General features: G+C 38.5%; 2 protein-coding genes, 3 long non-coding RNA genes and 1 pseudogene across 6 annotated transcripts; 3 read left to right on the top strand and 3 right to left on the bottom strand.

Annotated features, from left to right (window-relative positions):
- Positions 1-17,459: 17,459 nt before the first annotated feature.
- LOC130744461 (GTP-binding nuclear protein Ran1B-like) lies at positions 17,460-19,498 on the top strand (the record flags this gene model as incomplete). Its single annotated transcript, XM_057596643.1, has 7 exons — positions 17,460-17,511; positions 17,601-17,657; positions 17,745-17,862; positions 18,504-18,593; positions 18,698-18,877; positions 18,980-19,057; positions 19,300-19,498. Coding segments are annotated over 7 exons (651 nt in total), but the record flags the coding sequence as incomplete, so codon positions are not given.
- A 543-nt stretch (positions 19,499-20,041) lies between these two features.
- LOC130749706 (uncharacterized) lies at positions 20,042-23,828 on the top strand. Its single transcript, XR_009023033.1, has 3 exons — positions 20,042-20,756; positions 21,453-21,569; positions 22,735-23,828. It is a non-coding gene; the product is annotated as an uncharacterized LOC130749706 (long non-coding RNA).
- Positions 23,829-24,179: 351 nt separating this feature from the next.
- Positions 24,180-28,691, bottom strand: LOC130745143 (E3 ubiquitin-protein ligase RGLG4-like). Its single transcript, XM_057597285.1, has 11 exons — positions 28,441-28,691; positions 28,253-28,337; positions 27,829-27,969; positions 27,630-27,743; positions 26,436-26,533; positions 26,282-26,361; positions 25,762-25,867; positions 25,547-25,674; positions 25,284-25,410; positions 24,707-24,763; positions 24,180-24,610 (listed from the first exon to the last, which is right to left on the bottom strand). The coding sequence occupies exons 1-11, from the start codon at positions 28,636-28,638 to the stop codon at positions 24,524-24,526; spliced, it is 1,221 nt and encodes a 406-aa protein (XP_057453268.1). The 5' UTR covers positions 28,639-28,691; the 3' UTR covers positions 24,180-24,523.
- A 1,862-nt stretch (positions 28,692-30,553) lies between these two features.
- Positions 30,554-31,061, top strand: LOC130749705 (60S ribosomal protein L26-1-like; annotated as a pseudogene).
- A 1,602-nt stretch (positions 31,062-32,663) lies between these two features.
- Positions 32,664-36,007, bottom strand: LOC130745142 (uncharacterized). Its single transcript, XR_009021552.1, has 3 exons — positions 35,515-36,007; positions 35,294-35,394; positions 32,664-35,198 (listed from the first exon to the last, which is right to left on the bottom strand). It is a non-coding gene; the product is annotated as an uncharacterized LOC130745142 (long non-coding RNA).
- Positions 36,008-45,623: 9,616 nt separating this feature from the next.
- On the bottom strand, positions 45,624-48,809 carry LOC130745141 (uncharacterized). Of its 2 annotated transcripts, none has more exons than XR_009021551.1 (3): positions 48,551-48,809; positions 48,316-48,410; positions 45,624-46,013 (listed from the first exon to the last, which is right to left on the bottom strand). It is a non-coding gene; the product is annotated as an uncharacterized LOC130745141 (long non-coding RNA). The 2 variants fall into 2 exon arrangements; XR_009021550.1 differs by lacking the exon at positions 45,624-46,013 and adding an exon at positions 46,057-46,574.
- Between the last annotated feature and the right edge of the window lie 23,280 nt (positions 48,810-72,089).

Here is a 72,089-nt window from a genome sequence, read left to right as displayed (position 1 = left end):
GGCTTGATGTAAATCCCTTTGTAGTTGGGAGTATGCATGACATGTTTTGGAAATACATTTGAAAAAAAAATATACTCGTGTTTATACATTCTTTTGGAAAATGTTGCATATTTACTTTAATAGGTTACTAAAGTGACACCCGAAATTCGGGGCGTTACAATGAAGACCTAAAACATGATGCACGTGAACAGCATCAGCGCCAGAGGGAAGTCACTCTGGACCAGAACAAAGGCCTGAATGATTTCAGGAGGCAAAACCCACCAAAGTTCTCTGGTGGTACTGACCCGGATAAAGCAGATCTCTGGATCCAGGAAATCGAGAAGATTTTCGGTGTTCTGCAAACTGTTGAGGGTGCCAAGGTGGGCATGGCGACTTACCTTCTGCTAGGAGATGCTGAATACTGGTGGAAGGGCACCAGGGGAATCATGGAAGCCAACCATGAAGAGATCAACTGGAACTCGTTCCGGACCGCGTTCTTGGAAAAGTATTTTCCGACAAGTGCCCGGGATGAGAGGGAGGCGCAGTTTTTGACACTCCGTCAGGGAGGTATGTCTGTACCGGAATTTGCTTCGAAGTTGGAGTCCTTGGCAAAGCATTTCCAATTCTTTAATGATCATGTTGACGAGCGCTACATGTGCAAGCGCTTCGTGAATGGACTGAGACCCGATATTGAGGACTCAGTGAGGCCACTGGGAATCATGCGATTCCAATCATTGGTGGAGAAAGCCACGGAAGTGGAGCTGATGAAGAACCGGAGGTTGAACCGGGCTGGAACTGGAGGGCCGATGAGATCAGGTTCTCAAAATTTTCAAGACAAGGGGAAGTTTCAGAGCAGGAAACCATATCAGCGTCCTGCTGGAGGAGGGATTACTTCAGGATCTTACAGACCCATGACGGGTACTGCTGGTGGTTCTGGAGATCGGACTTTGAACAGGGAGGTGACCTGTTTCAGATGTGAGAAGCCGGGGCACTATGCTAATGCTTGTCCCGACAAGAGGCCCAAATGCTTTAATTGTAACAGAATGGGGCATAATGCCGATCAGTGCAGAGCACCCAAGACGGAGCCAACCGTGAACACTGCTCGTGGAAAACGTTCTGCTGCTAAAGCAAGAGTTTACACCATGGACGGTGAGAGAGCTGAAGGATTTGTCAGAGGAGAGCGCAAGAACGATGGTAACCTTCTAACCAATCTTTCTTATTTCAGTATAATATTGTTCCATTTCTCTCGTAGCGTGTGCAAACACACCTATCTTGCTTACATCGTTTAAGCTTTGACCTTATAGTTAGTACGCCTATTAATACCTTACTTGACCGTAGCTCGTATTTTAACTATAGAAGTACACGAGGTTTAGGATAACATGCTAAGCCTAGGGAGTAGTCTTCCACCGATGCGTTTAAACGGAAGTATATTGCGGATCTGACACATGCTATCGAGCTGGATGACAGTAAGTTGAAGGATGAGATGACGAGGTGACTAGTTAAGCCCCTTGAAGTATAGTTATGATTGGATTTCTAGGGGATAAATCTCATTTTATGCGAAGTGTTAGGGATTTCTGTAAGCCTAAATCGGTTTGAGTGAGGAAATTTTTGAGGACGAAGACAACAATAATGGATTGTTAGATATTAAGGGGATGAACCTTGTCATGCACGAGGTATTAAGACTCAAGTCGAGTTTTAATTTGAACGGTGACTAAGGGGAAGATTGATTTCATGGTGCGAGCGACGATAGTTACGAAGCTGGAAGTGACGTTAATGAACTAGTAGATTCCAATTGAATAGTTCGTCTAGGAGTTACCAAGCGATCGAGTTGAATTTTGGATCATGGGTGAACATCTCGAGGACAAGTTGAGCATTCACTCCGGAGCATAGAGAGGTACCGAGTTCCTAATCAGTATTTTGGACGAACAAGGGCAGAGGAGCAAGTGGTTAAGGTTGTGCGATTGCACGAATGCCAACAAATATTCTTTCCAACGGAGAACCGATTCAAGTGGTCGAACCGGACAACAGAGAGTTAGAGGACGATATGTCTTTTGAGACGCCGTTGGTCAACATTGGGACTAGAAGAGTGAAACAATCGAAGGGAAAGCAGAGTGTTTTAGTGGAAATTATTTGGAATAAAGACACGGACGGTGTTATGTGAGAGTTAGAGGAAAAGATCAAGGAATAATATCCAGAACTATTACTGACCCTTAAGTTTCGAGGACGAAACTTTCTTTTTGGAGGGTAGTAATGTAAGACCCAAGATTTTAAGCTTAGAATAAGTGGAAGAGATTTCTATTTACGATTAGGGTTGATGTAATGTGAAGGGAAACCTGAACGAAAGTTTATTAAATGAAATATATTTATGAAGGAGAAAGTTCAGGAAAAGTTCAAGGATTGCATTATGATCGATAAAAGTTATAGCACGAACGTTTTACGCTTAAACCTAGGTCAGAAACCCTAGTATATAGCTAATTTTCACTTTTAGGCACGACGGAAGTTAATTCCAAAAATCTTCAGAGAAATGTTAGAACTTCTCTTTTTCCATATATCACAATCGTTTCGAGGCGAAACTCTAGGATATACGAACGTCCGATTCCAATCATCGGAAGTTTGCCGAAACCGAATCTCTGGTATTTCAAAACCCTAGAATCACCTGACTATGGGGACTTTATCTATTCAGAGCTTCAAATGAATATTCTACACGCGTACACCCATTTCTCTTGATGATTTCAATCTTTCTTCAGAAGGAAGTTTTCCATTCCGACATTCGATGCAAAAAGCAACTTATCGGGTAAAATAGTTTTACACCGACTTTGCATTAGTTGCCAAAAATACAAGGAGACATCTTCTTAGCTTAGGAATTCCTTTGCCAAAACCTATCTTAGAATTCATGGAGAATGATGCCGGAAAAATCAGATTCGCGAAACTTTCATTTTCCCGCGAATTACCATTTTCTATATATAGCAAGCAAGTGAGAAAAAAACACAAAACTCCACCATTTTCAACCATTCAAGGCCGCGAGTTTGCATAGGAGAGGAGGAGGAGAGATTTTCTTCATTTCTTGCTTGATCGTCGATCAATCAGTTGCTACTTCAAGGCTTCGAGGTATAGTCGCTAATCCTTACCTCTGATCGCTTTTTCCATAGCTTTTCTGTAGAGTTTTCTGAGTGGATAGTTTATGGGTTTTTGCAAAACTATCCTGAATCTTTCATTTCTGATTCTAAACCTCTTCTATATGTGCCCAAGATCACTTCTGCCGGATTAGATTTTCCGTTATGCCGCCGGAATTCCGCCGGAATCAATTCTAGCCTAAAATACCCATTTATGTAGTTTTTGAGTAAAGTTCCAACCTTTAGGCTGAAAACTATCGCCTTAGCTTAGTGCTAGTAGGATTAGTTGTCATAAACATCGTTGGTGACGTCCCTGCAAAATTTTATTTTTGGGATTTCAGTTTTGAAAATCCTAAGTTAAAAATCATGACCAAAATACCCCTGCGACAGTTTTTGATCCGATAATTTTTCCGAGTTCAGAATACCCTTAGTTACGGCTTATGAAAGCATAGGAACCAAGTTTGATCGAAGAAAAATCGAGCCCCTTAATTGTGAAAAGTGGCCGAGCCCTATTAGAGGGGGAGGAGGAAATTTCCTTTTCCGAAAACTTGTCCTTTCGCGCTAGATTATCGTACCTTAGAGTATAGATTACTTCGAGTAACCTTAGTAAGTATCGATAGCTTAGTTTTCGATAGATTCTTATAGTATTCTGTGATTTTGTTGTAAAGGTGCTTTTGAGGATTTCTCTGAGGAACAACACTTTGAGTGCGAGGAAGCGCTTGACGATCATACTGGAGAACCTTCAGGTGAGGGCTTCTCACTGAATCTCTAGTTAATGCTTAGGGTCGATGTTTCGACATTGTTTACTGTTTATGCACTGGGATTGTGTGTGATTGAAAATGTTTTCTGAGGCTTCGGCTGACAATGTAGATGATTCATCTACTGAATGTTTTTGAGATTGTCTTACATGCTATGTGCTATGTGGGTAATCTAGGATGTGTGGTGCATGCTTTATATGCTAAGTGCTAAGTGTTTATGATGCGATTTATTGATATATGACATGTTGTTGATTGTGATGATTTAAATATGCTTTACATTGGAAATCTGAGATTCTGAATGGTGAGAATAGCGGGCAGGTCATGCCGATTTTATTTTGAGAGTTTTGGAGGAAGCTTGATAGGACGAATGAGATTCGGGCCTTGTTATGATGTTTATGGATCGAGACATTCTCTGGAGTCATTTGGGGATTTGGAGATCCCGAGAACTGATAGGATTTGCGATAAGACTAAAAGGATATTATTTTGAAAAGAAAACTCATAAGACATTAAACAACCTCTAAATCTTTAAATAAAGATAATAAACTCGAAAGGAAGCTTCGGATGCAAATCTTAGTTTTTGGAAAACGAGAAGTGTCGTCGGATCCAAGTGTTGAGGAGTTTGGTAAGTTCTGAGTATGTTGGTACTCCTTCGCTCGTTGAGCAGTTTGTTAACCATCCAAGGGATGAGCCGAGAAGCTTCACTGAGGCGTGAGACCTTGTGAATGCGTGATACTCCACTGAGGCGTGAGACCTTGTGGAAAGCATGGATCTTCACTGAGGCGTGAGACCTCGTGAACAGCATGAAGCTTCACTGAGGCGTGAGACCTTGTGAATGCGTGATACTCCACTGAGGCGTGAGACCTTGTGGAAAGCATGGAACTCCACTGAGGCGTGAGACCTTGTGAGAGCATGGAACTTCACTGAAGCGTGAGACTTCGTGAGAGCATTGATGACCCGAAGAGTCATCGTGAGTGGTTGCACTCATTTTATGATTATTGTATTTTGTCGCAGAATCGACTTTACCTTAGGGTAAGCTTTTAAAGACATTAATTTAGCTAGAACACGTGGCGACGTGTCGAGTGAGGTCGGAGACGTTGTTTGGCTAATCACTGCATTGCATGCACTCATTAAGTGGTTTAAACACGGCGAGATACCGGACCACGGCGGATTCCAAAATTGGTTATAAGACCAGGATTTCCGCGTAAGAGCGCTGCTAGGTGACTCTTAGTAGCAGACCGAAATGGCAGGCCTTCGGGTTTTATGCTGATCTGGCTACATGATGATGTTGGAGTAAGAGGCATCACGGGCCGAAATGGCACCACCGTGGCTGGTGAAGGGCTGATCCGATGATGTCCATCCGTTCCGGAATGCATATTGGTTGACTGGGTTAACCTGCATATCATTTCATGAAACATGCATACTGACTTAGTTGCTGAGTGTGATTGTTACCTGTTAATCATATGTGGAACATGTTAATTGTTATTACTGTCATTTATGCTCATTATGAAATATGCAACCCTAGGATGTTATCCCTAGTTATAAGCCTAAGTGGCTATTCTATTATCTGCATCTATCGGTACTATTATTTACTTAATTCTTTGGAGTTGACCCTCGCGTCTTCTGTGTGTGCTTTGGCGGACAAACGCCCTTTGTCAGATGTCCATGGCGGACTAGATGATGATGGTTCACCCTTCGGGGGGAACTAGAGTTGAGATGCTGGAACAGGAGCGCATCGCGGTTGCGAGAGGAGGACGGATGGTGTACTTAGACTAGGTCGTTCTGAATTCAGATTCGGGCGACGATCATGCTAGCATGTAGGTTTTAGTGCTGGTGTGAGCTCCTCGAGATGGGATTAGTGTAGGAGTAGAGTCTTAGCTCTGAACATCATTTGTTTTCTTTGGGGACAGGGTAGTTTCCCACCTATAGCTTTTTATGTGGTTTCTTTACGGGAATCACAGAGAGTTGGTTGGACTTAGGAGGTCTTGCTTCAGGCCGATGGGCCAGCTTATTCTCAGTTTTGAGGGATGGTGTTGCGGACACTTGACCTTTCTTGTGGATTGTACCTTTTGCCTTCGGGCGTTACACTTTTCTTTCCGTCACTGGAGGTTTACTCGTGACGAGGTTACTACTACAGCGGGGGCTGTTTATATATTGTATATTAGTTCTGATTATTGTTATTGTTGGGTTTTATCTATTTCAGTCTTGTCTTAGTTATTATCGAAAAAAAAAATATTCACGTTTTTTCCGCATTAAGTTTACTTTTGGTTACTAAAGTGACGCCACCGAAATCGGGGTGTTACACTTTGTCCTTTGTTGGTTGTGAATCTTTCTTTGCTCACTGATTCTATAAAGCAAAGAGAGATTTTGTGTGTTTGATTGCGTTCAAACTCTACTTGTTCATTGTGTTTACCAAACACTGTGGCAGTGATTGAGAGAAAGTGAGAGGGGCTCTCATACTTAGGTTGAGATTCTAAGTAGAAATACACTGGGTAGTTTAGGAAGTGAACTATGAACTGAGTTGTTAATGAGTGTCTGTAATTCCTGAATCTTGAGATAGTGGATTTCCTTTCTTTGGGTGCAAACCCTCCAGACTTAGGTGAAAGTTTTTCACTGAACTGGGTTAACAATTACTGTGTGTTATTGTCTCAGCTGTTAAGTTTTGTTTTACTGTTAAGCCGTTGTCGAACCTCTTGTCCCAGCATCGTGCAGGACAATCGCATCAGAGGGAACCTGAATTTACAATTGGTATCAAAGCAGGCACCCTGTTCTGGTTGGGTGAGCTCCAGGGAGTTTGATTCAAGTTCTCATGGATAACAAGGAGGGATGATTAGTCAATAGGCCACCCATTCTGGATGGTACTAACTATGACTACTGGAAGGTTCGCATGACAGCCTTTCTCAAATCAATTGACAACAAGACTTGGAAAGCTATTGTCAAGGCTTGGAAGCACCCCACTAAGGCTGAGGTTGAAGGCACCTCTACTACTGTTGTGGAAAAACCTGAAGACGAATGGACCAGTGTTGAAGATGAAGCTGCTCTTGGAAATTCAAAGGCTCTAAATGCTATCTTTAATGGAGTTGACAAGAATATGTTTAGGCTGATCAATACGTGTACTGTGGCAAAGGATGCTTGGGAAATTCTGAAAACTGCACATGAAGGAACTACTCGAGTAAGGATGTCAAGGCTTCAGATGCTTACTACTCAATTTGAAAATTTGATGATGACTGAAGAAGAGACTATTTCAGAATTCCACATGCGTGTCCGTGACTTGTCTAATGCTTCATTTGCTTTGGGAGAACCTATGTCAGATGAGAAGCTTGTAAGGAAGATCTTGAGATCTCTTCCTCAGAAGTTTGCTATGAAAGTCACTGCAATTGAGGAGGCTCAAGACATCGAGAACATGAAGGTTGATGAACTTATTGGCTCTTTGCAGACATTTGAGTTGAAAATGTCGCTTCTCTTGCCCTCACACTTCTTCTCAAAACGGCAAAGCAGAACGGAAAATTCGCACCATTAACAACATGATCCGCACCCTCCTAGCTCATTCGTCAGTTCCTTCTTCATTTTGGCATCATGCCCTTCAAATGGCAACGTACCTTCTGAACATTTTGCCACGCAAGACTCTTCAGAATGATTCTCCTACTCAGCTGTTGTATCATCGCGACCCTTCCTACTCACACTTACGTGTCTTTGGTTGTCTATGTTTTCCTCTATTTCCTTCCGCTACAATAAACAAATTGCAACCACGATCGACTCCGTGTGTTTTTTTGGGGTATCCGATGAATCACAGAGGTTATAAATGTTATGATTTGTCACACAGAAAAATTATAATATCGCGGCATGTCATTTTTTATGAAACCCGATTCCCCTTTGCCGACCTATCCTTGACTCCTGCCCCTTCTTATGAGTGCTTCACCGAGGACCTCCCTCCTTATTTGATCCACCATTGGCAAACCGTATCATCCCGACTACCTGACCCTCCGGTCCCGCAGTCGAGTCCCACTGACTCTTCGCCTCCCTTATCGGCTCCCGTCTCCCCTTCTGCTTCTCCCTCGCCTTTGCCTTTGCCTCCGGTCCCACCTGCACCACCCGTACGGACCATGACTACCCGTAGCATGCACGGCATCTCCAAACCTAAAAAGTCTTTTAGCCTTTCGGTCTCTATTGATGACCCGTCCATCTCACCCTTGCCTCGTAACCCAAAACAAGCCCTATCCGATCCCAATTGGAAGTCCGCTATGCAGTCTGAATTTAATGCACTTATTAGAAATAATACGTGGGAGTTGGTTCCCCGTCCTTGTGATGATGTTAATGTTATTCGCTGTATGTGGATTTTTCGCCATAAAAAGCAGTCTAATGGTTTGTTTGAGCGTTATAAGGCTCGTCTTGTAGGTGATGGCAGGTCTCAGATTGCAGGTGTGGATTGTGACGAGACTTTCAGCCCTGTGGTAAAACCGGCTACCATACGGACAGTTCTCAGCATTGCTCTCTCCAAATCCTGGCCCATTCATCAGTTGGATGTCCAGAATGCCTTTCTGCATGGTGATATCCATGAGACTGTCTACATGCATCAGTCATTGGGTTTCCGCGACTCTCAGCACCCGGACTATGTCTGTCGTCTGAAAAAGTCTCTTTATGGTCTGAAACAGGCGCCTCGTGCTTGGTATCAGCGGTTTGCTGACTATGTTTCCTCTATTGGCTTCCAACACAGCAGTTCAGATCATTCCCTTTTTATCTTCAGGCGGGGTACTGACATTGCCTATATTCTGCTATATGTTGATGACATCATCCTCGTTGCTTCTTCTCATGCTCTCCGCAAATCTTTTATGGCACTTCTTGCATCAGAATTTGCTATGAAGGATCTGGGTCCTCTGAGTTATTTCCTTGGCATCGCTGTCACTCGGCATGCCGGTGGCCTTTTCCTCAGTCAGAGCACTTATGCTAGTGAGATCATTGCCCGCGCCGGCATGGCGTCGTGCAACCCTTCTGCTACTCCGGTTGACACCAAGCAGAAGCTCAGTTCTTCTTCTGGGACTCCTTGTGAGGATGTCATTTTGTATCGGAGTCTTGCTGGTGCCTTACAGTACCTCACCTTCACTCGTCCTGACATTTCCTATGTTGTTCAGCAGGTGTGCTTGCACATGCATGCTCCCCACACCAAGCATATGCTTGCTCTCAAGCGTGTCTTACGCTATGTTCGTGGCACTCTGACTTATGGTCTTCACTTGTATCCCTCCCCTATTGCGAAACTTGTTTCTTATACGGATGCTGACTGGGGGGATGTCCTGACACCAGACGCTCTACTTCTGGCTACTGTGTTTTCCTCGGTGACAATCTTATTTCTTGGTCGTCTAAGCGGAAACCCACCCTCTCTCGCTCTAGTGCTGAAGCTAAATACAGGGGTGTTGCTAATGTTGTCTCCGAGTCCTGTTGGATCCGCAATTTACTTCTCGAGCTTCATTTTCCTCTTTCTCAGGCAACATTGGTCCACTGTGACAATGTTAGTGCCATCTACCTCTCTGGAAATCCAGTGCACCATCAGCGTACCAAACATATAGAGATGGATATCCACTTTGTTCGGAAAAAGGTCGCGCGTGGCCAGGCTCGCATCCTTAATGTCCCTTCCCGTCATCAGATTGCAGACATTTTTACTAAGGGCCTTCCTCGGGTCCTCTTTGATGATTTTCGTTCCAGTCTCAGCGTCGGTGAACCTCCCGCTTCGACTACGGGGGTGTGATAGAATAGAATATTCTTATATTTATTATTCTGTAATTATGCATGTAATTAGGATTTAGCCTTTATTATTAGTCAACTTTGTATTTGTATAAATAGAGGTTTATTCATCAATAATAGGGACGGAATTGATTTCCTTCAATAACTGATTTCACATCGGTTCTGTTGCCAACCGATGTGAAAGCTATACATTTCACATCGGTTCTGGGGCTAACCGATGTGAATTCATTTTTTTTTAATTTTTTTTTCCATTTATGGCACCTTCTTAAATTGGCGACAAATTCTTGCTTGGTCATAGGCTTCATCTCTTCAAGCTCCTTTTCATAAGTGCTTAACTGAGCATTTAAGAAGCAGTAGATACATAGAATGATCACATTACTATGTTTTATTTTTGACAACAAAAAGAGATCTTTATTTCATCATAATAAAGGGTTACTGGGAACAATCCCTCCCAGTTGGGACAGAACACAGCAAATACAACTACATAAATCTGAAACAAAACAGCTAGAACAACCAGAAGATGGAAAGAAACTAACCAAACGGAAAAAGACAAACAGCATAGCCAAATATAAAACTAAAACTAAGACTAGAAGAAAATCTAAATAACAAGGAGATAGAAGGAAGCATCTGCAATCTGCACAAGGTCATGCATCAGAGCATCATATCACGTGGCAATCAGCACCCTTTAATTCCAGCACATCTCAGCAAGAATACAACCAGTTCTGACAGAAAAACAGCTCTAATTGGACCAAAATATTTGATTAACCCAGCAGCATATCAGAAAAGGAACCAGCAATAGCAGAACCTCAATCAAGTTCACCCTTGCATCTAGTATGGAATCAAACAAATAAGTTAGAATTGAAGTAACCAAGTATTTCCTGCAATGATGCAAATGATAGAAAGTAAATTTGGAAATTGATATTTGCCCACAAAGCACTGAGATTGCCACTAACAGTTTGAGACCTAATTTCACCAATAGCCAAACCGAATTCATTCACTCAAACACGATGCTTTTTGGTATAAGCTTATCAACTGAAATCTCATCATCTCAGTCTCAATCTCAATTACATACAAAAGGAACATACCATAAAGCCAAGGCACATCATGAGATGAGATGTACACAAATCATGAAGGAACATAAACAAATCACAAATTAAGAAACATATATAGAAAAGAAACACAGATAGATTAGTTTTAAAGATATTACCATGTTTAGGAGAAAAAAGCAAAGAACAATATATTAGGAGCCTTTAATAAGAAAAACTTGGCTGGAAAATTTTAGGATATCCAATCCAATCGTATTACAATAAAATGAGATTAATCACCATTTAAATAGCTGGTGTGGCCAGAATATATGACTATTTTACTGCACATAACATTTTACTTCTTCATTCATCATAAAGCAGGTTAGCAGGCAAGTCTAGGCACAATGCCCTTCTTCTTCAAGCTAAAAATTGAACTTGTAGAAACAAATAAAAAAATAACAATAATAATGAAATACAGGTTGTCCAAGAAATGATGTACCATCACTTCCAGAAAATCTTTGTGAGACTTCACTTCTGTACCTATCTCTTCGGCAACCTGCATCAGAAATACACAAAGTTGCATGAGAATATAACAAAACAGAAAGGGAAGCAGGATGGGATGACAAGAGTTTTGAAACATATATAGTTTCATCATCAAACTAGTTTTAAGGAAGACTATACTTAGCAGCATATAATTCAACAATAAGTCAAGCTATTCACTATACAAACATCAAATATCAACCATATTTGATGGCTACAATATCAACAACGGTGATGTGACAACAATCATAATTAAAAACCTATAATAAAGCAAAAGGCTCCATGCATTCGGAAATAGAAAATTACCTGCAGCTTCGTTTGCTTTGTCATAAACAAACTTTGCAAGCTTGGGGATGACTTCTTTATCCGTTTCAGATTCAAAGGTGAAGCCATGTCGCAGCAGCGTAGCCTTCAAAACCTAAAGACAATGATAATAAACACACGTTAGCACACAAAAAAACCCTTAATTCCACAAACAAATTTTCAGTGCTCCTGTAGTACTACACTAGTACCACTTTTTACAGCATTTGTCTTAATTCGACGGCTTTTTCCTTAAAAAATACATGCATGGAAAAAACTTTTAGTCCTGCATACTCCTTCCTTTGAAAATGAAGAAAACTATTCAATCGAGAGACTTGATATCAATTGATTCAATTACTCAATAACCAGACATATATTGTGGGTGCGTTTAATGGGCACCAATCAATTAGGTGGTGCATCCATACACCATCAAATTCCTGCGGGAAATTACTAGGTTGTCCTTGTCTTCTACCTTCCAACCCTAGTTTTGCACCATCGCTCTCTCCCGCCGTCGCATCATGCCAAATCTCATCTTCGCCTCCACCCAATCAGCCTCCATTGCCTCACCGCTTCTCCGATCTCATGGTCACCACTATCAAGCCCGTGGCAAAAAAACAAAGCTTCCTTGGTGCGTCACCTCCGGCACCTCAGGCAAAGTAATGACCATTGTTGTGATGTCAACTCAACTACGGAGGATGTGAGAAAGGAAATGGAACCAAACATCACCTCAAGCAAAGTAACGACCATTTGATCATTGTTGTCGTCGTGACGAGGAGGATATGTTACTTGAAGCCGTGGAAGTCACATGCGACGCCGCCGTCAAGGGACCACCGTCTGGTACGTAAATCTAATAAATTCATCATTGTCACACCACAAATTCGTCGCGTGAAATAGGTTGAAGATGGCAAAGGGAAATGACGGTACTAGTGGAGGAGATGTGAAAAATAAGATCGAAAGAGAAAAGGAGAAGCCATCGTCGTCGTCTCCATGACTGACTGCTTGAACGTCATCGCGGTTTGGTCAATTCGATCAAGCGACCCTCTATTTGGTAAATAAATCTGATGAACCAGCAATCTAGCATCATGGCGCCACAAATTCGTCACTATGACAAAGGTTGAAGATGGTGGACAGAAATGACGGTGCCAGGGATGTGGAAAATGGGATTGAAGGAGAGAAATGGAGAAGCCATGACTGAGTCACTTACAACGTGAGAGATCAGCATCACCGCCGCTTTGATCTCCATCTTCGCCGCTCTGAAACAAACTAGGCATTTCTTTGGTTTTTATTATTTAAGGGTGTAAATGTAATTTTAATAAAATTTGTATCTTCAATCCTTACCGTTTAAATTTTTAATATTATATCCTGTGGCCAATTCTTGTGGTGTATGGCTAAACCACCTAATAGCGTGGTGTACATTAAACGCACCCATATATTGTTAATTTTTCCCCATTTCTAAAAACTATTCATTTGAGGCACTTGATACCATGGATATTTTTACTGAAGGAGTACATAGTATGGCTATTTTTTTTTTTTATCAAATCCACACCTAAGCTTAACAAAATGAAGGCAAATGAAATAAGATATTATGTTACTGGAATTTGGTATAAACTGCAGAACCATCAAAAAATCAATGGTTGAATTTTCAATCATGCACTTTACAACACACATTACTTCAGAGGAATCAAATCTGTGTTGGTGAGAATGAGAATGTTTGTCAGAGAGATTTCAATCATGCACTTTATAATCACGCCTTCTGGATTACCCTCTCAGATCCAACATTAATTCACTGGACTTTCATAAGCATATGCTGTCAGAGAGATATTACCACATAGAGGTAAAAACAATTCAATTCCCAGGATCCTAGTTTGAAGATTTAGGCATAAGTTTGAAAATGGAAAATACCTTAGCTTCCCTATTGAGAACTGGATCAGTAAACCAAGTCTCATCAACCACAACATCCGGAGTTAGAGGCTTTCCATTATACGCAACAGCAGCAATAGAAGAGGTCAAGACAACGCGTTTCAGAGACAACGATTTCACACATGATTGAGAGCATTGAGAGTTCCCTTCACAGCTGGATCAAGCAATTCAACCTGAAATCAACATACATACAATAATGAGAAGAAAAAAAAGTAAAAATCAAATGGAATTGTAGAACTAGAAGGGAATGAATGAATGAAGAACCTGAGGGTCCTTAACATTGTGATAGAAGCAGTGTGAGCACGAACTCAAAACACCCTTTGATTCGATGGACCCAAAAGCAACCTCAAAATGATGAACCATGACCACTACGAACAACAGCAACTTGATCCTCTTCGCGCTTCCCAAGACGACGGAATGGAGTCCCTTGGCAGCTAGATTAAGCACCCCACTCATTAGAAATGTCACCCCACTTTCGGAAACTTAGTTTCCGAAATATTTCGGAATTAAGGTTTTCGAAGTATTTTTTCACTCAAAAGTTGGATGTTACATGTATTTTGCACTACAAATCATGAATTAATTTCGGAATATAAGATTCCGAAATAATTCGGAACCCGAAAATTGGGGGTGTGAAATCTAAGGGTTGGGGTGCCAAATCCAGCTCTCGAGTCCCTTGCCCTCAACGACGACGGAGGCTCCTCCTCCGGCCACCTCCAACAGCCGCTCAGCCCCGATTCCCCCTTCAACTCCTTCCTCAACCCTCCTTCCTACGCCGAGGCAATCTTCACCTCATTCGATGGCAACGGCCACGACACCACCACCCTCGAACCTTCCACCCGATCCGGCTCCGATTACCTCCACATCTCGGCCTCCGGTTCAATCGCATAGATCTGCGAAGAAGCGTCCGATAGAGAGAGTGAACGCCAAGAGGAAGCAAATCGAAACACTATGAGAGCGAACGCAAAGAGGAGCCATCGTTGAAGGAAGTAAGGATAGGCTTCAGAGAATTTGTGAAAGCAAGGAAGTGAATCTGTGAAATGAAGCAAGGAAGCAAGGATTCAGTAAAAGCAATTTAGGGCTTCAAATGGGGGAAATGAAAATTAAGTGAAAAGAAAAGAGGGAATTTGTGAATTTTTGTTGTTTTGATAGACTTTTCCTGACAGGTATATTCCAAACAGATGTGAAATATACTTCATCCAAATTTTAAAAATGTCACCGCACTTAACTTTCACATTGCTTATTGTATCAACCGTTGTAAAAACTCTTTACTAATTACTTTTCACATCAGACATATTTCCAACTGATGTGAAAACTCTCATAAAAGTTCACTATAATTTCAATATTGTCACCACGTTATCTTTCACATCAGGTATTTCATCCACCGTCGTGAAAACTCTGATGTGAAAAGTTTATTTTCTAGTAGTAGGGTTGTCCAAAACATTTTGGGCCGACCGAAACCGACCAGCCCGTTGCCAAAAAATGGCTTCCGGGCGGTTTTTCGGGTTTTCGGGTGGCCTGGTTCGAGTCCAGGCGGTCTAATCCGGTCGGTTCCGGTTTGGGCTTCATCCCGACCGAACAACGATAAAAAAAAATAACAGCCCAACCCCAGCCCAATATCAATATGTTTCTGAGAGAGAGTTATAAAAAAAAAAAACTCACTTAACTCTAACCCAGCCCAACCTATGTCTTCACCCAACCTTTAACCCTAGCACCAACCCTCAAACCGGCCACTCACCCTCATCACCCTCAACAACCAAACCCTAGCACCCACCCAAGCACCAGTAGTCGCCACCTCTTCTCTCCTCTCTCCCTATCCAACGCACATCCACCACTCCCTCTCATCTTGTAAGACCCTGAATTAAATAACTAGACTATTGATTTATTTTCGATTTATTAATTTAATTGAGTGTTTATATTCTATTATTTTTACGTTTGATTATGACAAGTGTTCCATTATGGAACTTTTGACTGTAAGATCGATAGGTTTCGTTTTCCGGAAATCCGATAAAGTTAGACATTATCTCCGCAGGGACTTAAGCGAGACCCTGAACCAAAGGATTTTGTGTTCGAAGCTCCTTTCGGAGTTTCTGTCCGCGCTGTTTTAATCCTTTCATCTCTAGAAATCTTTTCCGTGAATGAAGTTTTCTCATCCGGGGAATATTTTCCTAATCAGTTCTGTGTCAGATTTTGGAGCATGTCGTTTCTAAAATATTTTCTCCTCAAATGATAATAATAATTATTGTCATTTTTCCTATAAATTATACTTAGCTCAGACGCATAATATGACGACGTCATATTTGCTCTAATTGTCTCACAATTATTCTTTAGCTCAGTTTCTACTCATTTCTTGGTTCATTGATCATTTTATTTTGCTCAAAGTGATTCAAATTTATATTTTATCATTTCATAGAATTCCCCATAAATTTTGATATAATAATATACACTACACCAGAAAAGGGCTTTTACAGCGCCCCTTTTACAGCGGTTTAGGTGGCAGCCGCTGTAAAAACACAGACACGAAGCGGATGATGGGCTATTACAGCGGTTTATTAAACTAACCGCTGTAAAAGCATTACCTTTTAACAGCGGTTCTCTTAGAAGGCGCTGTAAACACAAAAACACGGAGCGGTAATAGGCTTTTATAGCGGTTTATATACTCAACCGCTGTAAAAATTAGGTTCCACTATTTACAGCGTTTATTAAACTAACCGCTGTAAAATTAACGTAAATAATAAAAATCCAGAATTCAGGTTCCGTATGGGATCGAACCCAGGTTCCCTTAAAAAAACACAATAGTCTTTCCACTTGGCTAGATTCACTTTATGATAGATTTGTACAATTTATAGCAAGGTTATCAGAACCGGACCGGTGATTAAACCGGTGAGGGTACTGGTTCACGGTTCATTGGTTCAACCGTAGTTGAACCGTGGTCCAACCGGTATAGCCGCAAAAAAATTAGATACTAATATTCTAAAATAAATACATAACATATAAGGCAATATTAAATAAAAAAAGACAACATCTACTAAAAAAATTTATTAAGTAGTGCTATTAAGTTCATACATATTTAATTATTTATTTTTTAGATTTTTTAGAGTCCTATTAAATTTTATTAATTATATGTTTTTAATAATATATACAAATACAAATTTAGTTCAAAAATATAATATATACTAATACAAATTGAATAATCCTAAATAGTTCTTTCAAAAAAAAAATCCTAAATAGTTAGTGTGTTTGTTTTTTTTTTTTAAATGTGTATGTATATTGGAAACACATATCACGTGGCCCAAGTGAAAGAACATAAAGCCGTTTGAATTAAATGTCTTAATAGGTAACATGTTATCCAAGCCCGTATAGTAAGAAAGAAAAGAAAAAAACAGCAAGTTGCCTAGCCCGTTAAAAACAAAGCAGCACCATTTATATAAAAATCAATCAAAAGTTCCAAACCCTAAAATTACATCTTCCCTCTTTATCTTTCCTTTCTGCACTGTAGCTGCCGCACAGCTTTCACGCAGGAGTGTAGCTTAGAGGAAAAATGCAGAGAAGACTCCTCACAATGTGTAGATCGATCTGTTCCTCTCACTCTCTCTCTCTCGATCTGTTCCTCTCTCTCTCTCTCTCCCCTTTCTCTTTCTCTCTCTTCCTCTCTCTCTACATCTTCATCTCAAACACGTCAAAAATATACCAAACAGACAAACACGTAGCTCCGGTTCAATCCGGTGGACCGCCGGTTTTGACCGGTTTTCCGGTTATTTGACCGGTTTTCCGGTTGTTGACCGGTTCTGTACTGATCCGGTTTTTTCACCTCTTTGGACCGTTCAGTACTCCGGTTCCCGGTCCATCCGGTTCAACCGACCGGTCCGGTCCGGTTTTTATAACCATGATTTATAGTATTAATATAAGATTTAGTTGATTTCTTTAATAATTGGTTCAAAAAATGTTCTGTGTGGAATTCGAACCCGGGGCACCACAGAAAATATAATGAGTCCGTTCCACTGGGCTGTTCTCGCTTTTTGTCAGTTTATTCGTTTTTAAATATAAGTATTATTTTCCTTATTGATTTTGTAAAATTACATCTTTAACTGCAAACCGTTGATTACCCTAATTTCAAGCTCGTCATCGTCGGTGACGGCGGCACAGGTTACATACCTCACCTTTCTCTCTCGATCTTTCTCTCCTTCAAAATGCTGCGATTTAGGGTTTTACTTTTTTGTCCTGAACGTTTGCAGGAAAAACAACCTTCGTCAAGAGGCATCTTACCGGTGAATTTGAGAAGAAATATGAACGTATGTATGATTTGTTCATCTTACCGGTGCTTCTGTATCTTCGTTCTTGATTAGCTGATTTGTTGTTTTGATTTTGGTTTGGAACAACGACCATTGGTGTGGAGGTTCACCCTTTGGATTTCTTCACAAACTGTGGAAAGATCCGATTCTACTGCTGGGACACTACTGGACAAAAGAAGTTTGGGGGTCTCAGAGATGGTTACTAGTGAGTCCTCTTTTCCTACCTATATAGTAGGACAAAACCCTAGTTACTTTGCTCTCTGATTGTGTAATCAAATTCCTGTGTGATCAAATTTCTTGTGTATCAATTGGAAATTGGAAATTTCATGTGTGACTCTGTTGTTTTAATGTTTATTTATGCATGGCTAGCTTGATGGTTTTCAGTTTTCACCTAATGCTGATAAGTGATAGATTAAATTTTTGTTTTTAAATTTAAGCATGGGAATCAAATTTAAAGGGTTATTCTGTTTGCTTTGTGTTCATCTGTTTATATTTTATATGAAGAAGACCTGAAAGTTGTTTTACATTCTTGCCACCCTCTACGCTGGTGTTAATTGTAGTTTTTGTTCAATTGTTGTTGCTATTCATTGGCTATGAGGCCTAGGTTTTCTTGTTAGAATAGTTTTGCATGTCCATAACCGGGTTTGCAGTTTTTGCTCCCCTACAAAATGCTGAAATGTTGTGTGATTTTGTAGGAATTCTAACACTCTGCTATAGAGTGGACTTAAGTTTTTGCACTGGAAATGATTGTTTAAGCTTTGACTTATGTGAGGATATTAATCCAATTCATATTTTGATTTAGCATTTGTTCACTTCCTGTTTTTAACATGGAATTTTGTTCTGCAGTATCCATGGGCAATGCGCCATTATAATGTTTGATGTTACTGCCCGACTGACATACAAGAATGTCCCTACTTGGCACCGTGATCTTTGCCGGTTAGTATATATGCAACCTTTTGAACCTGTTTTTTTCTCTAATTATTCTGCACTAAGTTTTTTATACTAACATTAGACTCACTCTCTTAATTTCTGATTTTCAGGGTCTGCGAGAACATCCCCATTGCTCTTTGTGGCAACAAGGTTGATGTGAAGAACAGACAGGTGAAGGCAAAACAGGTTACTTTCCACAGGAAGAAGAATCTGCAGTACTATGAGATCTCGGCCAAGAGTAACTATAACTTTGAGAAGCCTTTCCTTTATCTTGCCAGGAAACTTGCAGGGTATGTATTAGGTGCCGCGAGTTTTTACTTTTTACATCTGAAAAGCACATTGAACTAAATGTATTTTAATTGATGTTTTACCTACTTGTGTCAATCTTGCAGTGATCCTAACTTGCACTTTGTTGAATCTCCTGCATTGGCTCCACCTGAAGTTCAAATTGATTTAGCTGCACAACAACAGTAAGATATCTGTCATGAACTTAATTAACTCTATCTCTAACAATTGTATGCCCGGCCAACTTGGCAAAAACATGTAGTGTGTGGGAATTCAATGTTCCGTTTTAAATTTGAAGTTGTCTTATATAAATCATTGTCACAATGAAAATGGATGTAGGGGGTGGTGTATAGAGTGATATATTATTGTTTCATTGTCCTTGCACTTGTTATTTCTCTTAAAACTCATGTTTTGGTGTATTTTGCAGGCATGAGGCTGAGCTTGCTGCGGCTGCTAGTCAGCCCCTTCCTGATGATGATGATGATGATGATGCATTTGATTAAAAATCTGCGTGTCTGTTGATCATCTTTCTGAGTTGCTGCTTCTGTCTTAAGCTAAGCTAAGCTACACTATGTTGTGGGGTTGTATTATGGCATTTTTGGTGTGGATTTGAGTATCTGAAATTTAATCATTTATAATCTTGTTGAGTTGAGTTGCTGCTATACCTTGTTTCTGAGTTGCTGCTATACCTTGTTTTAGTTTGGTGATGTGTATTGATTTTGTAGTCTTTCATAGCTTTTGAAATGTGTACCTTTTCGGTTAAATTATGATCAATATATCTTCTTTTCAGAAAAAAAAAATGTTGATCTTTTGGCTGAACAGGTGTGGTAATTAATTTAATTCAACAAAAAAAAAACAAATTACAGCGGTTCCGTGGTGGAACTGCTGTAATATATATTATCAATTACAGCGGTTATCGGCTGAAACCGCTGTAAAAGAAGACTCAAGTACAGCGGTTATTCTTGAGAACAGCTGTTGTAGGTCTGTATTTACAGCGGTTTTATTAAATCAACCGCTGTAAATAATGCGTCTTTTACAGCGGTTAGAACCGCTGTTAAGGCTTTTACAGCGGCGAGATCTACAGCGGTTCTGGACCGCTGAAAACCGCTGTAAAAGGCTATTTTCAACCGTTGTTAAAGGTCATTTTTGGTGTAGTGATATCACTCTTATATTTTTATCTTAACTCTATGAGTTAAATCCTCCAGTGTCTAAACCAATCTGTATCGGTTTAAAAAATATCTTCTCAAAATATCTTATGATAATATCTCCCAAAATATCTAAATCATCCATCCTTATCTCTCCCTCTCTCATTCTGACAATCCACTCTCCCTCACGTTCACTACTTCACTCTCTCACTCTTTTCTTCTTCCTTTTTTTGTTTCTCAACTTGCTGCAGCTCATCTCACCATTTCTTTTTCATTCATGTATATCCACCGCCCTTGTTTCTCACCACCGCCAACTTCTTCTTCTTTTCTCCTTCACTATCTCGACCCTTTCTCTCATTAACGTGACATTACTTTAGCCAACCAATTGCTAATCTTCTATATATCTAACACTTTCTCAACCTTTTACATTCCTTTAATACCCATAAGAATTAGGAATCTAAACACTTTTCCATGTTTTCTCTCCACAGCGTGAACAACAAAGCTTAAACATGGATTTTATTTAAATCCTCTTCTCCTTCCCTTAGGCTGTAAGCACCACTCATTTCCCTCTCTTGCAGCAAACACACGCACACTTCTCCTCACCCACTCTTTCACATTTTTCTTTGGCTGCAGCACCATAACTTCTTCTTTCATCGTTGGCCAGTCACCACCTTGTGCCTCTATTCTTCACGCAGCACCCACACTCACCATCACCATCTCTAAGGTGCATGTTTTTATGGTAAAGCATCTTCTCCTTTTTATCATGTTCTTATGGGTAAAGTTTGAGTTTTGATTTGTTATGCTTTTTTAAAAATGACTTTTATCCAAATTGCTTTTACAAATGTTATTCCCTATCACCGGATCTATGGATTTCACCGATTAGTTTTCTAAAAAGTTGTTTTTTGAGTTAAGTGATTTTGAGATTTTAAGGATTTTAATTTAAGTCTTGATTAGTTGTTTTAATGGCTTTGGAAGTGATTTGGGGAAAAAGGAAAATTTGTACATTTTTATGTAGGTGTAGCCGAGCCTATGACATGTGTTTTGAGTTTGGAAAATTAATTCTGAAACTTGTTTTGTTTAGTGAAAATCATAAGTTAAGTTTGAGGACTAAAAGTTTATTGTGAGAAAACCTTAGGACTAAAACACAATATGCTTAGAAGTTTTGGGTTAAACTTGAGTTTTAAAAGTCTTGGGGTTTGTTTGATAAATTTATTTAAGATTGAGGGTTGAAAAAGAACTCACTTATAGTTGAGGACTTGTTTGCAAAATGCGTTTCTTAAAGAACCTTTCTTTAAGACTCATAAATATTTTCTCTTGGACTTTAGTCCTTGAAACATAAAGCATTTGAATTAGTCTAAGTAAGTTAGAAAGATTAGCTAAGCTTGTTTTGGATGTGACCTTAGAGGCTAAGGTTTAGTATATGAACTTTGTGAAGGGTACGAAGGACGAAAGCTCCTCGCGGCGAAGCTAAAGAATAGAAGGAAGCGAGCCGACGTGGAAAATAAAGATGTGATTAGATTGAAGTTGCAGTTTAGGAAACAAATTGGCTAAGGTAAGGGTAACTCAGTTTTAGCGCGTCTTTGAGTCCTGCCTGCTTTTATCGCACTGCATGCGTTTGAGATGAAGATGTTCATATTGATTGGCATTGGATTATGATTATTATGCTTGCAATGTTGTGTGCTTGCTTATGTTGACTGTTTCTGAGGCTTGTGCCAAATGTTTTCTGAAGGCTTCGGCCGAGTGAACTTATTGAGACGTGTGTCTCCGTTTTCTGGGAGGCTTCGGTCGTTTACTGGTTTCTGTCATTGAACTGAGTTGTTATATGTTGAAGTTGATAATATGAATAACATGTGGTTATCCTGATTTGATTATTGGATTTGAGATTGTTGTTGAGTGACTACTGAGTTGGATGAGATGTTTTGGTTTGCTTGAAGTGGCGGTGGAGTGGATATTTTCACATGACTGTCTCGTCTTGCGAGACGTTATCAAGTGGCAGTGGAGTGGATGTTTTCACATGACTGTCCCGTCTTTTTAGGCGTTATCAAGTGGTAGTGGAGTGGATATTTTCACATGACTATCTCGTCTTGCGAGACGTTATCAAGTGGCAGTGGAGTGGATGTTTTCACATGACTGTCCCGTCTTTTGAGGCGTTATCAAGTGGTAGTGGAGTGGATATTTTCACATGACTATCCCGTCCTTCGAGGCGTTACTCAGTGACAGTGGAGTGGATATTTTCACAGGACTGTCCCGTCTTGCGAGACGTTATTGTTGATTGATATTGTTGAGGATTGTCGATACCTGATTTGTTGTTATATTGTTGAGGATTATTGATATCTGATTTGTCGTTATATTGTTGAGGATTATTGATATCTGATTTGTCGTTATATTATTGAGGATTGTTGATATCTGATTTGAGGTTATATTGTTGAAATTGCTAATATCTGAATTGATGTTGTATTGTTGAGAATTGTTTATATCTTATTTGATTTATATTGTTGAGGTTGTGGATATCTGGTTTGATTTTATGTTGTTGATATCTGAATTAAATTTAGGTTGTTAGATATATGTCGTTATCTATCTTGAATTAAGTTGCTAGTTTATGTGCCATGATATGCACTTAAATTTGGATAACATGCTTTTCTCTTTTATACGTGGTAATGGCATGGAGTTAACCCTTTCTATTTGCTACTTGTTGTTTGGGCGCTTAACGCTATTAGGCGATGGAGAATCTTCGATGGAGCTTGACCTTCGTACGAGTCAGAGAGGAGAACTTGAAGAACTATGGAAGACTTGAAGAATAGAGTCGGGTGTAGGGTTAGAGCCTTGGGTTAGAGACCTAACCATTATTGGTTTAAGCCTGCATAATGATTTTAGAAATTTATATTTGGGGTTTCGGGTACTCGCCTTGTTCAAGGCGTGATGTAGATTCTATTTACTGTTGGGAGTAGGCATTACATGTTTTGGAAATACATTTGAAAAGAAAAAAATATATACTCGTGTTTATACTTCCTTTTGGAAAACATTGCATATTTACTTTAATAGGTTACTAAAGTGACCCCTGAAATTCGGGGCGTTACACATCTCCTCTCACAAATCCGACGCACATCCACCACTCCTTCTCTACCTCTTTGCGATCATCGTGTTCCGCCACGCCACGCCGCACCACCACCTCCTTCTCTTCCTCTCTGATCGTGTTCCACCCTGCCACACCACCACCTCCTTCTCCTTCTCTAACGTTGTGCGCCGTCACCACTACCCGTGGAGATCCAGCGTCGCAACCCTTCCTTCTCTGAGGTCCAGCGCTGCCACCACATGAAGATGCGCCGCCGCAACCCGAGTCCGTCCCACCCTCGTGATGTTGACACCAACAGCCGCCGCACCACCGCCTTAGGTTCCTCATCATGAAGATGGAACCTTTCAGATCTGGTCTTCCATTTTTTTTTTTTATAATTTTCTTTTGTAATGGGCTGACAGTGTAATCATTAATCTTTATTTTTTCTGAAATTTGAATGTTGAATCTTGATCTTGATCTTCATTTTATTTTTCTGAATGTTGAACCCGCTCAACCCACCCGTTGAAACCGCTAACCGCCGAACCTGAACCTGAACAGCCCGTGGCAACTGGACGGTCGGCGGCGGACCAGGTGGTTGGGTGATTTTCACCCGACACAAACCGCGTTTTCGGCCCGGATCCGACTGAACCCGTCCGGTGGACACCCCTATCTAGTAGTGCTCCTAGCTCATGCGAAGCGAACCCAAGAAGCCAGCTCATGCGAAGCGAACCCAAGAAGCCAACGACCTTGCTCATCTCATAGGACACCACTTAATTACAAATTTAAGAAAAAGAACACATTTCTCCTTTAGTCAAAATTTAATAAAAATTTCAAAAATATTAAAGCCTCAAAAGTATTCTCAATAATTGGACATTTTGTAAATAAAAATTAATTTTCAATTTATCATCCACTTTTATGTTATATGTATATTTACTCAAGCTTCTTTTAGAGAGGCCTCAGGCAGATGTTGAAGTCTATCTCCTGAGGGACTCGTTTACTGTTCTTTAGTTTGTTTCTTTGTTTTGTTAGCCTTCCGATCGAGAAATTATTATTTTTTACTCAAGCTTCACTGTTACCCAAGCCTATCAGTCGAGTGTCAAATGTAGTCTCTTCTGTTAAAATAATAACCTTCATTCATGTTGATGTTTGGATATTTCCAAATATTCTATGAAAGGGACATATAACAAAGTGAGAGTTATGACACATACAGGGCATACAATTTTCGTTTATAGTCTAACAAAATTACAAAATCCTTTTCTGCACTGCACAATGCGTGGGTTTGAGTCCAGTTTATGTACAATTGTCTCCACTCCTAGGCCATCCATTCCTTATAAAGCCAAATTATCTTTTTATGCAAGACCATCGCCACTCTTAAAAGCCACACCATCAAACACACAAAAGACAGTTATCTTTTTAGCCAAATTATGCAGCTGTAATGATTTTACAGTCTGCAATCAGCCAGTAAACACCCTAAGACGACTTGTGATCCTCTCACGGCATATGTGACAATTGCTTAACCTGGATCCACAATCTCTGCAACTCTGCAATTCAAATATTATTAGATATCATCAGAGTAGCTATCAAACAAGGAACAACAAAAGAGATAAGTGGCTGTGAATGTAACTAATGAGGCTCACCATGTGACCACATCCAAAGGCCAAATCCTTTCCATTTGTTAGACAAATTGCACACTCCTACATATATAATTTTATTCGATTAAAACAAAATAAATTCATGACAACTGTGCAACTTCAAAATTGATATAAGCGCAAACCTTGTTCCATCAGTAACTCTATACTTGAGCAATAATCATAGAGCAGTACCTTTACTTGGTAAGTTGATAACCACTTAGTTTTCATGTACCAAAAATATCTAATTTGTGGTTATGCAGTTTATGGTTGGTTGTTTCCAGGACTGTTTTCCTCCATCTTTAACTTTTACTCTACTTGTATCCCAAAATAATAAATTACTTGTTGAGAAAGACTAGCAATATAAATTATTCTTAACTCAGCTTTTAAACAAACTCTTTATTACTCGGTCATTAGATTGATGATAGAAATTTGTTGAAAAAGTATGTTCTTAGTTCAACAACGCTACATGTTACGAAGGAAGATTGCAAAAAATGTTTGATGTGACAAAGTTTAACTGTTATTTGGTGGAAATCATAGTGGTAGTGAGGAAATATAATGAACTCCAGGTTTCAGTCATATATACCATTTGGTTCCGCTCATCTTCCATAGATGCTGCCATGTTACTCCGGAAATGAGCCCGTGGCACAGGCGGAGAATAAGGAACTGGAGGAGGTCTTGGAACCATTTTCTTAGCCCTTCCTGTTTTACGACTTTTGTCCAAAAGGCAAAGACAGAAGAAGAAAACCAATTAAATAATCACCAAACAGAAAATTTAACAAGGAAACTAGATTGCTCTTAGGAAATCTGTCACCAAAATGGACCCAAAGTATGCTGCAAGGAACCCACCCAAGCAATCCAAGTTCAATGGCCGCTTTATATTGGAGAGGTATCTCCATTAGAGCAGCCAGAGCAAAAGCAGCTTCTTTCTCAGAGGAACTTGCTTTCTTAGACATGATTTCAGTGAAGTTAACAAACTGCATAAAAGGGGAAAGGTCCTTTGATATAACAAAGTTGTTGCAAACAATGCATTAGGAAATGTCACTCAAAATTTTAAGCCATACCTGAAAATTGTCAAAATCGCGTGATGGTATCTTGTCATCAAACTTTTTCATGTCTTCCCAAGGTCCATCACCAACTCCAACCAAAATAATAGAAAGCGGATATGAACTGAAAGCAGAAAAGATCAGATAATTAGAGCTTGTTTGATTGTCTTCTCAGTTGTTTAAATTTAAGATCATTTTCAGAAACAATTTTTAAAGCCTGTTTTTCAAAAGAAGAAAAGGAAAAGTGACTAGAAAACAAAAACATAACATATTTGAGCTGTTTTGGATTTTTGTCTTGAAAACTGAAAAAGAACGTATTTTAAGAAAGGTTATTCAAAACAGTTCATATCAAACAAGAGCTGAATGTTTGATTAAGTAGCTGCATGTCATTGTTTTATTTAATCAGACATTAGACATAACAGATGCTAATTTCCATTTTGTTGATAGTTCATTGTGTTTTATCATAGTTTCATTTTATTGCATGGTATCTTGATAAGCATCTATGGTTGGTGTACAATTATCAATTCACCATATCTACCTTGCATCAACTATTGCTTTGATTGTCCTCTCCTCTTGAGAACTGAGCTCACCATCTCCAGAGTAGGCATTTGTTGTAACCTTCAAATCAAACAAAATAATGTTAACTCGGGAATCACAAGCAGACATCATTACATGAAGATAACATTAAATACCTGGCCATCTGCAACAATAACTAACACATGGAACTGGCCATGAGTTTTCTCCACTATGTCTATTGCAGCTTCAATAACCGGAGCGTAAGAAGTTGGTCCTACAAACAATATACAGATATTTCTTCAGCGAATGACTTTTCAGCTTACTAATGTTATGTTTAATATGGGGAATTCATGGTGATTCTATTCTATGATTTAGGCCTCGTCTGGAAGAGCTTATTGGAGCTTATCGTATAGCATAAGCACCCAATCCAATAGTCCATAACCTACCTAGATGCTGTTATGAGGCTATTTTCATAAGCTATCCAAATTAGATTATGAATAAGCCATTATGCACTAAGAACTTAGTTAATTGGTTTCTCAAACGCGTCCTTACCCCACGAGATGAGATTTCCTTATTTGTTAGGATTCTATATATTAGGGATTTAGTCTATTTTAATTTAGGAGTATATGTTTTGGTTTTAGTGTCAATCTTTATTTTAGGAGTTTATATTTTATTTTGAGGTCTATCTTTTATTGAGATATGATATTTTATTAGGAGTCATTTTATTAGGATTATATCTTTTAAGATACTATACTTGTTGAGTCAGTTTATTATAAATAGGTGTATCCTCCTTAGGTTAGAGTAGGGAATTGATTTATTGAGTTGTAAAGGGAACCAGCCCTATTGAAGAGGAACCAACCTCTTGGTTCTAAGAGGAACCAGCCTCTTAGTTCTTTATCTATCTTATTTTCCAGTTTTTATATAATAAAAATACCAAAAAGATTATCGTTTATCTTCTTTCTCTTATGTTTCTCCACGTTAGTATTTTCGGATCATAACATTATTTGTTAACTAAAAAAGAATACAAAATGAAATTCCTATTCCATGCATCATTCTATAAAATTAGGAATCGCCATTGCTTATGAGAGGTGAGATGTATGATTCTATTTATTATGCAATGGAATTTAAGTTTTGTTTTCTGATGAGGAAGTTTAAAGTCATGAAGATCAAATTTGATTCTATTGCACATGGATTTCATATACCAGTGTGACGGCTCAAATTTAATAGACAAGGGGTGATTCTATTAAAACATCATTCCATGTGTGAAATGTTTTCAACAACTAAAAAAAGCCTTTAACTAGCAATTACAACATACTGAGCTAAGTTATTGCGATGCATATGGAACAACACTGAGCTAAGAGGAAAGTTACCTGAAAGTCTCAAGTTTGGAACAATTTTCTTATAGCAAGCCAAAACTTCCTCAAATCCAAGGCAAGATGAATCATCAGTGTGAAAGCTAAAAACTTCGCGATCATGAGTAGTAGCTGTATATATAATAACAGAAATTATAAGGGATAAACTATAACTTTATTTTATACTACATGTTAAGCTATAAGGATTTGGCCTTACCATCACCAAAGCCAAAGCAAGGAATCAAGTTGTCATCATCAAAGGGAGCCAAAGTTTTGCCAATAATAGAAATGGCTTTCTCATAGGGATTAGGGGAATCTCCGATTGCATGCAGGCTTCTATTTTTGAATGAGATCTTGCCTTCAATAATAAGTGATAAGTAGTCATAAAGCAATCAATTCAAAAAGAAAGAATAACCAAATCCCCCCACTTTAATGTCAAAACAGGAATATTTTTTTTTATGTACTAAGTTGCTCTCACAGTCTTGCAATTCGACCCGAATGTGGTAAAGGGCAAAAGTCCCCCAAGAATGCTCTTAAGGGTCGAACTTTCGACCTAGGAATATGGCTTCATTTCATCCAACATGGATTGCAATTTGCAAGGGATCATAGAATTAGTAGAATTTTGTTTATATGCTACTTACCAGTCCATTCATTGCTTTTTGTGAAATCAATTCCCAAGACAAGATTTGAGGATTCTAAACCTTCGTTCCTCAGGGCAGTTGTAACCTGTATAATGGGGCTCAAAATAACTGAATTTTTTTTCGCACGAATTGCAAATTAAAACATCGTAAATCAATAAAATAAGAGTAAAAGGTGTAGGAAATTAAACCTGTGGAAGGGAAGTGAAGTTATCAGGAATCAGAGCATACTTCTTCTTCGTAGATAGTTTCCTTGAAGCTCCTTCACCACTCATCTTCGGTGGTTCCGGCGGCGGCGACCTTGCTGCGGTGGAGGAGATTCTCTCGTCGGAGTTTCTGCTGGTGAAGTGAACGACGTCGTCTGGCTGCTTACCATTAGAGTTCCCCATATCGCATCTTCAACTGATTCTCAAGAGTAAAGACCTAAAGTAGGAAAGTATTCAAAACTAAATAATCAATAAAAAAAATAAATGATATACAACGACGTCCAATCACATTATGTCACATATAACTAAATTATTACATTTATTTTTAATTTTAATTAAAAAAAAGTATAAGTAGATAAAGATGAATTGAATGTAAGTGTAAAAGAAGTTTAAACTAACCGTACATCAATCATTTTCATAGAAAAGAAAAAGAAAGAAGGTAGGACAAGTGGCTATTATAAAAATAAAGTTATGGTGGAAATGGAGGGTTGAAATTTGGTTGGGAGAAGACAAGATTAGAGTTTAAATTAAAGAGAGTTAAATATGTTTTTGTCCCCGAACTTTAAACCAAATTTAGATTTCGTCCCTCGTCAAAGTAAAAGTTGAGATAAACCTCTGAACATAAGAGAAATAGTTGAAAATGCCCCTATCAGAGTGGTGTTTTAAAAGTCGTAAAGTATGAGTGAAAATGTGTATTCTCTCATTTATTATGAGGTAGTGTTTGGCCCAACTCCAAACACAATTTTAAAAAAGTTCTAAAATTTTAAGTAACTTATTTTTTACGGTGGCTGTTACGGTGCAAGTGCACTTTAGGTCTTGCACCATGCAAGAGCCAATTTTACCTGTTATAATAGGTGATAGTTACCTGCTGGAAAAAAAATAAAAAAACTATGTTACAATAATACCCTTACCCTCATATGCTCTATCTCTCTCCTCTCTCTGGATCACCAAAATCTTCCCCTGGAACCCCAGATACAGAACCGCGGCGAGCACCACCGCGCAGCCACCGCCATCGGCGAGTTCACCGCGTGAGGTTCAGCTCCACTCTTCAGATCTTGGATTTCGTCCCCAACCACCACGGAGCCACCGCCGCGAAATGATGGGTTTGTGTTTCCCGTTCTCCACAGAGCTGTGAAGATGAACAAGTTTCTGTGAATCTCCTAATTCACGTTCGGCGTCGATCTCATGTGCCTCGGCGAGTCGGCGGCGATGGTGGAGTAAAAGAGGAAAGGGAAAATTGCTGGTGGTGGATCTGGAAGGGAAAAGGGGAAAATCTGTTTGTGTTGTGTATTGATCTAAACTTGTGATGTATTTGTTGAGGTTTATTTGCAATCAATTACTGCTTGTTATAATTTGGATTGGCCTAAATACAAGTTTTTTTTTGAAATTCTAAATACAAGTTACTTGTTCAAGTTTTGGAGGAGTCTGATGACAACATGGCGACATTCTTGTTCAAGCAAGATGGTCCTTTGTGAACAAGGATGAAAACCTGTTGCAAAACATTAACCTTACATTTTATTTTGAAGTTGGAGCAACAAGTGAATGGGGGCGTTCTTGTTTCAGATCAGTAAGTTGTGGTACCCAGATCTTTTTCGTTGTTGTTCATGTTAAGATGAAGAGGATGGTTATGCAGTGGTTTTCTGGACCACCGTGCCGGATCTCAGTGTCGCCGCCGCCGCGGTGATTGGCCAAAGATGGCTGCTGCGGCGAGTTTGCCAGTGAAGGAGGTTGTATCTTTCTTCAAGTAATGAGGGAGAAAGGTAGGGGTGCAAGTGTCATTTACATATTATATTTTAAATATATCTAAATTTTCAGTTTGGTGCTTGCTGTGGTGCCCACAATTTTGAACATGGGTAGGTACAGGAATGTCATAGACCAATCATAGTTAGGCACAATAAATGAATTATATTGTATTTTAATATATCCTTATACTTTCATTAATTATGAAACGACCCCATTTCTATCTAGTTTCTTAATTCATGACCCCACTGTCATTTTCACTTATCTCAGTAAATTTTCACGTACCATTTCTAAAAGAACTTCTGAAGGAAGTTGGAACAACAATAGCCACAAACTTGTCAAGGAAAAGGAAAAGAAGATGAAGTTCAACCCTAGTCTCGCGCAGCAGGCGAAAGAGCCGCAAGGCTCATTTCACAGCGTCGTCGAGCGTCCGCGCGCGTCCTCATGAGCGCACCGCTCTCAGCCGACCTGCGCTCCAAGTACAACGGGAAGAGAAGGGAAGGTGACTCAGGTCTACAGGCGCAAGTGGGTGATCCACATCGAGCGCATCACCCGTGAGAAGGTGAACGGCTCCACCGTCAACGTTGGGATCCACCCTTCCAAGGTGGTAGTCACCAAGCTCAGGCTCGACAAGGATCCCAAGGCCAAGGGACGCGCCGCTGCTGATAAGGAGAAGAGTACCAAGTTTGCTCCTGAGTGTTGTTCTTGTTTTCATTTGATATTAGAAAACTATCTATATGCTCTTTTTGGATCTCAGCTATTCGTTATGGGTTATTATCTTTTGCTTCAATGTTAAATCAAACATTTTGATACTTCTATTATCAGCATTAGCTTTTATTTTAATTTTGCTGCATATGCGTTTATGAATCCAGTTGTTTATTTGTTCACAGCTTGCCATTATGCTGAATAACCCGTATTCAATCTGTAATTTTGGGTGAATTGTTGAATTGTAGCCTTTAAATTAGAGATGTTCTGATCCATTTTGATAGTGAAGCCTATTTTTTATTAGTTTGCAATTGTGGATCATCTTGTGTTACTTTAGTAGAGGAGTTAATTATGCAAATCTGTTTACTGTGATTCTGTTTTGCTGCATATCAAATCTGTGTTCAATTGTTGTTGTTTTAGCCTGATGAGATTAACAATTTTACAGTTACTTGAGTGCATTTGTCTGGCCATTGTTGTTTTCAACTTATTTATCTGAACTTGAATACTTGCATTTCCTTATAGATGAGGGTGAGGGTTATAGATGAGGGGTGGTGAAATACTGAAATGTGTTCTCTGCAATGGATTTCAGTAGTGGAGTTGTTGCCTTGGCTGATTTGGTTTTCGTTGCTTTTTTTCATTTTTGTATTTGCACATAGCATCAAGGTCCTCAATTTCTAGAAGAGATAAGTTACAGGGAGATGCTTAAACATTTATGTACCATAAATTGCTAGAATAGACAGGTAGCAGAGTGGCTTTCCATGTAGCTTTTCATATGCAATTCGCATTTCAGATGTATCTAGTTATTGATCTAATTATCCTCGGCTTGGCGGATGTATTTGGTAGAAAGAGATTTGAGCAGAGTTAGAGGAGGATGGCACTCACCCTCGTTTGGTGAGTGCATTGAGATGGGGGCAAACAGAGAAAAGTGGTGGGTCGTCTCTCCAAATTGGAGAGAAATGGGCTGGTTCTTATTTCCAGATATTCGTACATTTTTGGCGGTTTCAACTGCCAGTAGTCGATAATTAACCCCCAGAATATTACCACTGGTTTGGCGTTTTTTTAATTTTTTCATTTTCAAATCATATCCAATACGAGATGAAGATAACTAATATTTCAATTTCTTTGAAAATGTGGACAATTTTTTAGAGAAGATGAAAGTTACATTGTTACTATAAAATTACAAGCTTTTACACGGAATGCAAGTTTTTCCCCCTAACAAAAGAGGTTTTTTATTAAATTTGTTATTTCCTTTTTAACTTTCACCTTTTTACTTTCAAAAAAAAAAAAGTTCACCATTTTAGAAATTCATTTTTTAAGTATTTTACACACTAAACATGAAATCAAAAAAGAGAGAAAAATGGCTTGATTACATTGTATAGAAGTATTAAACACATGATCTATCCAATGGTTAAAAAATCTCAACTAAGATCATAAGCTAGATGGAGCATAGACTATTAATTTTTGCAATCATCAGATAAACCAACCTGAATATCTGAGACTAATTCGGTGGAGAGGATCCAAATTAGACATTCGGCTGATCAAAAAGCTATGCATGTCACTTAGTTTAGGAGGTGACTTAAGATGATTAATTCCTAGTAAGTGTGATGACGACTGACGAGTCCTATCAAAATGGCACACGACACTTTCTTTTGAGGCTCAAGCATTGGTTTTGAAATTTTTTCCTATATCTGATGTATATTGACTCTATTCAAAGAATTGTCAGCAATAAACTGAACCATTATAAAGTGCAGCACTTGGTAAAATTGGCAAAATATATTAATTCTTCATAAAGATTAGAAGATTGTTATGTATACATGACAAAAACTAGAATGGACTAAAGATTGAATTCTAGTTCCTCTCCCATATACATGATCTGATAACATGATCAAATGGACAGACAAAAATTACTTAATAGGCATACTTAGAACCATGAAATTTCTAAAAGGGTTTTTTCAGGTCGCCAATCTCCTTCATGCTCTTATCCAAGTCCTCTGCAATTCCCACATGTGGATCAACTAGCTTCAAGAGAAACATTTCACTATCGGTTACCATAGTCACCATCCCAACTTTGAGTAACAGCAGTTCCCTTCCTTTTTATATAACAGTTCCCTTGCTTCTTTACAGTAACTAAAAGATAAAAATAATTATGAAATTCAAGTTAGAGGAGTAGAAAAATCTATCAGTCACAATTTCTCCACAGCAAATAGTATAAGAAAAGGTTCAAAATATAACACAAGAGAAAGGAACATCCAGTACTGAAAAGAGTTGCACACAATAGAGAGCTAATCAAGAAATAATTCATGAATTATATACTAAGTTGATCAATCATAACATCACATGTTCTGTAATAGTAGCACTTAAAATGAGTTTAAAACTTAATCCAAAGACATACATAGAATAATCAACAGAAAATTAATTTGATTAAATCTTAAAGTACCAAGCAAGACAATGACAAAAATACATCCTAAAGTAGCTTAATCAAAGTCCATCCTAGTCCTCTTGCAATTCTTCATATCCACTTAGATAACTGTTGGTAAATCCGCAAGTGTACGGAATCCACCCGGTTTTAAATATCGAACCACAGGGATTGTGAGTGAATAGATTCGGTTCAAGCTTTGAGTCCGAAGGTTTGTTATATTGAGGCAAACATATGTCGAAGTAGTAATAAGGAAAAAGAAAATACAAATTCAGAAATGAAACAGAGAATGAGAAGAAAGAGTGATTTACTTTGGGTTCTTGCTCAACTAATCAATTCAAGCACATCATTCTAAGCACATGTTCTCATGAATCTCTCCTTGATGTTATAGCTTAGTTACTCACTTATTGATTCCTCACATAAGCAATTCTCCCATACTAAAAGCTAAGCCCAATTTCTTGTGTACTTAGTCATTTATATGAGGTTTTAGATCATGTAAATTCAGGCCAACAAACCCCAACCCTTCCTCTATTCCTAGAGGCAAGCAAAGAAGGGGTAATCCCACAACAAGTCCCTAATCTATAACAAACTTCCGTTCTATTATAGAAAAGCATAAAGCTAGCACATGTTCTAACTTGAAACATAAAGCATGGATATGGGATTCAAGGAAAGAAGAAGAACATGTGGGAAAGAACTTAAGATTATAACTTAAAAGGAAAAGTCTTACAAGAAAACCAAAGTAAAAGAAGAGAGATTAACCAAGCATGGCTTGGCTAAGAACCTTGAACACAAGCTTGGAAGCCCTCTCTCACTCCCCTAGATGTTCCTCTACCTCTGAATTTTACAAAGTATCCAAGATTTCAAAAGAAAATGACTAAAATCCTATTTATAGGCAAAATAAACGAGGCTGGGCTGTTCTGGGCGCTCAGGCGCCAATTCAGAGCGCCTGAGCGCCAATTGCATGTTGAAAAACATGCCTCTGGACCTAATTGGCGCCTAGGCGCCCATTCCCAGCGCCTAAGCGCTTAAGCTCGCCTGAAAAGGACTTTTTGGCTTCTGAAACTCCTCTTTTCAATCCTCTTTAAGTTCTCCATCAATTCCATGCTTCTTGGCCTTCTTTCTCCTTCAGTTTCTGCTCTCCAAACCTAACCAACAAGTCAAGGAAGATTCTAGAAGCTCCAAGAGCTCATTAGCACAAGAGGTCCTTCATAAAACACAACAAAACCATGCAAGTCCTAAACTTTACTTAAAATGCAAGAAAACTACCTATAAAACTACCAAATTATCAAAACAAAATAAAGACTAAAGAAAAGAATAAAAATGCATGAGAATGCATGAAACACTACATGAGACACAAGAAAAAGACTCAAAACCTACAAGGGAAAACCATAAAAACATCATATAAACCCGGGTCATCAATAACCTTTTGCATAAGAAAAAGGATTCATATATAGTAACTAGTAAGAAAAAAAGTAGTTGCATTGGGAAAAGGAGAAAATCATAATTTAAGCAACCATGCAAAAGGCAAAATAATTCATCACATACGTCCCTGCCATATATCACCACCTATATATATCAACTCTTCTATTTCCTTTCAAAGATCAGTTCAGTTCTGCTTCTGCCCTCAAAGATATTAGTGTCTGTTATGTTTTCACAGTTCTGAATTATAGGCATCAAGTCGTTCATGGAAAAACAGAATACTAGCTTTCATTCTTTCGAGTTTCTTATCAAATAAAATTAAGAAGCTAGCTATTCTTCTAGTTCTTATCAAATAGAGGGTTAATTGCGGTATCCCCTCATGGCTTGTAAAGTTGTGATAAAGCAGTTAACTAACCCAAATTCCAGCAGTAAACTGAGACTGCCACCCATCAGCAAACTGGAACTGAAACCAGAAAGTGGGAAGGAATGAGCATGATTGGAAGATGGATTATATAATGACATGATACTTATCTGATAACAATTAACAAGAACTCTCACCTCAAAAGACAAGCAACGATCTGTAACTTGATAGAGTGTTGAACCTCAGAAATATCAGTAGTTCATTGAGTAGAGCTTTCTTCTGAATTTCTTTTTTTTACCTGACATAACACTATATACTTTTAACATAAGAAAAATATATGAATAAAAAACTTTCTACAGATGATCAGACTAGCGCTAGCTTGTGAGTGAACGAGTATGAAACTATTAGAAACAAAGACCTTGTAGACAAGACCAGCGCTACTGAGCTTAGTGGTGAAGCCATGGCCGAAAACTTGGTTGAAACACCTTTGGTGATGGTCGCAACGGTGCCGAAGCGGGTCGTACACGGCTCCGACGTCGACCACCGCGTCGCAAGAATTGCAGCGATGGGCCTGAAACGCTAAGAGCTCCATGAATGGCCAGATTCAAGTTAAGAGACAGACATACTCATGGCTTTCGTATAAGTTCTGGTCGCGATTATGGGTCCTCTGTGTGGGGTTGGTAGGGTTTCTACACTGTACACCTGCGTTTGGCTGGAACGTTGCTATTGGTGGGAAGAATCTGAGCTCGGTGGTCAAGGTGACGGCGGTACTGGCCGTGGCACTCCGATCTGGGCTCGAAATAGAGAAAGGAGGAGAGGGTAGCGGCGTGGGTTTGGATTGGGAAGAGAGAAGGGTGGTGGATACTAGCTTGTGAGGGAATACGGAATGGGCTAGGGTTTGTGGAATTTTAAAGCAACTTGTGAACATTGAAATACAACTTTGAAATTGTACCGGGAAAAAGATAAATTTTTAGGAGGGGTGAATTTCGACCACCTAAAATCTAAATAATTAAGCGGGATAGTAAATTTTGTGAAAACCATTTTGGAGGGAGATGATATTTATTAGTGAAGATGTAATTAGAAAAAGAAATAAGTCTTTATATTTCTGGACAAAAATAATTAAAATTCTAAACTATAAATTTTAATTTGTGCAATGACAATTGATAATTGAAAATGATGTGAAATGTGAGTTGGTTATTATTTACTTGAGTTGTTTCTATTTTGTAACAAGTTAGAATTTATTTACATTATGTTATAATAGATTATTTGTTTTTATTAATATTTACTTATTTTAAAAATTCATTACTTCATATTTCATGTCGACGATCTGCTCTGCTCTGGTCGACTCTTCAACCATATGACTCGGACAGCGTAGTAGCTAGCCCACAAAGGATGCTTTTAAGCATTCACCTAAGAGGCAGCATGTAGGACATGGGCTAGGGTCGAGCCCTCCCGATTTACTTATTGTTCGATCCATTTTTATGTAATTATTATCTTGGATTTATATTATTTGGTTCATATTTAGTCATCGGCATGAGGACATTTCGTACTAAGGTTCAAAGTAGGGGTCTATGCCAACCTTAGCTAAGAGATCCGCACATTCCTCACTAATACCCCAAGTATTTTAGGTCAATCCCAACTAAGAGTTATACTTATTCTTATGTTAATCCTATATAAGCTTCAACGAGCTTCAATGAGCCAACAAGGGATGCTTAGGCCCAATAAGAAAAGTCAGGTGTCCCAAGTGCATCCTTATGCTTCAATGGGCCAATAAGGGATACTTAGGCCTAATAAGAAAAATCAAGTGTCTCAAGTGAATTTGTAAGCTTCAATGGGCCAATAAGGGATGCTTAGGCCCAATAAGAATATTCAAGTGTCTCAAGTGCATCCTTAAGCTTCAATGGGCCAATCAGGGATGCTTAGGCCCAATAAAAGAAGTCAAGCGTCTCAGTGCATCCTTAAGCTTCAATGGGCCAATAAGGAATGCTTAGGCTCAATAAGAATAGTCAAGTGTCTCAAGTGCATCCTTAAGCTTCAATGGGCCAATAAGGGATGCTTAGGCCCAATAAGAGAAGTCATGTGTCTCAAGTGCATCCTTAAGCCTCAATGGCCCAATAAGGGATGCTTTGGCCCAATAAGAGAAGTCAAGTGTCTCAAGTGCATCCTTAAGCTTCAATGGCCCAATAAGGGATGCTTAGGCCCAATAAGAAAAGTCAAGTGTCTCAAGTGCATCCTTAAGCTTCAATGGGCCAATAAGGGATGCTTAGGTCCAATAAGAGAAGTCAAGTGTCTCAAGGGCATCCTTAAGCTTCAATGGGCCAATTACGGATGCTTAGGCCCAATAAGAGAAGTCAAGTGTCTCAAGTGCATCCTTAAGCTTCAATGGCCCAATAAGGGATGCTTAGGCCCAATAAGAAAAGTCAAGTGTCTCAAGTGTATCCTTAAGCTTCAATGGCCCAATAAGGGATGCTTAGACCCAATAAGAAAAGTCAAGTGTCTCGAGTGCATTCTTAAGCTTTAATGGGCCAATAAGGGATGCTTAGGTCCAATAAGAATAGTCAAGTGTCTCAAGTGCATCCTTAAGCTTCAATGGGCCAATAAGGGATGCTTAGGCCCAATAAGAGAAGTCATGTGTCTCAAGTGCATCCTTAAGCTTCAATGGGCCAATGAGGGATGCTCATGCCCAATAAGAGAAATCACTTGTGTCTCAAGTGCATCCTTAAGCTTCAATGGCCCAATAAGGGATGCTTAGGCCCAATAAGAAAAGTCAAGTGTCTCAAGTGCATCATTAAGCTTGAATGGCCCAATAAGGGATGCTTAGGCCTAATAAGAAAAATCAAGTGTCTCGAGTGCATTCTTAAGCTTCAATGGGCCAATAAGGAATGCTTAGGTCCAATAAGAATAGTCAAGTGTTTGACGTGCATCCTTAAGCTTCAATGGCCCAATAAGGGATGCTTAGGCCAAATAAGAGAAGTCATGTGTCTCAAGTGCATCCTTAAGCTTCAATGGGCCAATAAGGGATGCTTAGGCCCAATAAGAATAGTCAAGTGTCTCAAGCGCATCCTTAAGCTTCAATGGCCCAATAAGGGATGCTTAGGCCCAATAAGAAAAGTCAGGTGTCTTGACTCTCGAGTGCATCCTTAAGCTTCAATGTGCCAATAAGGGATGCTTAGGCCCAATAAGAAAAGTCAAGTGTCTCAAGCGCATCTTTTCGATTTTTATCATGATACTATGTAATTTTTCTTATTGCCCCCGTAAGAAATTAAATATATACATATCGAGGTAGGTTGATACAAAAAAAGCAAAGTGTCGTAGCGCAGTTTCTGTCAATCGTCCCTCTACTCGTCCCGTGTTCGAATCCCAGTTGCCACATTTTTAAATTCAAATTTCTAACAAAAAAAAGTTTATAAAACGGAAATTTTTTTTGGCGAGGATTCGAACCCCGGACACAAAACAATACTTTCAATTGATTTACCACTAAGCCAAGCACAGCCTTTATGGTCATATTACGATTTAATTTATTTATAAACATATAATTACTCTTTGAATCCATCATTTTTTTGAGATGATAACACATTTGTTGGATTGTTATTTATTTTAGACTTTCAATTTCTAAAAACTTATAAGTTGGTTAGTATCTCTTGTATTCAAACTAATTATATATTTCTTCTACTTATAAAAACTGATTATATCAATTGATTTGCACTGTGGAGTCCGTTTCGATTATCGTTCGGTAAAATTGTGTTTGATCTAATTGGCCCCCCCGATATCCAAATCCTGGCTTCGCCGACTAAGCTTAAATGAGCCAATAAAAGATGCTTAGACCCAATGAGGAAAGTCAAGTTTCTCAAGTGTATCTTTAAGCTTCAATGGACTATTAAGGGCTACTTTGACCTAATAAGAGAATTCAAGTGACCCTAAAGCATCATTAACCTTCAATGAGCACTGTCCAAAAAAAAACCTTCAATGTGCCAATAAGAGATACATAAGCCTATTTTTATTTTATGTATTGATCATATTTCATTATTATGCCTATATTTTTTTTTCAATATTATATATTTTTTAAAAATATAATCAAACATGTTATCAACGTTATTTTTATTATTTTTAAAAAATTTAAACATAAAATTGGTAGCTAGGTGTCCCCATATACATTTTCTTCTATAGCATTTAAGTCACTATACCTACGGATAATTGTCATTACTATAGCCTGTAGTGACATAAATAAATAATACGTTAAGACATTCTTACGGCTTGTTTTCCGTCGGTATATGTATTAACACTACAGAGAAAAATCTTGTATTTTGCGGGAGGTTCGGACTCCTACAAGTAGAACTTTAGATAATACAAAAAACATTATACTGTGGTAACAACATCGAAATAAGGTAGTCCAATAATTACCAATACAATATGGACACTATAATTAGCCAACAAAGACCCCCATGGGTGATTCTCTCAAGTTTTTTCTCAATTTTCTGCCGTGGACATTTGTGGCGGTTTTTAGCTGCCACAAAATGTTGCAAGACGGCCACAAATGTTGATGTGAATTATTGCCAACATCTGTGGCGGTTTGAAACCGCCACAAATGTCCACTGCAGAAAATTGAGAGAATAGACTTGAGAGGATCCGTTCCCATTTTAACAGATCAAACAGAAATACGTTAACATTAGATGACATTTGAACATTGTAAGGTCATAAACATAGACAAGTGAACTCATCTCAATTTTCCTAAAACAGTATCAAGGACAAGTGCTTGGCCTTGATCACTAGTTTCTCCGTGTCGATTAAATTCCCATACCATGTCAAGCATTCCTTCTCACACTGTTCCAAGCAGTGTCTCTCGGAACTCGGAAGAGACTATAATCCAGAGATTTCTGATATAAACCCAGCATGTACTGCAAAAAAAAGAAAATGCTCAAGCTTTTACTTAGCACATGTATAAGAATGATAAGAAATAAGACTGCATTTGGCACCAAATTTTGACCTCAAAAACAACTTTTCAAAATCAAATCTAATGACTTCTTACTAGGCATAATTCATAAGAAGAAATAGCATCATAAAAAGGTTGGTTTCATTTACCACTTTCTCCTTCTCAAATCCTCGTCCATAGTCATTGTATAATCATCTAAAGGTTCATGACAGAAGTCATTAGACTTCCCTAATTGGCAATGAGAAAAATGATTAGTCTATAAAGGAAATATGCTCAAAGCTCATCAATTCTATATATTATGTGATAGAATTGCAATCATGTGCATTTATCTTTCAAAATAGGAAGTATATATGCATCACCATGCTTAGCATGACCAATGGACATGCAATCAGAATTTTAATCCTATTCTCTTTGTCTTAGAGATCAGGAACATTACCTTCACAAGACAACCCCACATTTTAACCATTCCAATTGGGTTGATAACCAGCACAAGACAGACATGTAGGTGTCGAGCAAAACAAAGAGTAACAAAGAAAGCTAATTGCAGCAGCTACCAGACCCTTCTTGATGAATACAAGGGAATCATTAAAACCCATCCTCATTTCAATGTGATGAACTCGGGAGAAAACCTGCCCCCACATTTTCCTTTCCAACAACTTTATTAGAGAACTAGGAGAGTCAGAGGGATTTACTTCATGTGCAAAGTCATTAGATATTATATACCCACCTCATGTATCAATTCTAATTCTCTTAATTTTCCTACTTGATTGATTTTCTGTTTCGGCCTTATAGGAAGAAACAAATCAAAGGCTTCATCCTTAGTACCAATAAGGTGAAATTTATGATCAATATATCCAAATCAGATTAAGAAAATCATATCAGCATAGTACATTTCAAATATGGCAAAGATAATATGTTTCTACTCAGCTTTACTATTATGATGCAAACATATCAATCTTCAATAGCAGATTTATACATCATATATCAATTATAAGCTGCACCAAAAAACCAATTAAATACATTTCTGATTTATGGCCACAACTGACATCCCCACTGGTTCCCATGAAATTAATTATTACTTTTAGAGATACTGTCCTTTCAGTTGAATATAAAACCAGAGCCAAAGTTATAATCATCAAATTTCTCTCAGTCATGTTCTTCTATAAGAATAGCAATTAGGCAATGAGTACCGCTGATATAAGACATCAATTTTTTTTTTTTTATGGTCACTAATTAGTGTATATTACTCATAGTATATATTACTCATATCTTAGACGAAACAAGGCCAAGTGCATATCAGAAGGGGAACCATCTCCTAACCTGTTATGATTTATGCAGTAAGCATGGTTTACATAAAAGAACTGATAAAGTGTTCAACAGTTCAAGACCTAAAGCATGGTGCTACTTTAAGTGCCTCTTCAACGTTAGAGCCTTAAGTAAACTCTTCACACTCAATTCACTAATTTATCATAAGATGGCCAGGAACAAATTAAGCATGCATAGATACCATTAAATGAGAACCAACACTACTACAAAAGTGAAGAAGAAATATGAGAGTGGAGTCTCTGATGAATCCATTAAGGTGAGCAAGAAGTACCACCTTTGGCATTGACACACACTAGCTAGTAATTGAGATGATGCTTTCAAATCAAAAGGTTATTGGTCATGAATTACTATGCATACAAAATAACATAAGTTAATGCCTTTCAGTACACTTCAGCGAGTAACCAAATTAAGAAATTAAAAATTAAGAAATGACAAAAATATTAATTCAAGTGAGTCATGCCAGAAAGCTCTCAACTACCTGAGTTCAACTCCTCTAGAGTCTAAAGCAAGTAGCTGAATTCACAAGAATGAGTCACTGTTAAATCAGAAAAGGCCAAACAACACAGATACTTGGCAAATATGAACATGATAATGATGTTATATATCTCACAAATAAGATCCCTGCTAATAGATCTCAATTGAAACCAAACTCATGGCATCAGGACTCCACATTTTATTTTAACTTGAAAGCAATTCAATTAACAAGCTATGCACAAATTGAATAGAGCAATGAGTGATGGGTTACTCTCACATACAGGCTACTTCAACAGAAACAACAAATCAAGAATTCAACAGAAACCCCTAAACCAAAAAAAGGAAAACGACTGAGTTTTAAGACTGCTAATTTGACACAAAACAAGGTTCAGCCATCTACCATAAACCCGTGAGTGAATGTTTGTTTGTTGAAAACCTAATTAAGCTCAACGTGAATAGCCATTGATTTGAACATATCGAGTATGAAATCGAGATTCTGGTGTTTGTTTGTGAAATCTGACCTGATCGAACCAGACTTGAAGCACTTCGGGTACCCTTCTCCTTGTCAGCGGCGGCGGCGTCCCTTGGCCTTGCGATCGATGTGGATCAGCCACTTGCGCCTGTAGACCTGAGTCACGTTCCCTTCTCTTCCCTTGTAGGTTCCGCACACCACCTGAAGAACACAGACTCATGCAACACATCGACGATGACGGCGGCTTCTAAAGCTTCAAAGCGCGGCGACGGTGACGCAAATGGCCCAGAGCCTCAACCATCTGCCATTCAAGAACAAATCCTCTAGCATAAAACCTAATCTAATCTTTCATGAACACAGTTGGTAAAATCTAGCAAGGTTTTTTTAACTCAGTTTTTGTTTTCTTTTACCTCAGATTAAGGACCAACTTAAAAATAAATGAAGTTAGGGGGTAGAATCATGATTTACGAAAATATGGTACTATTATCCAGGATTTAAAAAAATCAAAACAAATGAAATAATGTAATTGGTCAGTCAAACTCCTGTACGCTACCCATAAAAAAGTTGCGGGCACCACAAAAAACGCCTTTCAGTTTATAGAAAGTGCCGGTTTCCAATTTTCCCTCTAGACAGATGCTTTGATCTCATTGGTCCTCACCTTTATGGCACCGGTGCAAGACCCATCCTCTATTGCACCTTATACTCCACCATTTGTGTTGTTTACTTAAATAAAAAAATAAAATAATCATGCTTCTTTCATATCTGTCTCTGTGATTTCCTAAACCTATCAACGATGTTTCACTTTCTTCACCGCCATGGATGTTGGTGACATCTTCTCCGACCTGCATCACTAACAGCTACGGCAGCAACCCCCATGGATGCTGACAATGTCTTCTTCCCCAATTTACATCACAAACAACAACTACACAACAATCAAGTCTCCGCTCACCGCCATAGATGCCAGCAACATCTTCTTCTCCAATTTGCATCACAAACAGCCGTTCGCTCGCCGCCACGGACTTCGGCGACGTCTTCTTCCCCGATCTGCGGTGGCACGAGGCCACCTACTTTCCCATCCACAGCGGCGACGCTCCTCTTCCTCGCAATCTCGATATTGAGGGGGCTCCATCACAGTGGCGCAAGGCCGCACTCACCCTTCCATTTGAACGTTTTTTCTGGGTTTTTTTATGAATTGCCACCTTGTCATGCTCCAATTGAAGCTGCTGTCATGAATTGCCACCTTAATTTTTTTCAATTCTAGCTAGACAAATAGAGGTTTTATTCCTTTGATTATGCTTCCGCGATCTGTGATTGAAGCTGATATGGGGCTGTATTAATTCCTTTGTGCTATTGAAATTTACCCGCCTATGCTAAATTTGTGCTTCTTCTTCCCCTGCGTATCCCCTGTTTTAGTCCTCTTATTGAGGTCTGCTACTGTGGGAGTGCAGTCTTTCTTTTTTCTTTTCTCTGTAAATGGGTATTAGAGTCCTAAATACTATTTTTATTCAATTCAATTGGTTTTCCATCAAAAAATACCTTTGATGAGAGGAATAGATGATACAGTTGGGTTCGCACTGTAACTGTCAAACAACTTTTAACTGTTTAAAAAAGCTCTTATTTTTATCTTTAGCTTAAAAGTAACTTTTTAGTTCAAAAAAAGTCAGATCAAACACTACCTAAGTTTCGTAAAAGTATTTTTGGGCATGATTTATTTACATGAAAGTTGATTATAACACTTTATCATGTTTTTATTCTTAAAGTAAAAATGAGTATATATTCTCATGCGAATGGAAGTTACATTTGAAAATAATTTCCATCTCTACAATTCTATCTATCACATGTTTTTCTTATTTTTAAATTTCTAAATTAAATTACGTTGAAATATTTCTAAAAATATAAAATATCAATCAAATACATTTATACAATTTACCTAGGAGTAAATTATATCTACAAATATAACATTTCTATGAATATAATCCATACCTTCAAACAAACTCCAATAATTTGTTTTGCTTTTTGGTTAGCTAATGCTCCATTTTCGGTTTCCCAGTAACCATAGGCAAGATGGAAGACTAGATTATCAACTTTCAGAAAATTTCTATCTTTTTTTTTTTGATAAGCAGAAAATTTCTATCTAATATGAACTTCTTTGTTATGAGTAAGATGGGCTTCTGTTTGTATCGGTCAATATGGACAGTATTTTTCTCTTTTCTTTAATTAAAACAAACTTTCATGCTTCTAGGCTGCATCAAATTCACACAAATTGCTAATGAAATCAGACGTTCTGTCTTTGCTTCTATAAAATGCTTCTTATTCTAAGCTTCTACAATATTATTGGAAATAAAGACAAGCTCCTTTGTGAATTTCATTAGTGTGTTCTTTTCATCTTGTCTTGTCAAAGTAATCTCTAGCTTTTCAAAAGACAAGATTAACCTCTGTGTAATATCCACAGCCACAAGTCACACTTTTGTCCACAAGTTTAAAAAGCTTTTCAAAAGACAAGATTATTCTTTTCTTTTACGGTTACTATTATTCACTTTCAAAGTTTTTTACTCTTGGAGTTATTTAATTCTTGAAAAAATAAGCTCTAGAACTCTCTCTCTCTAGAACTCTCTCTTGGAGCTTGAGCGGGATGATGGAAGACTCCGGGCAATCACCGGAGGGTGAGAAAGATGCCACGGATACCTCGATGGGAGACAATCAGGAGGCTCCAGCGGTGGCGACAGCCTTGAAATCTTCAAGGAAAATCATCTCCTATAAAGACGTGTTCCTAGTTGTGAATGGCGGCGCTGAGTCGGAGGAAGAGGATGAAGTGCCTATGGAAGGATTCTTGTCTGAATCAGAGGACAGTGATATGGACGAGGAATCTGTGTACAACCAGCTGCGGATCGTCCCCTCTGTCCGGTAATCAAGCTTTCCAAAGAGAAGAGAAAGGAACTTCGTAAACCCTGGCAGAACTCAATCATCGTCAAGCTATTGGGGAAGCACATAGGATTGAATCTCCTCAAAGATCGTCTAACTAGGCTGTGGAATCCATCGGGCGAGATGGAGGTCATTGATCTTGACTTCGACTTTTTTGTGGTCAGGTTTGCAAATCGCCTTGATTACGCTCATGTGTTTACTGGAGGGCCATGGGTGATCATGGGGCACTACTTGGTCATCCAAAAATGGCGACCCATGTTCATTCCATCAAAAGGATCTAATATACTAGGGTTAAACATTTAACTTATTTTACAAATACTTGTATAAATATTATTTATTAATAAATACTTTAACATAATATTTATATAAATAATATTTAATTATATAATACGTATAAAGACCTAATATCACTACTAAAATCCGTCGTTAAATAAGCAAAAATCCGTCGCTAACTGTTTTCTGACAGAACGTCATCCGCCGTGCAAAGGGGCGTCGCTAAAATATCAACGACGGAATCTGGTCGTCGCTAATTTATATATTTCCGTCGCTAAACCGTTTACAGGATTACCCATGAATCCGTCGCTATTTGCGACGGAGTTTTCCGTCGCTATTTGCGACGGAATTTCCCATCGCTATTTCAGACAGAACATAAATAACTGTCGATATTTGCGACGGAATTTTCCGTCGCTAACTATCTGTCGTTTTTATATCCATTCCCATCATCTGATTTTTTGTGGGCACCATCATCATTTTCCTGCGAGTCTCTTGCAGCAATTTGTGTATCAAAATCAACCTTCACATAAGATTTAGATAATAGACATCATGAAAACTGAAAACTGAAAACTACAGCAGTAGGACAACTAGAAAAAGCGAACAAAAAACAAAGTCACAATTGTGTATCGACATATTTTTTTTTTTTTTTGCAGTTAGACCAGAGTTAGGATAAATCAAAAACATAGTCCATGTACATTAGAAAGTGAACAAGAATTAGAATCATACTAAGCAACTACAAACGTATAGAAACCCCAACTCAAGATGTACGTATGAATAAATGGCAATGGAATTCTCACAGAAGACAATGGGGAATGTGGTAACCACTTTGAGTTTGTGCAGCAAAGTTTGGACCTATAAGATTTCTGCAGTAACCTAAGCTAGGCTATGATATAGTAACTTAAACCATCTCAGGAGAAACTACCTAGCTTCAAAACCAATACCAGTACTAGACTACCAAACTGTACAAAAAAACTCCAGCCCAACAGGCAGCAACTACAAACGAGGACAATAACACATCCTCGAAAACAAGATCTACACCATAACAGAAGATCTCCAAACTATCAATTGCTTCCTAGGCATGCTGCAGTCGTGCAAAACAGAGCAACGACAAAAAGAGAGGATAAAACCATATCAGCAAAACATATCAAACAATTATCACCATTATCCACAGTAACAAGCAATCAGTACCCACACACTTCCTCAAGGAATAATTGGCACACAGCCACAGTTCAGAAAAAAACGCACAGGAAAGGTACCAAATAATGCAAGTCTTGACCCAGCCTTCCCAGTTGCGAAGAGTGATTTTACTTTTTTAATAAATTTCCTGAAATAATACATTATTCTAGATATGGGTGAAAATAACTATGCTGGATTGTGCTCGACTTTGCATAATTAGACTCGATCTGCTTGAAAATTTCAACTTTAAAAGAGTGCTTTTACTTGTTTAACTCTAGTAGAAAACAAGTTCATGAATTTGAAGAGAAGTTACAAGAAGTTAAGCTATTGGGCGTGCGAAAATATGCAACTATAGTTAGTTCTTGTGTTGAAGGACATGCCTAAGGATTATGTAAACTAGTTTGGACCTATTTTTGCACCTACAAAATATAGTAACTGACCGCAAACTGCTCTGCTGTTGGGGAAACTAAAGAGAAAACAACTACTCTAAGTTAATCTAAAGCCACCAATTCTACAAATTAAATTGATAGTACCTACACTTTGGTACACAAAACACAATTGTTCCTAAGTTTATTAAATGTACTGTTGCATAAATGAATGCCATTTTATCAAGTAATTTCAATACTATCTACTTCATTAATGCTGCAGCAAAACAGAATTCTGGAATGACTCCAAATTGATTCCAAGTCTCACAATTAAAGTTCTAACTAGGTGCAATTAGAGGAAAGAAACCATTATTCCTTATTATACTTGAACCACCCCAAGGCAAGACTCTACCTTCAGCTGAGTTGTGATAACAACAAGACCAACCCACTAACAGATACAAAAAACAGAAATTCAAAGTTCCACCTAAATATAATCCATCCTCCATCAAATTCAGAATCAAAATCTGTCATGTCCAATTGTATATATTATCTTCTATTAGAGCTATATAACATGTCCAATAACACTTGAAGTAAATGTTACGTATAAGTCAGGAGAAATAGGATCCAATTTCTTCATTTAGTTTAGACACGATCTAATTAATGATTTTCTTTTTATAGGTAAAGGGAAGACGTATATAATTGCATTTGTTCACAAATTGTGCTTCTCTAATCTCTAGCCAACAACTGTAAAGTCCAATTCGTGCAACACTAAACTTCCTCAGCAATTGCATTCACGACCAAGGCTAATAGACAGAAATCAGAGCACTCAAAGCCAATAGAATAAGGGATAGTTAAGGCTGCAAATTAAAGACCATGTCCTCCTAATTATGCACATAATCAAGACCAAAAATGAGTTTTGATAAGATCCAGCACATGAAATAGATCAAAATGACAACTATTAAATATTTTGAACCTTAATCTGCAATGTTATAAAGTTATTCATGTATGATACAAACTCTCAAAATTACAGTTGAAGCTAGAAACTTGAAATAACAAAGAACTGAACCAAATAAAAAATTGGGTCAGTGAGCTAAGCCTACACAAACTACTAATGCTATATGGCAGAGCCTGTGCAAGACAATGGCAATTTAAAATTCCACAATTCATAACTCAAATGCTTGATATTGTAATTTCCGTAATCCTATGAAGTGTAAAGGAAGCAGAAAACTAGAATTCATAAATGAAAGAGAGAGAGGTTCATGCATAACTGAATTAGGTTACCTTTCCGGTATGACCTTGTAGCGTTCTACAGCAAAGGATATCAGTTGGTCCAAACGTGACAGGAGTTCTACCTTGAGACTTCGTGTAACCAGAAACTATCAACACAAACAATCAAACACACATAAATGGATTCAGTTTCAGCAATTTGGAAGAGAATCAAAGAGATCTAAAGAACTAAATAGAAGGGAAAAGGGAAGTAAATATTGAACAGCAATAGAAGAAGAATTTCAATTACCTGAGAAATCTTCGTTTTCGGAGACTGACGATCGAGGAGGAGGGTTCACGTATTTGCTGGAAGCGAGTGATGGTTTGCGAGCGGAGGGTAGGTGAGATGAGAGGAGGGAAGGCCAACGATGGAGAAGGAGAGGGCGGAGTCAGACACGCGAAGGGAAGGACAACGGTGGAGAAGGTGAGGGCGGCGACCATGTGAGAGTCGAGAGGTTTCTCACTCTGTTAGCGTTTTTTGAGAGAGCATAAGTGAATGGATTGGTTAAGTGTTTGGAAATCTTTTAACCTAATAGTGTTTGTATAGTTAACTATATATACTAGTATTTTGTACCCGTGCCCTGCACGGGTTTATAAAAAAGAATATAGTGAATTTGATAAATGATATTTAGTTTTCAAAAACACGAATCCAAAGCAGTCCACAAAGAACAGATGTGAAAATAGAGAAAATTTGTGCATTTGGTCAAGTGTATGACTTAAATCGAGCAATTGAAAGTATAGGGCGCATTTATGAAATTATAGGGATCAAAAGTGTAAATAAGCTAAAAATAAACTTGGTTAGTTCATAGAAAAATAACTCACTTTGTTGTTAATGAATAATTTTTTCCCGTATTTATTTTATTTTATTTAAGAAAAATCATTAGGGGAATCATTTTTTTAAGTTTTATTTTTAGTGTAATTATTTCAGTTGCAATAAAAAAATGCTCAGTATTTAGTATTATCTCATATATGTTACTTCTTCTTGTAAGACCCAAGTTTTTAAGCTTATGCCAAGTGAATAAAATTATTATTCACGATTAGGGTTGATGTATTGTGAAGGGAAACCTGAACAAGAGTTTACTAAATGAAATAAATTTATGAAGGAGAAAGTTCAGGAAAAGTCTAAGGATTGCATCATGATTGATAAAAGTTATAGCACGATCGATACACGCTTAAACCTAGGGCAGAAACCCTAGTAAATAGCTAGTTTTCACTTATAGGCACGATGAAAGTTAATTCCAAAAATCTTCAGAGAAATGTTAGAGCTTCTCTTATTCCTTATATAACAAGCGTTTCGAGGCGAAACTCTAGGACCTACGAACGTCCGATTCCAATCATCGGAAGTTTGCCGAAACCAAAACCCTGATAGTTCAAAAACCCTAGAATCAACCGACAATGAAGACTTTCTCCATTCAGAGCCTCAAATGAAGATTCTACACGCGTACACCCATTTCTCTTGATGATTTCAATCTTTGTTCAGAAGGAAGTTTTCTATTCCGACATCCGATGCAAAAAGCAACTTATCGGGTAAAATAGTTTTACACCGACTTTGCATTAGTTACCAAAAATACAAGGAGACCTCATTTTAGTTTTGGAATTCTTTCGCCAAAACATATCTTAGAATTCACGGAGAATGAAGCCGGAAAAATCAGATTCGCGAAACTTTCATTTTCCCGCATTTTGCCAACCTCTATATATAGCAAGAAAAGGAGAAAAAATGGCAAAACTTCACCATTTTCTCTCCCAAACCCGCGAGCTTCACCAAGGAGGAAGGAAGAAGAGCTTTTGTTCATTTCTTGCTTGATCGTTGATTCGACAGTTGCTACTTCAAGGTACCGAGGTATAGTCGCTAATCCTTACCTCTGATCGTCGTTTCCATAGCTTTTCTCTATGTCTTTCTGTGCTCATAGTTTTGAGGTTTTTGCAAAACTATCCTGATAATTCCATTTTTGATTCTAAACATCTTCCCTACGTTCTCCTGAGTATGTTTAGCTAATAATACTGCGCCGATTCTCGAAAAACTACCGTCGAGTTTCAATTCTACTAAAAATACCCATTTTGGGGCAAAGCTTCGTCCTTTGGGCTGAAAACTATCGCCTTGGCTTAGTGCTAGTAGGATTAGTTGTCATAAACGTCGTTGGTGACGTCCCCATCCAATTTGCTTTTTGGGATTTCAGTTTTGAAATTCTAAGTTAAAAATAGTGACCAAAATACCCCTGCGACAGTTTTTGATCCGATAATTTTTCCGAGTTTAGAATACCCTTAGTTACGGCTAATGATAGCATAGGAACCAAGTTTGATCGAAGAAAAATCGAACCCCACAATTACCAATAGTGGCCGAGCACCCTAAGGGGGAGGGAGGAAAATTCCTTTTTCGAAAACTTGTCCTTTCGCGCTGGATTATCGTACCTCGGAGTATGTACTACTTCGTGTAACCTTAGTGAGTATTGATAGCTTAGTTTCCGATAGATTTTGATAGAATTCTGTGGTTTTACTTTAAAGGTTCATTTGAAGAGTTTCCCGAGGAGCAAGGCTTTGCTTGTGAAGAGGAGTTAGAAGATCACCCTGGAGAATCTTCAGGTGAGGGCTACTCACTGAATCTCTAGTTAATGCTTAGGGTCGATGCTTTCGACATTGATTTACTGTTTATGCACTTGTTTGTGTTTGATTGGAAAAATGTTTTCTGAGGCTTCGGCTGACAATGTAGATGATTCATACTGTTTTTGAGATTGACTTACATGCTATGTGCTATGTGGGTAATCTAGGATGTGTGGTGCATGCTTTATATGCTAAGTGCTACGTGTTTATTCTGAGATGTATTGATATATGACATGTTTGTTGACTGTGATGATGTAATTATGTCTTTCGCTGATATCTGTGATTCTGAGTAGTGAGAATAGCGGGCAGGTCATGCCGATTTTATTTTGAGAGTTTTGAGAAAGTTTGATAGGACGAATGAGATTCAGGCCTTGTTATGGTGTTTCATGGATCGAGACATTCTCTGGTGTCATTTGGGGATTAGGAGATCCCGAGAACTTATAAGATTTGCGATAAGACTAAAAGGATATTATTTTGTAAAGAAAACTCATAAGACATTAAACAACCTCTAAATCTTCAAATAATGATATTAAACTCGAAAGGAAGCTTAGGATGCAAATCTTAGTTTTGAAAAACGAGAAGTGTCGTCGGATCCAAGTGTTGAGAAAGTCGAGAAGTTTTGAGTATGTTGATACTCTTGTGCTGTGGGAGCAGCTGTGTTGTTGGGCTATCCGGGGGATAAGTCCGGGAAATTGATAGTTTCCGAGTATGTTAATACTCTTGCTCGTTGAGCAGTTTTGACCATCGGATGGAGATGAGTCGGATGATTTGGAGATCATCATGAGTTATGTGTTGTTGTAGAGATGTGTCTTTTGTCGCAGAATCGACTGTTACCTTAGGGTAAGCTTTTAGAGACATTAATTTAGCTAGAACACGTGGCGACGTGTCGAGTGAGATTCGGAGACGTTGTTTGACTAATCATCCTGCATTCATGCAACATTAATGAGGTATTAACACAGGACGTACTCTGGACCTCGTCGGATTCCAAAATGGTCATAAGACCCGGATTTCCGTGTAAGAGCGTTTGTAGACGACTCTTGTAGCAGACCGAAATGGCAGACCTACGGGTTACGGCTGATTTGACTACCGTTGTTGTTGGAGTAAGAGGCACGCGGGCCGAAATGGTCCCACCGTGGCTGGTGTTAGGGCTGATCCGTTTGATGTCCATCCGTTCCGGAATGCATGTGGTTAACTGGGTTAACCGTCATATCATGTCATGCAACATGCATACTGACTTAGTTGCTGAGTGTGATTGATAATTGTTAATCTTATCTGATGCATGCTATTTGTTATGGTTGTTGTTTATGTTCATTGTGGAGTATGCAACCCTAGGATGTTATCTCTAGTTATAAGCCTAAGTGGCAATTTATTATCTGTACCTATTGGGTTTATTATCTACATAATTCTTTGGAGTTGACCCTCGCGTCTTCTGTGTGTGTTTTGGCGGACAACGCCTTTTGTCAGATGTCCATTGCGGACTGGTTCACAATGGTCCACCCTTCGGGGGGGATTAGATATGAGATGATAGACCAGGATGACCCCGGTTCGTGGGTGGTTGACCCCGCTAGCCATCGAGCGACGTACTCGGGGAGGATCATGGAGGACCATGTAGATAGGGGAGGACACTTGACGTCAGGAGTGCTGCGGAGATGCACTGTCAGCTTCAACTTGCCACCTGGTGTGCACTGTGGACCAGGATTAGGAGGAGCACCACCACCACCGTCGTCTTCGGATGATGAGGACCCCTCAGAGGAGGAGCCTGTGGGAGTGCATTCAGCAGAGTCCAGTTCACCCACCGTTGCTGTTATAGATGATCATGGATCGGGCCCTAAGCCCGTGAGTCCAGCACCGGAGCGTATCGCTGTGGCGAGAGGAGGACGGGTAGTGTACATAGACTTGGTCGTTTTGGATGCTGATTCAGACGACGATCGTGCTAGCACATAGTTTTTAGTGTTGGTGTGAGCTCCTCGAGATAGGATTAGTGTAGGAGTAGAGTCTTAGCTCTGACTTTCATTTGTTTCTTTGGGGACAGGGTAGTTTCCTACCTATAGCTTTTTGTGTGGTTTCTTTACGGAAATCACAGAGAGTTGGTTGGACTTAGGAGGTCTTATTTTCAGGCCATTGGGTCAACTTATTCTCATTTTTGAGGTTTGTGTTGCGGACACTTAACCTTGATTTTCAGTTTGTACATATTGCCTACGGGCGCTACACTTTTCTACTTTCCGTCACTGGAGGTTACTCGTGACGAGGTTGCTACTTACAACGGAGGCTGTTATATATATTGTATATTAGTTTTGTTGCTTTTCGCATTTGAGTTTTATTTATTTCAGTCTTGTTTATATCATCGAAGCAAAAAAAAATATTCACGTTTTTCCGCATTAAGTTATTTTTGGTTACTAAAGTGACGCCACCGAAATCGGGGTGTTACACTTCTCTATTAAATTAAAAATATTCACACGATGAACAAAAATGAATATTCCATCAAAGAGTGTTTATTCTAAATAACTTTTCTAGTATTGTGACTCATGTGTTGCATGAAGAACATTCATTCTAATTTATAGCGTAAATTTTTCATAATTTGTATTTTTTTTTACGTTCATTAGAAGTAAGTTCATAAATTAGCATAATAAAGTTAACTTTAAATATAAATTAATAAATATATATATATATATATTCATATAAAATGCTCCTCTTGTGGAAAATTTTACCCTTTTATTTAAACATAAATAATTATATATTTGTATTAATAGAAAGTAATTTCATGTTTATATTATTTAAAGATGAAGTATTGTTCTGTAATATATTCCTTCCTGTAAGAGCAATTTACTTTATAATTTAAACATAATTAATGCAGACTATATTTGAACAAATAAAATAAAATAAATATTTATAAAATAATTTATATATTAATATGATTGCGTAAACATATTTTTATTTTAATTAAAATTTAAAATAAAAGTAACTATTTCTCTACGTGGCATATTATGATTAGTGACACCGACCGTACATCTCAATTAAACTCTAATAGGTTTCATTTAAAATTTTCATACTCATTTGATAGCTATTTATATTTTTTTAGTATATACATATTTATTAGTAAATAAACTTAATAGTTAAAAGAAATTTGAAATTAATCTTAAATATTTAGATGATCATGTGAAATTTTTGAACTGATGTGATATACATTTATCTTTCATATTTTATATATTAATAAACTTTAAATTGTGTTTTCTATCTAAACTCAAGGTGATATAAATATATAATAATTATTTATCTTTTCTACTTTATTTAATATTCAACTTTCAATTATGTTTTCTATTTGAAATCATGTGATTTAAGAAAAAAAATTGTATAGGCAATGTGAAAATCATATAGAGTAGTTAAAACTTGATTCAGCATTCATTGTTGATTTTTTAAACATGAAGATGAAAGATGAACATAATTCTGATGGAAGAATACATTTTTACTGTAGCTGATTGGTTGTGTTCGGTTTGAGACACGAAAAGGAGAAATGAAGGAAAACACGCAAAATAAAATCCTTCTATTGTCTGCTTCTATAATTTAAAGGGAAGGAAAGAAACCACTTCATAGATATCACTTGAAAAAAGTTTCTCTCTCCACCGAGAGAAAGTAGAGGGATATGTTGCATTTTAAGCTAAAAAGACTACGACAGCCACTTATAAAATTTACATTCAGACGTGAATCAACTAAAATCAACTAAAATTAATACCGATGAAATATGAGTTTGATCGATGTACGTATAAACAAATTATTACACATAGGACTCAACGGTTACATTCCTTTTTAATTGTAATTAAATAAATACAAATTTCTGACGTGTCAAAATTTAATTGGACGTCAGTGTAAAAAAACTTTATATTGACAATACATCTACCATTTTGTATTGATAGATATAATGTTGCTTCATTTTTTTTTTGTTACAGTGGAAAATGAATGTTGCGTCATATGTTTCATGTTGATTTCATTTGGCTTATTTTACTTGTAATAATAATAACTAATTTTTGAATAACCAAAAAAATAACTATTTGTTGAAAGATACAATGTATATTAAAATGAACAATTTAAATATCGTATAACTATTTTAATTTTAGTGTAATATTTGATAATAACAATTGAAACAATGAAGTTATTTTGTTAACCAAATAACCTAAAAACTTATTACACTTTTCTTTTTTCTTTCTTTCCTTTCTCTATCTTTCATTCTTCATTTATTTCCTCTCACTTTCTCTACCATCCAAGCATACCCTAACAAACTGATCTAAAAATCTGCACACAACCTGCAAAATTTGAAATCTAACAACAAGGTAGTTCTAAATGGATTTAAACATAATCCGACTAACATCCTAACAAACTATAAGTATCATATTTTAATAAGACTTATTCAAATTTAAATAAGAAACTAAAATTAACAATTTAAATTTGAAATTGATCAATTAGCTGTTGTGAAAAAAAAAATCTTAGACACTCACTAATCTCATCTTCTATACTCTTGCATCTTCTTCCATACTCTTGCATTTGTTTGACTTACTATTTTCAAACCTCTAATGGTAATTTAGAGGTATATTAGCAAATTAAATTGAAATCATAATAAAAAGTTAAAATAATTACAAAATATAGAAGAGAGAAATGAATACTTGAAAATAATGCTTTCATTATGAACTCAGCTGAGATCCTTTTCCATGACTCTCACTACTCCTAACAAATGAAAAGCTTAAAACTGCCTGTAAATTCATTAAATAGACATAAGACAACAGATATACAAATTTGTAAAATAAAAAAACTCATCACAATTGATAAAAGTCAACAATATGTATTGGGAAAATAAGAATTTGTATTACAAAGGAATAACCATGAATGCTTTCTTCACTGCTTTCAAAATTAAAATCAACCTTTAATCCAACAAAGACTGAAAGAATTCAATAGGAAGAAAGAAAGATTACCTACTATGTTCATTAGAAATTTATGATAAAAGGAAAATCAACCTTCAAATAAGCTCTTGTCTTCGTCCCGTACCTACAAAAAAAGTGCAGTTGAAATCACAATAATGGAGGTAAAATGAAATAAAAGTGATGTCTATCCATCAAGATTTTTTTATCAACAAACATACCAGTACATGGAACATGGAAGGGGATTATAGCTAAAAAAATTAAACAAAAAGAGACAGGCTGCAAAGGATAATGAAGAAATGATATACCTTTGAGTTATAACAATTTGTAATTTATAAAGGCACAAAGCAAAGCATTGTTGAAATACATGGAAGAAAAAAGGTGAAGAGAATTAAGAGTTAGGAGTACGTGGTATCTCAAATGTGATGGTGATCAATTTTTAATAACAAATTTAACTCTTGAAAATTGAAAGATGGCGCATTGGAAATTTTTTAAAAATAAGAAAGTTTTAAATTCAAAATTGATAGATCAAAATAATTTAATTCTCTCCCACATTCCATATATCAAAATCAGATTTTGTTTATAAAAACCTTTAAAATTGTGACCAAATTCATAGAACTTAAATAAAATCCACTAAAATTAAGATGAGACTATGAGAGGATGCTTCAAGTTTTTTTTTTCCACGTTAGTATATATTCTAGAATATTGTAATGAAGTTTTTTGTAATGAAGTTTTTTATTTTTAAATTTTGTATTTTAAATTTGCCTCTTTTAACCTCAAATACTTCCACTTGACTAAATCTAAACTAATCCACAAATTCAGTGTTAGTTAAAAAATCAAAATCCAATTCGGAGTTTTTAAAGCAATGACAGGTGCGAGAATGTTTCAAGTTTCTATTTCACCTTAAACGGTGGGATTTTTAATTCAAAATATAATATTATATTATTAGATTTTTTATTCAAAATTCAAAACTTTTGACCACCGAAGTTAAAAAAATCATTCGAATTTTTTTTAGCTGGTTGTTACGTTTGTTTTTTCTTTTCTTTTATATTTTGTATTTTAAATAGTATATAGGTTTATTAGATGAAGATTAAGAAGCTTGACTATATAATATTTCATGAGTTTTAATAGCTCAACACATGTCCCTATAATTGTGGAAGTAGTAGATTGTTGACACCTAAGCTTTCAATGACTCCCAAACTATATATTATTAGATTTCAAAACAAATTACAAAAATGTCTTCTAGTTCAAATGGTAAAAGCCTTCCCTTTTGAAGACAAGACCCAGGTTCGAATCTGGGAGAAGAATTTTTAATTTTAAAAAACAATATATTTAGCGACGGAATTTCTGTTAGCTTTCCGTCGCTAACGTCTTACAAAATTTACCGAGGGATTTAGCGACGGGAGGTCCTCAACGACGGTATACATCCGTCGCTAATTTGCAATATAAAATATTAAAATAGAACCAGCGAGGGATTTAGCGACGGAAAAACTGCGAGGTCTCCAGTCCGTCGCTAAATCCGTCGCAAAATAATAAAATAGTATGTTTATTTCCAAAACCATGGATCCGTCGGTAATTCCTCTTATTCCGTCGCTATTAGCGACGGATTTTTTTCCCTCGCTAAAATCCGTCGGTAAATCACATTTTTTTTAGTAGTGTATGAAGCTTCAGTCATGCTTAATTAAGTCAAAGGATGACCTAATATGGAGAGCAGCGGACCAACACGAGTCTCGATCATGCTTAAGACGGATAAAGACCTAATATGAAGCTTCAGTCATGCTTACTTAAGTCTAAGGAAGACCTAATATGGAGAGCGACGACTCAACCCGAGTCTCGATCACTCTTAAGAAGGATAGAGACCTAATATGAAGCTTCAGTCATGCTTACTTAAGTCCAAGGAAGACCTAATATGGATAGCGGCGACCCAACACGAGTCTCGATCACGCTTAAGACCTAATATGAAGCTTCAGTCATGCTTACTTAAGAGTTCAAGGAAGACCTAATATGGAGAGCGGCGGCCCAACACGAGTCTCGATCACGCTTAAGACCTAATATGAAGCTCCAGCCATGCTTACTTAAGTTCAAGGAAGACCTAATATGGATAGCGACGGCCCAACACGAGTCTCGATCACGCTTAAGACCTAATATGAAGCTTCAGTCATGCTTACTTAAGAGTCCAAGGAAGACCTAATATGGAGAGCGACGGCCCAACACGAGTCTCGATCACGCTTAAGACCTAATATGAAGCTCCAGCCATGCTTACTTAAGTCCAAGGAAGACCTAATATGGATAGCGACGACCCAACACGAGTCTCGATCACGCTTAAGACCTAATATGAAGCTTCAGTCATGCTTACTTAAGTCCAAGGAAGACCTAATATGGAGAGCGGCGGCCCAACACGAGTCTCGATCACGCTTAAAACCTAATATGAAGCTTCAGTCATGCTTACTTAAGTCCAAGGAAGACCTAATATGGAGAGCGATGGCCCAACACAAGTCTCAATCACGCTTAAGACGGATAAAGACCTAATATGAAGCTTCAGTCATGCTTACTTAAGTCCAAGGAAGACCTAATATGGAGAGCGACAGACCAACACGAGTCTCAATCACGCTTCACACAGATAAAGACCTAATATGAAGCTTCAGTCATGCTTACTTAAGTCCAAGGAAGACCTAATATGGAGAGCGGTTGTAACACCCCGACTTTCGGGGGTCACAAATAGTAACCTATTAAATAAAATGAAATGATTTTCCAAAAGGATTTACAAATAAGGGTATTTTCTTTTTTTCGTTTGCTATCAAAACATTTCGAAAACCTGATATGCATACTTTTTCCCAAACCCATACATCTGGCCTTGTAGGCAAGCAGCCATGAGTGACGACGGATGTTGAAGACATATAATATTACAATAAAGCAATGATTAATTCGACAACAAGGTTTTAAATGCGATAACATCCTAAGTCCAATATACTTCCTACAATCCCCGCATTGGAGAGTTGCAGAAAAGCAATGCATCGGGACCTACCCAAAACCAAAGTAAGTTATACAATTATCCCTACGAGCTTCAACCAATAACGGTAAGCTCCACTACCCAGGGCTCTAGCCTTACATCAAACACTCCTCTTGTAGTCTTCGTCGCTCCACCAAGGTAGTCTTCTCGTCCAGCAGCATAATCACCTTCGTCTAGCAACACAACATCTACTCACAACAACACCTGCTATAGCATGGCAGTTTGTCGGCCGCCCAAGCACAAACAAAACAAACAAGGCAAGAAAGGGTCAACTTCCTAGAGTAATGTAATATAAGTCCTAGCAAGATTTAGCATAGTTAAGTAGCGTGTGAATAATAATTAGACACAACATAAGTCGATCTCTAGCCTATGAACATCAAGTCATCTGTCCATCACTCGCCGTTTACGCATAGGTGTATCTTCATTTCCTTGCCAGGGCAGCACCATATCTCTCTAATGTAAATGCACGACCCAGGGGTCAATCATCTAACACGATGAGGTCTATACTATCTAATCAACAATCAGATAACAAGATCAAGGACTAGCCCCTTAGTCGATCCAAATAATAGGAGTTAAGGTCTAACCTCTTAAGCAAAAAGCAAATAGTATGACTAAGGTCCATCCTCTACATCAACTAACACAATTAAGGTCCATCCTTTTTAATCCAATAGTCAAAGATATGATTAAGGTCCAGCCACATTAATCAAAGGACAAATAATAGTACCTAGAGTAAAGGGATTGCAACAAGAGAGAATCTAGAGAGGGAAATGTGTAACTGCCTAGAGAGAGAGTGTAACCGCTTAAAGAGAGAAAAAATATGAATTAAGAGTTTGTTATTGAGCAAATGAGCCAAGAGTCTCCTACATGTGGTAACCGCTCCCTATTTATAGGCTACGGGCTGGGCCTTGCGAGTTTAACTACCCCTATTGGGCCAGTTGGGCCTCGCAGGGGAGGCCCAACTCTGAGCCTGTGTGACCGGCATGAGGCGGGGTACCCTGGGCGAGGCCCTCTGGGGGCTCGCCCAGTCTACCTTTGAAATATGCATCATAGTACTAGAGATGGGAAGAACTTAGGTGCAGTACCCAGGATACTGTTTTTATTGTTCATAAATAAGAACATGACATGTGGATTATTAATTACAGCTCATCAGTACAGAATAACATCATCAACCTCTAGATGAAGAGTGAGATGGATAGCAAGTTCCATAAACAACCTAACCTACTCCAACATAGTACCTCGAACGACTCCGAACCACACCCAATGCGAAAGGCATAGGCCTCCGAAATATGAATCCTAGTATTGGAGATGGGAAGATTTTAGGTGCAGTGCCCATGGTACTATTTTTACTGTTCACTAATTAGAATAGGACATGTGGATTATTAATTACACTTCATCAGTATACAATTTTAATGAACTTCACAATGTCACTTTTTTCGTTATCTCTGAAGAACCGCATCATTCTCATCTTGTCCCCCAAGTACGCTGTAACGCCCCGATTTTCAAGGGTTACTTAGTGATCCAAAAGTAAATTAATCATGCTAATCAACTTGCGAAATCATAAAGATGCAGCTACTTTTTTTTTGAAACATAATACCTTCTAATACTTTCCAAAACATGCTATAACAAATGCATACATAATACCTAAGATAATAAATACCCTTACATCAACGAATATAATCACAGCATAGACTCCAAAAGGAATATAAAATGAAAGCCTCATATGCCCTTCAAGCTCCCCGCAATCTCCACACAACCAATCTCTGAATCCGTAGCTCGTCGTCACGCCATTTCTCGGCAACGTCTCCTCTCCTGCATCTAACGGTCTCTTGCTCATCCTTTAGAGCGGCGTCGTCGAACATTCATAAGAGAGAAAATGTGCAAGGGTCAACTTCTTATACCACAAGGCCATAATTAGGACGTGCACACATACAAGCAGGTAGAAGCATGCATATTCACATGTATATAAACATCTAGCAAGATTCTTACCAAATGACATACTAATACATCCCTAAGGAATTCTAGATGTAACTTAGGATAAGGAAAACACTTCAACAAGCAAGGCACAAGGCCCACAACCACACATCGCAACTTATAGGGCATTCATTCGTCAAACACAAGTCTCAAGACAACAACCAATGTTCTAACTTCAATGACGTACAAGGGAATCTATGTGTCTCTATATTGTTAGCGTATGCAATATGCTTGATGCTCAATGCACAACATGATCTGAATAAATGCCAACTCCATACTAGGCAGGCGGGACAAAGACCCTTCCCATGCAGTCACTTGCCACTTATCTAATGACCCTTCCCATGCAGTCATTAGTCAACACCTCGGTGTACCCAGTACCAAGCGGCACCCTCGGTCAATGCAATGTTATGCTTCATGATTAGTCATACAACGTAGTTATAGTCTTTTGTCGTTCGATGACGACTTCACCAAACCTCGACATGAGTGGTCGGGATCACCAACTTAAAGGTGTCGCCAGCTATCCGTCGCCACGGTAGCCCAACCATCTTAGGTTTTACTTTCAATCTCGTTCGATCCACATCGTCCATAAGTCGCATATTATTCGATAAATATCAAGGCATACTTCATCATGCATCATATGTTTATAGTACAAGGCATATATTAATCATGGATATCATAAGAGTTCACCACATCATGCTCAACAAGTAATCATGTTCTCAACAAGTATTCATGTTCTCAAACATCAAGGTATTTAGTCATCTCATCATTCGCATTCATGTTATTCAACATCTAAGCATATGAAAAATCCTTAACTTATCATGTTCATAATCAATTACTCATGTTAATCAAGCATTCTTAACTCATAAACTTCATGTATATCATGCATATTATTCAAGGCAACAAAACAGCAGAAAATGGTAGAATTAAAATTGCAAACTATATTAAACTAGTAATCTAAAAATCATGAAACTTTTACAGATGGAAGAAATTTAAGTTAGATTTCAAATAAAATTGGTTTCACATCATTTGGACTCATGCTCAAGGAGTTATGCCCAAAACAGTACAGACTGTCCAGCTTACTCGGCAGCAGAAAATGGGTGAAATAAAATTAAACAATGTATTAAACTAGCAATCCAAAAATCATGCAAATTTCACATATTGAAGAAAGTTAAGTTAGATTTCAAATAAAATTGGTTTCACACCATTTGGGCTCATGCTCAAGGAGTTATGCCCAAAATAGTACAGACTGTCCAGCTTACTCGGCCAGATTAAGGTTCCTCTAAACATTCCAAACTTCATTCATTTCTTTTTGTCCAAGTCTTAACCTTTTAGTTTCCTAACATGTTTATGAAGTTCATGCATCATATTAAGTTCATTTCCATTAGTCCTTCAAGGTCTTAACATGTTCATCATCATCATACGAGTCTCATGCAATTCCTAGCAAGCAATTTTACACGCTAAAGTTCAAGGCCCGAAGTGCCCTTACCTCAAGTGCTTTCCTTCCTAGCCTTTAGCTCCTCGTAATGAAATCAACAAGGTGTTCTTCCCCTTCACAACAATCACCCATTCAATCAATAGTCTTATACATATACATATTATTATTTATTAGCCATACTTAGTAACTACACAAGGTTTCTAGCATCAACAAGGCTCTAGGTCGACAGTTGGTCTCAAGGTCTTAATTCTAAGAATGACAAGCTTCAAGATTAGAGAGTCTAAACTCAAGACAACAACCTGATTGAAAACACTCACCCAAAACCAAATCTTTAAAACTCTTAATGGAGTAAAACCCTCACTTTAAAACCTCTTTCATTTAATTTTTTTAAGTTCTTTTAGTGGAAATAACTTTCTATAAAACTCTTCTACTGTAAGACCTGGATTTACAGAACAAGTTTAATTTCCGACTCACACGTAGAATCAGTGTAAGCGTGACAGGAGTTCGCTGTTCGAGAAAGATTAATGAAGAAGGAAGTTCAGGAATTGCTTGAGGAATGTTTCATAGTTGTTTCAGGAGTTAGTGCGAGTCGTCTGCACACCTGCCTTATGGCGAGAGTGTCCAGAATAGGCTAATTTCGCTCTTAAAGCAACGTTTAAGTGAGATTTCAAATCCTTGGAAAAATAAAAAGTTCTCTTTATTTTTCCTTCGACCAGTGTTTCATTTCGGAACCCTGGACTGTACGCACGATAGTATTCACTTCTCGGAAGTCCGACGACGCTTATTTCTTTCCTTCAAAACCCTAAATTCAATCAGTGAATGAAGACTTTTTCTATTCGGAGCTTTTAACGAAGTTTCCGTCCGCGATGCCAGATTTGTTTCGATGTTTCCAATCTTTCTTCAGAACGAAGTTTTGTCATCTGACCTTCACAGCAAAAAGTAGTTTTTCGGGACAGATTAACTTACATCGCTTTTGAGATTTTAGAGATCGTTTTTCCCTAATTATAGAGATTTGTTTTGAGTTCTGGAATTTGGTCGCCAGAATCTCTCTTAGAATTCACCGATGAACGTGCTGCAAAAATCGGAATCGCGAAATTTTCATTTTCCCGCGATTTCACCTTCCTATAAATAGTTGAAAAATCAAAATATCTTCCATTCTTCACTATTGGGGCCGCGAGTTTGAGGAGAGAAAAGGGGGGAGAAGATTTTTGCCGAAACTCGACCGATCTTCGCGCAGTTCGTTCCTACTTCAAGGTATCGAGGTAACTAGCTTGATTCTTACCTCTGATCATCGTTTCTACTGCGTTTCTTTAGTCGTTTCTGTGCTCAAAGTTTCGAGCTTTTCGTAAAACTATCCGTTTTTCTTGATTTTTCGCTTGGGTTATCTTCTATACATGCCCAAGAGCCTAGAACACTCGCCGGTATTCGCCGATCTTGATCGAGTTGTCAAGGATCTGAAAAACTGATTCAAAACCCTTTTTGCGCACATTTCGAAACTTTATTGTCGAAAAGTCGTAATCTGACTTCGTGCCTTTAGGATTCGTTGCTACGGATATCGTTAGGAACATCGCTGTCAAATTTGTCTTCTGAAGTGTTAACTTTGAGGTTTTGAGCTTTTATTTTGGACCAAAACGCCCCTGGATAGCCGTATTTCGATCCGATCGTCCGAAAATTTTTCCGACAGTTTCTTTGCCTTAGTTTTACCCTAAAACTACCTTGTAAACAGATTAGATCGAAGAAAAAGAGCCGGAGCTCTTTTCTCTTTATGGCCGAGAGCTTAGGCAAGGGGGGGGGGAGTTTTTCGTTTTCGAAAACTTGTCTTTTCGTACCCGATTGTTGTATTCTGAAGCTTCGATGCTTTGTCTATCGTTAATGAGTTGTATTGTGATCGAGCTATTCGATTTTGTTTGGATTTCTGCTTTGTTTTCTCCGAGGTTCAGTTGAAGGAACTTTGGGTTTCTCAGAGCAAGTGTGTGAAGGAAACTTAGACCACGAGGCTGGAGCAACTCGAGGTTAGGGCAACTTACATATTAGATAAGATTGCATGATAGGCGTCGATAAATTCGACTTATGTATGATTTTGATATTGTTTATGATGATGATTTATTGTTATGATTGTTTTCATAACTTATGATATTGATGTTGTATTGAATTGTGCGTTTTGACGCGACTTCGGAGCGAAGAATCACTGAACTGATTCCTTTTGATCTTTCGGGTTGAATGAACAACCCTAGGCAAGTCCAAACTCAAGGTTTGAGACTTAGCTATCGTTTATATACTTAGACTTTCCCCGGGGGTTACATTTGGTGGTATTTTGGAAAACTTAGAATGAATAGAATTTCGAAAACTAAAGACCTTAGAGAACTTAGTCTTCAAAGAATTAAACTCATAACCTGACTAATTAAATTCGAAACGTTTTCATTAACAAATGAACCATAGGGAACCTAAAGGGGAAAATGATTGCGAAAGACGGGGAAAAGTCGTCAAGTCTTGAAGTTACTGGGAATTGGGGAAAGCCACTGAGGCGATCTACGGTGATGATTGAAAGTCACCGAGTACTCTAGTACTCTTGTTGTTGGAGTTGTGTTGTATTGACCGACACTAAACTCCTGGGTTTTGAAATTGGGTTTTAAGCTAAACGCTTGTGTTGTGAGGACGATTCGATGTTTGGCTAACCATATTGCATCATGCATCATTCGGTGAAGAACGGGAATGCTTCACCAATAGTGAAGAACGGGAATGCTTCACTAGTGAAGAACGGGAATGCTTCACGAAGGTTGGGGAATTGCCTTCATCGAAGAACACCTGGGTGTATCTTCGGCATAGCGGGCTGAACCGACTATGCATGGGTTTGTAAGCGACACCCGAGCGGAAATGGTTAAACACTAGGCCGGTGTTAGGACTGACTCGATGGTGCCCATCCCAAACAACTATCCGGATCATATTGAATTGCATTTCACGCATACATTCATTCTGACTGGAATTGTGTGCTGTTTGCATTACTGAATTATTGTTAGAGCCGATAACATGCTAGGAATATATTTATATATATATATAATAACATATATATATATATTCCCCAATCACATGTTGTTTGTATATCTACTCTATTCCGTGAGTTGACCCTAGCGCCTTGGCTTTGGTTTCATGTTTGTGTTTGGGCGGTCGGCCTGCTGCCAGATGTCGACGGTGGATTGGGTTTCGATGGTCTCTCCCTCGGGGGGATCAGGTTTGAGCTGGTTGACCGACATGCCCTGTAACACCCCGATTTCGGTGGCGTCACTTTAGTAACCAAAATAAACTTAATGCGGAAAAACGTAAATATTTTTTTTTATCGATAATATAAACAAGACTGAAATAAATAAAACCCAAAAGCGAAAGGCAACAGAACTAGTATACAATATAGATAACATTCCCCGCTGTAAGTAGCGACCTCGTCACGAGTAACCTCCAGTGACGGAAAGTAGAAAAGTGTAACGCCCGTAGGCAAAATGTACAATTCCAAAATGATAGGTCAAGTGTCAGCAACACAAGCCCTCAAAAATAAGAATAAGTCAGAGCTAGGACACTAACACCCAACCTTAGTAGACTCTAAACACCCATCCCCCATACTTCCATCATCGACTCTCATCTGGTCATGCATGAAGTCCGGGTCCACGTCGAAGGCTCAGTAGTAGTCATTTCGCTCCGGGTCTTCCCCGAACGACGAAGAATCACGAAAGAATCCACCGACGACATCTGACAAAAAGGGCATACATAGCCCCCCAAACACAGGTAGCACGTGCAAGGGTCAACTTACGGAATACAGTATGGAGAATACAAGACATCAGGTAAAGTATAAGGGGTATATATATATGTTGTATATATACATATAAGTTCTGCATTGTCTACCCTAAGGTTTAAACATAGCATGTTATCAAGTCTCTAGTACAATTCAATCATCAAAGCACATAACGATATTTATCAACATCTACTCATCAAAACACATAACGATGTTTATCAACATCAACTCCTATAAACACATAACGATGTTCATCAACATCAACTCATCCAAATCCCCAACGAATATAATTAGAGTGCATGATATGTCAATACAACGTCAATCTCGACGATTCCGGAAGAAGTAGGCTGGGCACGATCGAGTCGGTCCTAACACTGGCATTGTGTCGACCATAACCCCCGAGTGTCACTTACAACCTTGACATAGCCGGATCAGTCCTAACCCTGCGGGTCGACTTTTCCCTCCGCCATGCCCGACAATCAACAGGTCGATCCTAACCTCACGATCGATCATATCCCCCGTCGATGTCCGAATTACCCGAAGGTATAAACTGTACCCGAAAGCATAAACTGTACCCGAAGGCATAAACTGTACCCGAAGGCATAAACTGTACCCGAAGGCATAAACTGTACCCGAAGGCATAAACTGTATCTCATGATGATCTCCAAATCATCCGACTCATCTCTATCCGATGGTCAACACTGCTCAACGAGCAAAGAGCATCAACATGCTCGGAAACTACCCGTGTCCCGGCTTATCTCTCAGATAGCCCAACAACACAACTGCTCCCAGAGCACAAGAGTATCAACATACTCAAAACCTCTCAATATCTCGACACTTGGATCCGACAACACTTCTCGTTTTCCAAAAACTAAGATTTGACTCCTAAGCTTTCCTTCGAGATTATTATCATTATTAAAAGGTTTACAGGTTGTTTAATATCTTATGAGTTTTCCTTACCAAATAGTTTCCACTTTATCTTATCGCAAATCTTATAAGTTCTCGGGATCTCCTAATCCCAAATGACTCCAGAGAATGTCTCGATCCACTAAAACCATACAAGGCCCGAATCCTCGTTCGTCCTATCAAACTTCCTCAAAACTCAAAATAAAATCGGCATGACCTGCCCGCTATTCTCACTCCTCAGAATCCCAGATATGAGTGAAAGCATAGTTAAATCAGTACAGTCAACCAGCATGTCATATATCCACATATTATGCAATAACCACGTAGCACTTAGCATATAAAGCATGCACCACACATCCTAAATTACCCACTTAGCACTTAGCATGAAATTCAATCTCAAAAGCATTCAGTAGATGAATCATCTACATTGTCAGCCGAAGCCTCAGAAAACATTTTACCAGTCAAACACAAACAAGTGCATAAACAATAAATCAAGTCGAATTCATCGACACCTAAAGCATTAACTAGCAAGGTAAGTTGCCCTTACCTCTAGTTATTCAAGCGTTCTCCTCAAACGTTCCTTCACAATGAGCTCCTTGATCTTCAGGAAATTCTTCAAAAGAACCTTTAAAGTAAAACCACAGAATTCCATCAAGGACTATCAGAAACTCCGTAATCAATACTCACTAAGGTTACACGAAGTAGTATATACTCCGAGGTACGATAATCTAGCGCGAAAGGACAAGTTTTTGAAAAAGGAATTTTCCCCCTCCCCCCTTAGGGTGCTCGGCCACTATTAGTAATTGTGGGGTTCGATCTTTCTTCGATCAAACTTGGTTCCTATGCTATCATTAGCCGTAACTAAGGGTATTCTAAACTCGGAAAAATTATCGGATCAAAAACTGTCGCAGGGGTATTTTGGTCACTATTTTTAACTTAGAATTTCAAAACTGAAATCCCAAAAAGCAAATTTGACAGGGACGTCACTAACGGCGTTTATGACAACTAATCCTACTAGCACTAAGCTAAGGGGATAGTTTTCAGCCCAAAGGTTGAAGCTTTACTCCAAAAATGGGTATTTAAGGCATAAATTGATTCCGGCGGAGTTTCGGCGACATAACGGAAAAACTAATCCGACAGAAGTGATCTTGGGCACGTAAGGAAGATGTTTAGAATCAAAAATGAAATATTCAGGATCGTTTTGCAAAAACCTCAAAACTATCAGCTCAGAAAAGTCTATAGAAAAGCTATGGAAAAAGCGATCAGAGGTAAGGATTAGCGACTATACCTCGAAACCTTGAAGTAGCAACTGATTAATCAATGATCAAGCAAGGATTGAACAAAATCTCTTCTCCTCCTCCCTTATGCAAACTCGCGGCCTCCTTGAGGAAAATGGGTAAGATATTTGTGTTTTTTTCTCATTCTTGGCTATAAATAGAGGTTGGCAAAACGCGGTAAAATGAAAGTTTCGCGAATCTGATTTTTCCGGCGTCATTCTCCGTGAATTCTAAGATAGGTTTTGGCGAAATAATTCCAAAACTAAAATGAGGTCTCCTTGTATTTTTGGCAACTAATGCAAAGTCGGTGTAAAACTATTTTACCCGATAAGTTGCTTTTTGCATCGAATGTCGGAATAGAAAACTTCCTTCTGAAGAAAGATTGAAATCATCAAGAGAAATGGGTGTACGCGTGTGGAATCTTCATTTGATGTTCCGAATAGAAAAAGTCCTCATAGTCGGGTGATTCTAGGGTTTTGAAATACCAGGGTTTCAGTTTCGGCAAACTTCCGATGATTGGAATCGGACGTTCGTAGATCCTAGAGTTTCGCCTTGAAACGATTGTGATATATGGAAAAAGAGAAGTTCTAACATTTCTCTGAAGATTTTTGGAATTAACTTCCATCATGCCTATAAGTGAAAACTAGCTATATACTAGGGTTTCTGACCTAGGCTTAAGCGTATAACGATCGGGCTATAACTTAAATCGACTTCGATACAATCCTTTGACTTTTCCTGAACTTTCTCCTTCATAAATTTATTTCATTTGGTAAACTCTAGTTCAGGTTTCCCTTCACGATACATCAACCCTAATCGTGAATAGGATTCTATTTAGTTGGCATAAGTTTTAAAAACTTGGGCCTTACATGCCCCCACCGCTTGGGGGATCTATCTTGTGGGTCATCGGGTGACGTACCGGGGAAGGGTCATGGGGGACCGGACTGACGAGCGTGGACATCTGACGAAAGGAGTTTTACGACGCATGGAGTTGAGCTTCATCTTGCCAACTTCAGTTCGCTGTGGACTCGGTACTGGGAGGGTAGGTTTAGGCAGGCGTCATATTTTGTGTAGAGCTCTGATTCGTTTTGCTTTTGGGACAGGGTAGGTTCCCGACGCATGGCTTTTTGTGTGGTTCTCTTACTGAGGGATCACAGTGAGTCAGTCGGACTGTAGGGGTCTTTGCTTAGGCCATTTTGAGGCCGACTTTCTACTAGTGGATTGTAATTATAACTTTCTTACTCACGTTTCTGGATCTGTATATATTTGCCTACGGGCACACTACTTGGAGTCACTGCGAGTGCGCGTGACGTGGGAGTGCAGCTGAGGCTGTACATGTGTATATATTTGTATATCGGTTAGTTTAGTTGTTGGGTTATGTCTTTATTTTCTATCGCTTTAATTTAAAGGCTAAAAAGCACTTCCGGCCCCTGATGTTTCAAGTTTGTGCAAATTCTGCCCCTGCGCTATTTTTGTCGATGTTTCTACCCCTCATGTTTTCAAACAGTGCATCGTCTACCCCTCATGTTTTCAAACAGTGCACCGTCTACCCCTCCGTGAAGGGTAGATGGTGCACTGTTTGAAAACATGAGGGGTAGAAACATCGACAAAATAGATAGGGGCAGAATTTGCACAAACTTGAAACATCAGGGGCCAAAAATGCTTTTTAGCCTAATTTAAAAGAATCAACCGAAACGAAAAAAAAAAATTTACCTGTTTTCTGCGTAAAGTTTATTTTTAGTTACTAAAGTGACACCTGGAAATCGGGGTGTTACATTGTGGTATCAGAGCTTAGTCGAGTCTTTTGGGAGTCTTTGGGGAATAGGTCTTCTGTGCTAGGTTGTGTGACTCTGCAAAGAGTGAAAATTGATTGTCTGCAGAGCGATTTTCGCTCTAATTGTTTGCGGTACTACTTAATCATATTGAACGGTTTGTCTGGTACTACCTTATGGTTAGTACTAATTGGACGTTTGATGAGATATAGGATGGTGGACCCTAGCCGGATGGCGGAGGCAATAGCTACACTGATCGAGGCAATGATGAACCAGGCTGCGGAAGACGCTTACATACGCGCTGAAGAGGCTGCACGTGAGCATCACCAACGACTGATGGCGACGACAATGTATCAACAAAGAGGAATGAATCGAACAGGAGCTGGGGGACCAATGAGGTCAGGTTTCCAAGGCTACAACGGGAGGGAGAGCTACCATCAGTGGGGACCGTATCAGCGTCCCGAGAGAAGAGACCGTATCTCAGGAGCGTACAAACCAACGACTGCTGCTACTGGAGGGAAGCCAGTTGGTGACAAAGATGTGACATGTTTCCGTTGTGGAAAGTGTGGGCATTTTGCTAACAAGTGCTCAGTGATTGGACGGAGATGCTTCAAGTGTAACCGAGAGGGGCATCTAGCTGTGAACTGCAAGACACTCCAGGGGGACCGTCTGACAGTAAGATGAAAGGGAATGATGCTACCGGAGGGACAGGAAACAAGACTTCGGGAAAAACGGTGACGTGTTACAGGTGCAAAAAAGTGGGGCACTACAATAACAAGTGTCCAGACGGGGGACCTCTATGCTTCAACTGTGGGGAAAGCGGGCACTATGCCAGTAGGTGCAAGATCAAGGGAAGTCTATGCTTCAATTGCAACCAACCGGGACATTTCTCCATAGATTGCAAGGCACCCAAGGGCGAATCATCAGGGAATGCTGGGAAAGGAAAACAACTTGGTGCAGAGGAAGAGGTTCACACCAAGGAGGGTGCAAGAGCTGAGGAGTTGAACGAGGAAGAACGTGGGGACGATGGTAATATTTTAACTGTTCTCTTATTCTAGAATAACTTACTCTTTTATCTTCGAAACGAGTGTGACGCGCCTAACTTGTATTTACTACTTAGACTATGATCTTATGATTATTATCCCTAGTAGGACCTTATTCGAAGTTGCTCGTGATTTAACTATAGAAGTTACACGAGGTCTAGAATAGCACTCTGAGCTAGGAAGTTGTTTTACTGATGCGTCGATAAGGAAGCTAGGACCTCAGGGAAATTCCTTATGGGTACGATAGTAGGATTTTAGGGCGTTTAGCTTTGAAGCGGAGTCGTTAGAGGATCTTTCGACAAAAGGATTTATTCGACCAAGTGTGTCACCGTGGGGAGCGCCAGTGCTTTTAGTCAAGAAGAAAGATGGGAAGTCGAGTTTGTGTGTGGACTATCGGCACCTTAACAAGGCGACGGTCAAGAACAGATATCCGTTACCGAGGATAGATGATTTGATGGATCAATTACGAGGGGCTGCCGTATTTTCCAAGTTAGATTTGAAGTCAGGCTATCATCAGATCAGAGTGAAGACTGAGGATATACCGAAGACTGCTTTCCGAACACGTTACGGACACTACGAGTACCTAGTGATGTCGTTTGGAGTGACGAATGTACCTGCTGTTTTCATGGATTACATGAACCGCATCTTTCATGAATTCTTAGATCGGTTTGTGGTGGTGTTTATTAATGATATACTGATATATTCAAAGGACGCGAAGGAACATGAAGAACATTTGCGCCAAGTTTTGCAAGTGTTGAGAGAGAAAAAGCTGTATGCAAACCCTTCCAAGTGTGAATTCTGGCTGGAGGAAGTCAATTTCTTAGGCCATGTTATCTCAAAGGAAGGCATAGGTGTGGACCCAGCGAAGGTAGAGACTGTTTTGGCTTGGGAACAACCGAAGACAATGACAGAAATCAGAAGTTTTGTGGGTTTAGCTGGATACTATAGACGCTTCATTGAGGGATTTGCCAAGATTGTTGGACCTTTGACTCAACTGACGAGGAAGGATCAACCTTTTGCATGGACTGAGGCGTGTGAATCAAGTTTTCAGACACTGAAGGAACGGTTGACGACGTCACCTGTGCTTATTTT

This window comes from Lotus japonicus, chromosome 3 (genome assembly GCF_012489685.1).
Source record: "Lotus japonicus ecotype B-129 chromosome 3, LjGifu_v1.2".
In the NCBI taxonomy this organism is placed as follows: domain Eukaryota; kingdom Viridiplantae; phylum Streptophyta; class Magnoliopsida; order Fabales; family Fabaceae; genus Lotus; species Lotus japonicus.
Note: the sequence above shows the minus strand (reverse complement) of the source record. Positions and strands in the feature narration are given on the sequence as shown.

Bases quoted from the DNA above. Each gene is read 5' to 3' on its own strand.
- LOC130745143 (XM_057597285.1), bottom strand. From the start codon at position 28,638: ATGGGGAACTCTAATGGTAAGCAGCCAGACGACGTCGTTCACTTCACC. The intron at 25,411-25,546 runs GTGGGTTCCTTG...TTTGGACAAAAG, and splicing joins ATTGAACTTGGATTGCTTGG to TCGTAAAACAGGAAGGGCTA. The intron at 24,611-24,706 runs GTGAGCCTCATT...TTTGAATTGCAG, and splicing joins CCTTTGGATGTGGTCACATG to AGTTGCAGAGATTGTGGATC.